The sequence below is a fragment of the Amphiura filiformis genome, chromosome 18 (assembly GCF_039555335.1).
Source record: "Amphiura filiformis chromosome 18, Afil_fr2py, whole genome shotgun sequence".
Taxonomy (NCBI): Eukaryota; Metazoa; Echinodermata; class Ophiuroidea; order Amphilepidida; family Amphiuridae; genus Amphiura; species Amphiura filiformis.
Genome location: NC_092645.1, coordinates 54,018,493 through 54,080,774, shown reverse-complemented (window position 1 = coordinate 54,080,774; position 62,282 = coordinate 54,018,493). Strand labels below are relative to the sequence as shown.

Below are 62,282 nucleotides of genomic sequence, written 5' to 3'. Positions count from 1 at the left end.
CATATGGAATAATTATGGGATCTTCAACACACTGTACTTGAGACGCCTTTGTAAATATTGTACATATTTTGACCGTTTCCGGTGTACAATATCTTACTGTGTTTTTCAGGTCACCTACAAAAATCTGAAAATGGTCTTGACATGATTTTTTCACCACCTGTAGGTGACATTACGAACTATATGTATACAATTTTTTTTTAAACAAAACAAAAGATATGACCCAACAGGTAGAACTTTTTGAATGACCCTCGTATTTGCCTAATCCTTTTAAGGAGCCATGATCTGGGCGGATCCCAACAACACAAGCATCGATTCCCTCTTCCTACTACAAAAAGAGTTATCGGATCATAATCCTACTCACCCTGGCTTGCGCACACTGACCCTCTTTTCTCGTCTCTGAATACATTTAATCTATGACATCAACACACTTCAAATGTCTATGGCGAAGTGATGTAATAAATCGGATTAACGACCAGGGGCGTATTCAGCTTTTTTTTGGTCGGGGGAAAAATTAAATTTCGGGGGCACAGACGAAATAATTACAGTTGCATCATACAATACATAGAGACTGTAATATTTTCGAGCTTCGAAAAAGGCTTTATTGGGATGATGTGCGCGAGTATCGCACAAAAAGTTGGTATTATACACTATTTTCGCCCATTATCAGGATGGAAATGGCTTTATCGAAACAATGTGCGCGCGTTGCGTGCAAGAAATTTGTATTTTACACTATTTTGGCCCATGATTTGGCTGAATTTTGGTAGAAGAGGGGCTCCTTGCCCTTTTCCTTTTTGTTTTCCTGATTTTTTTCTTTCATTTTTTGTCAGAAAGGCACTTTTATCTTTCATTTTTTGTTGGGGGGCACTCTGCTACTATTACGGTACTGTCAACGACCATAGCGATAGGTGAAAACAATTGTAAATATATCGCGCTGCACTACAAGCAAAAGCAGGTTGTACTCATCACCTATGTCTGCAATCATAGATTGAATACAATACCGGTCTTTTCAAAGATACTATTTAATCTTACAGGTATAAGATTGCCAATTTAATTACCAACTTCACAAGTTCTCTGAGCTAGAGTGAAGGACACTATGGTACACCAAGGTATTATAGCCATGGATAAGAAATTTCTTATCAACATGGATGTGTCTCAAACTAAAAATGCATGATTATTAAAACCCCCATAGTTTCTTGCTTGAAAATCTCTATTCAACACATATGTTAATTTTATAAATATGTTAATTTTATAAATAGACAAAGCAAAATAATTAAATGTATAAAATTCAAGTCCACTGAATAATATTGGGGGATTTTTACGAAAATTCTTGCAATATTTACATTGGTAGGGTTTCGCTTTGCTACGAGTCCTTTCATGTGCAGTCTTGGTACCCGAATGTGAGAAACTATTGTTGCAATATTTACATAGATGTGGTTTCTCTTTGGTATGAATCATTTCATGTACAGTCTTGTGACCTGACTTTGAGAAACTCTTGTTGCAATACTTACATTGGTAAGGTTTCTTTTGCTATGAACTCTTTCATGTGAGGTCTTTTGACATGACTGCGAGAAATTCTTGTGGCAATATCTACATTGGTAGGGTTTGTTTCTCTTTGCTATGAATCCTTTCATGTGTAGTCTTGCTAGCTGACCATGAGAAACTCTTGTTGCAATATTTACATTGGTATGGTTTGTCTTTGGTATGAATCCTTTCATGTGAAGTCTTGTTACCTGACCGTGAGAAACTCTTGTTGCAATATTTACATTGGTATGGTTTCTCTTTGGTATGAATCCTTTCATGCGATGTCTTGTTACCTACTGATGAGAAACTCTTATTGCAATATTTATATTGGTAGGGTTTCTCTTTGCTATGAGTTCTTTCATGTTCAGTCTTCTGACCCGACTGTGAAAAACTCTTATTGCAATATCTACATTGGTATGGTTTCTCTTTGCTATGAATCCTTTCATGTGTAGTCTTGTCAGATGACCATGAGAAACTCTTGTTGCAATATCTACACTGGAAGGGTTTCTCTTTGTTATGAATCCTTTCATGGGCAGCCTTGTGGTGTGACTGTGAGAAACTCTTGTTGCAATATCTACATTGATATGGTTTCTCTTTGCTATGAATCCTTTCATGTCTAATCTTGCCACCTGCCTGTGAGAAACTCTTGTTGCAATATTTACATTGGTAAGGTTTCTCTTTGGTATGAATCCTTTCATGTCTGGTCTTAAGACCTGACCATGAGAAACTCTTGTTGCAATATTTACATTGGTAAGGTTTCTCTTTGGTATGAATCCTTTCATGTGAGGTCTTATGACCTGACCATGAGAAACTATTGTTGCAATATTTACATTGGTAAGGTTTCTCTATGGTATGAATCATTTCATGTCTGGTCTTAATTAGATATGACCATGCGAAACTCTTGTTGCAATATTTACATTGGTAAGGTTTCTCTTTGGTATGAATCCGTTCATGTGAGGTCTTATGACCTGACTGTGAGAAACTCTTGTTGCAATATTTACATTGGTAAGGTTTCTCTTTGGTATGAATCCTTTCATGTATAGTCTTGACATGTGCATGTGAGAAGCTCTTGTTGCAATATTTACATTGGTATGGTTTGTCTTTGGTATGAATCCTTTCATGTCTGTCCCTGTTACCTTTACATGAGAAACTGTTGTTGCAATATCTACATTGGTAGGGTTTCTCTTTGCTATGAATCCTTTCATGTGTAGTCTTGTGATATGACTTTGAGAAACTTTTGCTGCAATATTTGCATTGATATGGCTTCTCTTTGGTTCGGATCCATTCATTCTTTGTCTTTTCACACGCTGCTAAGGTCTTTAAATCACTGCGCTCTGCGCTCGTTTTGTCGCAGCAATATTTATTTGATTTGAGGTGATTTCCTGTAACATTGCCCTTTAGTATTTCTTCCAAATTTAGTTTCTTCAAACAAATTGTCAGTCGTTTTTTAAGTTTATCATGTTGATCATGTACTGATTTGCCTTTAGTACGAATCCGTTCATGTCTTGCCTTGTCATTTGCGCATGAAAAAATCCTACATCTGTCATGTTTCTGATTGGTGCTTATCCTTTTACGTACATTCATCTTTTCTGGACTCGAGAAACTCTGCGCGCAAGACGATTTTGCGATGTGTTTTGCCAACAAATGTCGGCGATATGCTGCAGCAGCCTGCTGGAATGAACCATTCCTGTATGGGTGTGTCCAGTTTTCATGGAATCTTAAATGAAGTAAATATCGACTAGTACTATAATAGAATCTTTGTTTGCGCAGACGGTCAACCAGATAGGGAGACAATTTCTTCATGATTCTGCGCAAAAAATGAAAAAGCACAAAAGTATGAACATGACATGTGATATTTCTGAGACGTAAATATGTGCGTGCAATGAGCCAGGTTTGTTATGGCTTCATGGTAATTTTACCCTAACGCCCCAGTTGCTTTTTGGCGAGGGGGAAGGAAAGAAGGAAGAAAGAAAGTAAAAAGAAGAAGAGAAACCTTTTTTCCAGATGCGGTTTTAAACCACCGACCCCTCGGGTGCCAGAGACGTGGACGGGTCTACCTTGCCACGGGGGTGTAGATTGCCCGGCTAAGCTTTCCCTCGTCATATCACTGTTCTCATGATGACACAGTCGCATCACGTGGGATACCCTCCCGTGCATATGCTGTTTTTTAAGAATTTAATCCATTCGACAAAAAAATCAAACTTGATCAGAATCGTTATTGTTATGATCTAAAACTACTCGTAGTTCAAAGGAAAGCTACCGTAAAACCTCGTCTACAAGCATATATGGTGTTTTTGATGAAAGCTATTAAAACGAAACATACCTGAATATGCAAATACAATAGATTGGTCTTACAATAGCACTTACAGTTTGTATAATATGTTTGTATCGGTAATTTGTTTACTGAAACTCCGTAATGTTAGGATTTTGTCAATGGATGGCGCCTGGATTGATTTAGCTTTCATCAAAAGCGCTCTATATGCTTTTTGACGAGGTTTTACGGACTTTCTTGTGAATTGAGACCCACCCCACCCGGGGTCGTCCTGTATTATTTTTTTAGATTTTAGTTTGTAATTTCAATCATTTTAAAAGTTTTAAAAGATTTAAACTTTGCATTATATATAATATTCCCAAAACATTAATGTGTGTGAGAAATTTTTAAGCCAGCTGGAATTCTTTATACAATAATTCTTTATGTAACATTAACGAAAAATATATATTTACAAGTACCGAGCATCATCTTACATGCAAGCTTTCATTTTCAATATCGTGCCGGTTTTCAAATTTGAACAAAACCTAATTAAATGTTTTGCAAGAAACAGAATGTTTAAAAAGAACGAGTATTTCACAGAAGAAAATATGAAACCCATTGACAGTTTTAAAACAACTAGTGTGCAGTATGTTGAATGGTCTTTCTTTCAAACTTGGAATGAAGTGGATTGAGACATGCGTTATTTTCCGTTATGCAAGATTTTTGGATTTTGATGTCTATTTCTCGACTTACGTTCAAATTTGTTCGCCCGGTAATTTTTTTCTGGGACACCCTGTACTATTGTTGATTTTTTGTCACAATTTTTGGCTCATCGGATCGGGCTTTAATTTGCCAACGTTGCCCAATATGGGTCGTAGAACGTCGTAGTCCACACGCTAAATTAATTTGCATAATACATAGGACAACGTTAACCAGGCGTACGTCAACAATCACATTAGGCCAATAGTATTAGCTCATATAGCCAAATAGGTGGACATTTTTTGTAACAAGCTGATTTTTTCTGGAATAGGTCCAGAAATATGTGTAGAATCACTGATAAAAAGTCCCCGCAAATCCCCTGTGGGCGTTTTTCAAAATCCAAGATGGCGTCCAAAATGGCCTCCATTTTCATATTTTTTCATAATTTCCCAACCATACTAGCTAGAAACACAAATAAGGTATCCAAACATATGTTTGGAGGTATGAGGAATATTTAAAAATCCATATTAAGATGATTCAACCCTTGCAAGTGTCAAAAATCCAAGATGGCGTCCAAAATGGCCGTCATTTTCATGTTATTATCAAAATTTCCAAACCATACTAGCTAGAAACACAAGTAAGGTATCTAAACATATGTTTTGAGGTATGAGGAATCTTTATAAATCCATATTAAGATGATTCAACCCTTGCAAGTATCCGAAATCCAAAATTTGCCTCCTTTCCAAATCCCGGATCTAGATTTTCAAAATCAAAAAGTCAATTTGAGACCAAACTAGGGCATTCTGGGGTGGCAACCTTTCAGACCAGACCATAGAGCAGTTCTTGATGCGGACACTGAAAACATGAGGAGGAATGACACATGGACGGGGCATTACAGACAGCACGTTGACCAAGTGGATTCATGCTCTTCCTCGTTGTACGCCTATCTGTGACGCATTGGAGCAGTTCACTGGAGTTCACACTGGCACATCAGAGCAACACAAAGATATACGACAGAGTTCACAGGCAAGAGACACCAAGGATTGCGGCATTTTTGAAGAATGGTTAAATGCTCATCTACCATTTGCTGGTTATGAGGCTAGTCAGCTCGTGTCTGTGTCAACTGACATCGTAGCAGGTGAATCTGTAAACTGTAACAGAGCTGTTGAAATTGGTAGTAAGGCAGCATCAGATACAACGGGCAAGAAGTTCACAAATGTTTCACTACGCCGAAATGACATGGTTACAACAATGGGGTCAAAGGACAAAACGGTGACCGTCAGAGGACAACAGGTAGAGGTGAGTCCAAGTCTCTTGTTTGATAGAATCACCTGTATGCTAAACAGCAGCACTGATGGGATGGAGGCATTTTTGGCATATGAACTCGCTCCTCAGCCACCTTCTTTGTTTGAAGATGGACTGATGCGCAAACCCCCTAAGAGTGCCTTGGGTCTTCTGCTAAAATCGTTCACAGAACACTACGACTTGCCACGGAATTGCCTCTTCGAAGTAGATGGTGGTCACCTACTTCGACATGCAATTTGGTCCAAGCCATCCACTTATTCTGGTGTTTGTCTAACTTACACTTCACACATCCTGAATCATTATGGAGTCCAGACCACTGTTGTATTTGATGGCTATGGAAGCAATACATCAACAAAGGCAGAGCAACGTAGAAGAGCTGAGAAGTGCACATCGAGTGATATTATATTTGATGAGAGCATGCCTACCACAACAACAACCCAAGCTGCATTTCTAGCAAATAGCAAGAACAAACTTGACTTACTTGACTTAACTGCACAGGACGTTGTGTTCCTTTGCCGAGTAAGCCTCCTCCATTCAGTTTTGTCTGTTGCTTGTGTCTTTGCTTCATGTGGGTCAATCCCAAGTCCCTCTGAATTTGGTCTTTCCATCTGGTTGGTGGACGACCTGGTGGTCTTTTCTTGCTGAAGTCATTACTGTAGGCTTGGTGGGGAAGCCGATGTTGAGGCATCCTGAAGATATGCCCAGCCCATTTCAAACGTCTCCGGCAGATAACATCGTTGATGGAACTAGTGATGTTGAGACTCTGCCTGATGGAATTGTTGCGGATTTTATCAAGTAGGGAAACTCCAAGCATTGCCCTAAGGCATCGCATTTCAAAAACATCCAGTCTGTGTCGATCGGATTCACGTAACGCCCAGGATTCTGACCCATAGGTGGCAATTGGAGATGAGCGACTGGTAGATACTCACTTTCAGCGATCTGGTGATGTCATGGTGAGAGAAGAGAAGACATCCCTAACACCAACTAGGACTTCAAACCAATCGGCGATCTTTCCATTTACCAAGACTGAGCATTTGGTTTGCTCATACATTTTTGCAATGAGGTTCGTCAGTTTGGTGTCTATTCCTACTAATCGCAGACATTTCCAAAGGGCTTCCCTCCATATGGTGTCAAATGCTGCTTTGAAGTCTACAAAGTTCCAGTGTATTGGAATGCGTCTTTCTTTAGCCTTTTCAAAGATTTGGCATACTGTAAATACCGCATCTGAGGTGCCTCTGGAACTACTGAACCCACACCGTTCGCCCGGGGGGGGGCACTTCAATATGAAATGGATATAGGTGTAGGGCTGGCACTTTCGCACTAAGGGGCATTCGGTGAGAGAAAAATGTAAAAAATATGGGGTCATTGGGTGAGAGCATGATTTTTGGCATTCGGTGAGAGCAAAATGTAAAAAATATGGGGTCATTGGGTGAGAACATGACCTTTTTTAATTGAAATTTTGGGTGAGAGCCAAACAGCGCCACAAAAACGGCGAAAACCGAATTTCTAGTTCGAAATGGCTTCAAATTTCATTGTTTTTTCAAAATAAGTAACAAAATCAGTGATAAATGAAAGTTGCTGTTCAAATTGAACTTGTAAGGGTCTTTGGGTGACAGATCAAATGGGAAAATAGGGGTCTTCGGGTGACAGAGCATGTGTTCGTAAAAAATGTGGGGTCTTTGGGTGACAGCGATGCTGAAAAAGGGGGTCTTAACAGCCCTACATACGCGTCACCTCCAAAGTTGGAGCGCCCCCGGGACCGTTCGTCTCTCAGATGGTTATCTACAGTCTGTTGTATTCGGTTAAGAACCATCCTACAGAATACTTTTCCCGGGATTGACAGGAGGGTAATATAGCTCTGTAGTCTGTTGGCTGGGTCCAGTTTGTCGCCCTTTTTGTACACAGGGGTTATTAGACATTTACTCCAGTCTTTGGGGGATTTTTCCTTCAGCCCAGGCGGTGTTGATGACCTTCAACAACATTTGTTGATCAAACAGCGACTTATGATCAGTGAGAGAATGCGTATGGCTGGAATTCATGTCATCCAGGCTGAAGCAGATGCGGATACATTGATGTGTCCACAGCCCTTACAGTAGCAGATACAGAGGAGCTACCAGTTGTGGTGGGTACAAACACTGACCTACTTGTGATGTTGGTGGCCAGGGCAAGCTCAGCAACAGATACCTACATGAAATGCTGTAGTAATCCTGAGTTAGTGTTCCGAGTAGGTGATATCCAGCAAGCATTGGGAGATACTAGAAACTACTTCGTCGGCCGTATCACATACTGACGTATTCGACATTTTTAACATTTTTGAGAAAATTGGTATATTAGTTTATGTTCTAATCTATATATTCACCAAAAACCATGCCTCTAAGTGGCTTAATTAGTAAGATATTAATTAATTTAATTATGTCGTATTTACAAAACCTTGAAATGTCCGCATCACATAACGACGTATTTGCCGATCACCTATACTGCGCAAGTCCAGTATATCGTATCTGCAATTTGAAGAATTTGCCGTTTCACATACTGACGTATTTGCGCAACGTATTTGCGCGACTCTGTCATTTCACGGCAAATTGCTGTTTTGTCCTTTTCACATACTGACGTATTTGCGCAACTGTTTCACATACTGACGTATTTGCGCGACGTATTTGTCATTTGAACGGCGAAATTGACATTAGTCCTTTTCACATAGTGACGTATTTTATTTAATATGGATTTTTTGGCAGAATGAGTTATGCTCTGATAGTGATAAGTGAATTATATTGAAAATATGGCATATTTGCATTACTATTAACCTGGTTTTAATCGACAATAATATTTTAATCAAGATTATAAGGCAAATGAAAATCGCTAAATTTTCAAGTTCGATTTTCTCGAAATGCGTATTTTGCAAATACGTCAGTATGTGATGCGGCCGACGACTTGTCACTTCATGCCCTCACAAGGTGTGACACAGTCTCAGTCATATATCGCCGGGGAAAGCGTAACCCTTTCAACATGGTACACAAGAAAGGAAAAGATGACCTAGGGACCTTTGCGAACAGTACGAGTACGCATGATGAGGTACAGAAATAAGGTGAAGGCTTCATCCTTCAGCTTTATGGGGCCAGCAAATATGATTCACTTTATATAATGAGTACCGCCATACCGCATATAAGCGTGCAATGGTCGCAGTCCTCTTAGTTCGTCATTTGAGCCAGTGAGCTTACCCTCAACGAGTGCAGCAGCGAAGCAGCATTCCTACCGTACCTATCTCACAGTGCAAGAGTGGCTGGGAAATAAACTGGATCCGACTAACTGGGGTTGGAGAGCACAAGAAGGCATTATGACCCCAGTAAAAACAGACAGCTCTGCTGCACCTGACACTTTGCTCAACATAGTGTCTTGTGGATGTAAGCCTGATGGATGCAACACTATGACATGTAGTGTAGTTGCAAGAAACTAGGTCTTCACTCTTCACTGTACAACAATGTGCAGAAAATGCAGTGGCCATACTTGTTGCAACACAGCACCAATCATCATAGAGGATAATGAAAATGAAATAGCGATCACAGCTGCTGAAGGTATAGAGCCGGCTGACGAACATTATAATTAAAGGTATTTCATAACTGGAGCGACGTACCTCTTCAACCACAAATTTTCAATCTCTTGCCACTTTTAGCCAATTGAGTTTGGTTTGTATAGTTGGAGGTTTCATCCAAATCGTATGGCTCCAGATGCCCTAGTTTGGTCTCAAATTGACTTTTTGATTTTGAAAATCCAGATCCGGGATTTGGAAAGGCGGCAAATTTGGGGCTCCATTTTGGATTTTGGATACTTGCCAGGGTTGAATCATCTTAATATGGATTTATAAAGATTCCTCATACCTCAAAACATATGTTTAGATACCTTACTTGTGTTTCTAACTAGTATGGTTTGGAAATTATGATAAAAACATGAAAATGGCGGCCATTTTGGACGCCATCTTGGATTTTGGACACTTGCAAGGGTTGAATCATCTTAATATGGATTTATAAATATTCCTCATATCTCAAAACATATGTTTGGATACATTATTTGTGTTTCTAGCTGGTATAGTTGGGAAATTATGAAAAAATATGAAAATGGCGGCCATTTTGGAAAACGCCCACAGGGGATTTGCGGGGACTTTTTATCAGTGATTCTACACATATTTCTGGACCTATTCCAGAAAAAAATCAGCTTGTTACAAAAAATGTCCAGGTTAAAACTAATACTATTTAGTTGGGTGTACAGCATCAAAGATATTTATATATATTAGAAAGAAACATATTCTATGAGACTAGTGCATAGATCACCTACAACACTGCTTGCTTGTTACCTACAGCAAAATCATCCCCTAACAGTGTCTACTGAGATGTGTGCCAAGCCGTGTCTACAGGGCCTAAGTCGCCTGATACTATCGTCCAAGGTAAACATGGTAAATAGGAGAATTTACAAACAAAAACGAAAAACTGGTCAGGACTTGACAAATATGGTGATTTTTACAACATTTCTTCAAGGTAATATGGGTCTAGAAGTCATTACATGCATCACATGTTACATTATATCTCAATCTCATCTTCAGACAAGCTTGAAAAGGCTCAATGTTCAAGTAAACCACCAAGTTCTGAAAGTTATGATGAGACAGAGGGGCCATTGGCACCCAAGCGCCCGCGTTCATCTGTGCGTGGACCTCTCCACAAAAAAACTAAATGTGTATGGCGCATGCAGGGTGTGGACCACGGAGTAAGCTGTTCATAATCAACACACACTCAGCACAGCGCTCTTTTAAGAGCCACACAGTCCTCGTAAAAGATGGGGAGCTGATCGTCTCATACAGCTTGTTGAGTCCACGTCAGCATTGCATGTCAGATCCTTTCGCAAATTGATATCATGTACTACCATGCCTGCGCCTGCTTCGCGTCCACACCGTGACCTGAATGCGCCATACACATTTCGTTTTGTCGTGGAGAGGCCCACACACAGATGAACGCAGGTGCTTGGTTGCCAATGGTCCCTCTGTCCCCTGTTGGTTGACTTGGACACTGAGCAATATCACTTTCTTTGATTTTGCGCGCACTGACAGGTCTTTTCAAGCTTGTCTGAAGATGTCTGATAAGCATGCAATGACTTCTAGTCCCACATTTCCATGAAGTAGTGTTGTAAACATAACCAAAGTTGTTAAGTCCTGACTAGTATTTGGTTTTTGTTTGTTTTAACTCCGTACAATTGTATATACTGAATATCCTCCGCTCTGAGAACCATAAGGTTGTGATGCCTCGTTGTATAAGATATAAATACACACACAGTGCGCCAGGGCACTCAGCGACAAAACGAAATGTGTATGACGCATTCAGGGTGTGGACACGAAGCACCCGACTAAAGCGCGGGGTATAAGCTGTTCAGAATCAACACACACTACTCAGCATGGCGCTCCTTTAAGCGCCACAAAGTCCTCATAGAAGATGGGGAGCTAAGGGATCGTCTTACACAGCCTCTCGAGTCAGCACTGTCGGATCCTTTTGCAAATGATATCAGGTACCAACAAGCCTGTTGCTTGAAGCACGTCAATCACACACAATTAGAGTTAGATGGGAGAATGCATCTTCAGAATGTGTGTCTCGCAGAGCCAAGAAATTAGTTCTTTGTAGACATGTGGATGGATTCGATCCTTCACCAAGCACGAGATCCGTTCACGAGGCCCTCTTATTCCCTCTGTTACTCATGTTACATTGCCTGTCATAGTATCGATCTTGACGTCATCAGTGTAGACGATAACAATGGCTGGCTTGCTGTCTGCAATATCCTGCGGGCAGGTTGCTGCTGCTGCAAAGATCATTAGAGTCCAGTGATCTTGAAGTCAGCATAGTTGATGCAGACACGACTCCCTGTGTAGAGTTCCACCAGTTCTTTACTCCTCGTCATACAAGGGACATTGATGCCCAGGTTGATAACAGTGGTGGTGATCTATTCTTAGGCTGTTTTAGCCAAGTCTCAACAGCTTTACTCACAACTCACAGAGCTCTTCGTCTTCTTTAAAGGGACCATTGAAAGAAAATATTATTTGGTATCAAAATAAAGCCCATAAAATATAGAATCAATATCTAAAACAATTGAAGAACTAACTATTTTAGAAATAAAAATACAATGAAAACAACGTACTCGATTTACCCCCTTCCGACGCTACATCGTGCGTCATTTATCAAAAATAGAAAATTGGGCGCTTTCCGGATGACGTCATTGTGGTTACGCGTTTTGTGTTGTGTTGACATTTTTGCCGGGATAATTTGACAACAGCGATCGCGATCTAAATATCAGATGCAATAATCATGATAATACAACCACTTATATAATTATTTAAAGGTCAAGTGAAAACAAAATACCAGTTGATTGTCCACACGTTATCAAAAAGAGGAAGTGGAGGGCCTTTTTATTTATCATTTATTATTTTTTTACAATGCAAATGGATCATTTAGGCCTATGTATTATTCCCGGACATTATTAGTTGTGTAACTTGTAGAGGAGGATGATATGATCGAGGCTCTTGTTATTTGATGGTTCTCTGAGAGGATGATTAAAACAAAGCCTCTAAATTGAAATGCTTATTGGACAGAAGCAAATCTAATCAATTGACAATATTATTAACTTTTTACACATTAAAAAAAAGAAGTTTTCCCTTATAATAAAGAAAATAGCATTAAACATTTCAAGCTTTTTTAAGGGCAATTTTTTTAATCATCATCAAGCAATGCAGCTTCCTATTTTACTTATTCATAAATTCATCCCCCCCCCCGGTCAACATGACTTTGTGTATGCCCTACATGGCATGTATAAAACCATAAAACTAATTATGAGTAGACCTATGATATAGTGACAATGACGAAGGGAATATCGCCAATATTTGTCGCAACACATAAATTGCAGATGATGTGCCGGCGCGAGCACCTCCCGTGCCTAGCTGGGGATTATTATTATAGGCCTATGTATTTTTTCCGTAGGGCCTACCTTAAAATATTCAAGAGATGATTATTTTTCACAAAACCTGACAATTGGTAAAAAAGCCTTTTCTTCCATACGTTAACTTTTTTTAAAAAGTGCTTATTTTCGTACCCCAAACATGCCAAAGTAGGCCTAGGCCCTTTTATTCTGCAAATTTATTCCCCTATACCATTGGTGTTATACGGGACACTTGCCAATATTATTTGAGCCGTTGGCACTGGGGCAGTAGCTGAACGGCAGATGAAGAACATGACATGCAAGCTGTTCTTGAAATAAATTACGAGGAGCGCCTACAAACATACATAGGCCTTCAAAAAGCCTATGCTACAAAAATAAAAGTACAAACATCAAATGGGAAATAACATAGGCCTACACTTATTTTAATCCATGGATGGTTAGGCCCGGGGTAGGCCTAGGCTATGCGAAATTGATGTCAGTCATTTCTAAAAACGAAATATCCAGCCGGGCGCGCTGTATTTTACAACATTTACCCAATCAACATAAACTTTGTAACTGTAGGCCTACCTTTGAAAAAACGCCCGGACACTTAGATTAGGCCTATATACCGGGGGGGGGTAAGCATTTCCGAAAACGCAAATTAAAGGCTGACAGTAAATATTGTTCATATGATTGTTTGGAGTGGCCTTTATATGTTCCTCTCGTAGTTCTTTATCTTCAAATTTCTTTCTCATTTTTCATAGGCTTTTAAACATAAATAAAATAAATTTCGGCCTTTATATGTAGCGCCTTTTCCCAGATCTCAGAGGGTTCAAAGCGCTGTAATTTCGCTGCCATGGTACTTATCACAATCAGATCGCATCATCTAGGCTGGATGCTGCCGAACCTGGCGCAAACCTAGCCGCACTTGGATTGTAACATCCACCAATTATCTTTTCAGCTCCCCAAATTTCATTGGGTGAAGGAAGTTTTTGATAACCAAACAACTAATTACCGATTTTTGAGAAGCAGGAGGAAACTGGAGATCCCGGAGAAAACCTGCGAGAGCGAGCATGGATACGGGATCCCGGGATCGGGATAAACCAAGTTCACATGAGTCTTTGGGCCGCGCGCCGGGCTTGAAGTTGATCCCGGGACCTCTCAGTGTTTCAAGGCGAGGAAACAACTGCGCCAACTCGCTCTCCCGAGCATGGCTTTTGTTTTGAACCTGGTCCCATAAGTGTGTCTCTACATGGAGCGACCGTTTAATGAAACAAACAAACACACTTTAATGACTCGCAATTCAGCTTCCAAACTTCGGAGTCAGGATCGGCTTGCGTCTTAGGCCAGGCGGTTGTAAACCTAGGCCGCACGCCCGGGAGGTAGGCTAATTAGGCCTGAAGAAATTAAGTCGCATGTCATGGGCTAACCCGAAACATCATTGCCTTCTCTTTCCTATCCTCACCAGGTATTTCAGAGGAAATAGGCCTATAAGTAAAGAGTTGCTATGATATCAGAATGCCTCAAAATAAATGATACTCTCTTGCAAAAGCCGAGCAGCTAGCACTGACAGCTTTGACTTTGTCAATATGTAGGCCTAACTTTAATGTTTCCCCGTTGTTGGCCAATTTTGTAGCTAGAATTTATATATAGGCCTATCATAGTAGGCCTACCAGTCTAGTGTCCGTCTCATGGTCGGCATATTGCAACAGTCATTGTAGCTTTGTAATTTATATTATAATATCCTTTTTAATATACTTGTTAGGCCTAAAAGGCACAGAAAAGTTCATTGCTGTAAACACGTTCATGCGTTGGTTTAGGACCAAGTCTGGCCTATGCAGTGTTGCCATGCAGTGGAAAGGATAACCACTTTGACGTCACAGGGGTTGCCACGTGTCTCTGCGCATATGAATTGGACGGAACGAGACATTGGGCGCTTTGTCTTTATTTGCTGATTTGGGGGTAAAATGAAGGAAAATAGCGTTAATCATTTTAGAAATGGATTTTATATGTTATTAGCTTTATTTTGATACCAAATGTGTTTTTCTTTCAATGGTCCCTTTAAGATGATCGATATGAGGTGGCCAGGCGACAGTAGATCTGTCTTTGATCTTCTGAGACAGCCGCCGTGACAGGTTCTTCTGGAGGAGTTGAAATGGCAGCCTCAGTGTCATCACCTCTTCCCCCAATATCATAGACCCACTCACTCTCGTTCTTCCCTTGTCTCTTGATACTCATTAGTAAGCATTGAGTAGGTCCTTGAGATTGGACGATTTTACAGCACCCACTGCATAGCCATAGTCACTATGCATAGCATGTAGTCTGCTATAAAGAGGGGCTGCAGTGAATGGATCCTGTGCTCAGTGAAGATGATCGAATCCACGTGTCGAAAGAACAAATTCTTTACCTCTGCGAAACGATTCCTCAGCTCCCCATCTTTTACGAGGACTGTGTGGCTATTAAAGGAGCGCCATGCTGAGTGTGTGTTGATTATGAACAGCTTACCCCGTGGTCTATTCGGGTGCTTCAGATCAACACCCTGCATGCACCATACACATTTAGTTTTTTCGTGGAGAGGTCCACGCACAGATGAACGCGGGCGCTTGGGTGCCAATGGTCCCTGTCTCATCATCACTTTCAGAACTTGGTGGTTTACTTGAACACTGAGCCTGTATAAGCTTGTCTGAAGATGATATTGAGATATAATGTAACATGTGATGCATGTAATGACTTCTATCTAGACCCATATTACCTTGAAGAGATGTTGTATAAATCACCATATTTGTCAAGTTCTGAGAAGTTTTTCGTTTTTGTTTGTAAACTCTCCCATTTACCATGTTTACCTTGTACGATAGTATCAGACGACTTAGGCCCTACACGGCTTGCCACATTTGAGTAGACATTGTTAGGGGATGATTTTGCTGTAGGTAACAAGCAAGCAGTGTTGTAGGTGATCTATGCACAAGTCTCATAGAATATGTTTCTTTATAAATGTCAATAAATATCTTTGATGCTGCATTCATTCATTATTGATAGGGTGCAGAGCAAAACACACGTAGACCGGAAACCAATATAGACTAAACTCGTTCAAATAATGTTAATATATATGTATGTGCGGGGGGGTGCCAGAATGGGGTATTCATTAGAGGCTATTATGAAGACTCTACGACTACTCGGAGCTCTAATTAGAGTATATTATGAAGGCTATACGACGAATTTGAAATGTTTACCTTTCTCAGCTGAAAATCGGCGGCCATCTTGGATTTGAAGGTCAAAAACAGGTCAAATCATTATTACTTGTAGTTTTTAGTGTCCATCACTCAACTCGGCATGTTGAGAGCTTGAATTAGAGCCTATTATGAAGGCTCTACGACAAATGTGAAAATTTGACCTTTCTGAGCTAAAAATCGGCGGCCATCTTGGATTTGAAGGTCAAAAATAGGTCAAATCATTATTACTGGTAGTTTTTAGAGTCAATCACTCAACTTCGCATGATGAGAACTTTAATTAGAGCCTATTATAAAGGCTATACAATAAATGTGACAATTTAACCTTTCTGAGCTGTAAATCGGCGGCCATCTTGGATATGACGATGAAAAGTTGGTCATATCATAAAATCGACATCAGATATGAATTCCTCGACCCAAAAACCTCAGAAAACATATACTGAACAGCATTGTAGGCCAAACCATTGAAAAAAATCTTTTTTAAATGGCCGACGGCGGCCATTTTGGACTTCGGGCTCTCACGGATTCCGCCCACACTTTCGCGAGGGGCACCCCCGCTAAATTTTTTTATTAACCTTCATAGAAGACAAATCCACTGAGAAACGAACCTTCGCTCTCCACGGTCACGTAATTGCTCTAGATCACCCAACTAATTGGCCTACATACAAAGGATGTAATGTTGGCCCCGGTGTTTCAACATACATTGTAGCTACAACATATTAACATGGCTACTTCAAAAGGCTATACCATTAGTACAAGCAGGCCCGTAAGGCGGGGGGGTGGTGGTGCGGGGTGCGACCGCACCTCCCGGCCCCATTTTTGCAAAAGTATACAAAAGTCCCAAAATTTAAGAATTTAAAAAAAAATCAGGTTTTTTACGCTTTTTTGGTCAAAAAAGGTCCAAATTTTGGGGAAAAGTCCACTTTTCACAAAATCGCTCCCCCCTTTGGAAAAATGTCCACTTTTTCAAAATCAGCACCTCCCCCCCCCAAAAAAAAATCCTGCGTACGGGCCTGAGTACAAGGAACTTGCATACGATGTCCTCATTCACAAACTGATAGGCCTACTATTATGAATGGCCAAGTGGACCAAAAAACGTGTAAGATTATACGTGTAACCTTACACGTGTAAGATGTCATCTTACACGTGTAAGATTGCATCTTATGCGTGTAAGATCGCATTTTATACGTCTTAGAATCTAGCGGGATGCTTAAATTGACGAATCATATATAAAGAACCCATATTTAAACCCAAAACAACCTATCATCTTACGCGTATTCATCTCCGACCAATGAAATCTCACCATATCATTTCTTATACGCGTAAGAATTGCCTCTTAGGGATGGACGGTATTCCGATTTGACTGGTACGACGAGTGTCGAATAATCTCAGCTTCGATATCGATCTGCACCGCGGTAGTTTTCGCAAACGTGATTATTTTACCATCACCTCTTGAAATTTAATTGACTCCAGATAACTGATAAGTAGTCAAAAGTGAGATAAATCGGGATGTGACCATGACGGACCAACAGTCGGAACAATTCCTGACAGAGATTTGTCATAAAATACAGGACATTGTAGCACTCAATACAAATTAAGAAAATGCCTCGTTTACGATTTTGGTGACGTGCTCTCATTATCATCGGTACGCCGCCAATAATATCACGTATCGTCCATCACTAAAATCCAAATCTTACACGTATAAGATGTCGTGGGTGTTACAAATCACAAAACGTCTTTACATATTATTGGTTGAAGTTTGTTACGCGTGAGATGATTGGTTGTTTCTGATTTCTTACTCTGTGATTCGTCAATTTAAAAATCCCGCTTCATTCTTACACGTATAAGAAGCAATCTTACGCGTATAAGATGCAATCTTACAAGTGTAACCTTACACGTTTATCTTACGCGTTTTTTGGACCACTTGGCCATTCATATACTATTTGTCCGAATTTGAGTTAGGCATGTTAGGTGCGGGATTGTAACTTTTTTTTATAGATAATTTGGATAATTTGTGTGTTATAGTATAGGGTGAAGAATCTGCTATTTTAGATAGTTACAAGGTTGTTTTTAGCTATTTGGCTATTTTTGTGGATCACAATATCTCATATTATCTAAAATATCATATATATCAGATATTTGAGATATTATTCAAAGTATGTGGTTATTTAGATATTATCTAATTTATCTGATATATCAGATATTTGGATATTACGAACTTAGAATTTTTTTGGATTTTTTTTACATGGTAAGTGATGGCTATTAAGATATTATCAGATATTTAGCTATTATCTAAAATAGCCCAAATATCTGATAATTCAGATATTATCTAAAATATCCGCTATATCAGATATTTGGATATTAGGAACTTATACAATTATTTATTGCAAATTTTTTACTAAGTAAGTGATGGATATTAAGATATTATCAGATATTTAGCTATTATCAAACTTATCCAAAATATCAGATAATTTAGATATTATCTAAAATATCCGATATATCAGATATTTGGATATTTGGGACTTAGAAATTTTTTTTTGCCTGGTTAGTGATGGATATTAAGATATTATCAGATATTTAGCTATTATCTAAATTAGCCAAAATATATGATATTTAGCTATTATCTAAATTAGCCAAAATATCTGATAATTTAGATATCTATACTAATAAAATAATGAGCTCTGTCTGTCTGTCCGTCTGTGCGCTTCGACGCATCATTCCGATATTTCGGATATAGATAGGTATCGGGCATTCCACGTTTATGGGGTAGTTTTAAAGGTCATCGGAGGTCAAGGTCAAAATTTCAAACTTTGTCCGATCAGGCCCAAACTTGGTGGGTGGAATCCTTGATACGAGGCGAATATATGCCCGAAATAAAATCGATGTCAACAGAGGTCAAAGGTCATTACGGAGGGGTCAAATTTCAAACGTTGTCCGATCGGGCTCAAATTTGGTGGGTGGAATCCTTTATACGAGTGGAATATATGCCCAAAATAAAATTAAGGTCAACCGAGGTCAAAGGTCATTACGGAGGGGGTCAAATTTCATACTCTGTCCGATCGGGCTCAAACTTGGTGGGTGGAATCCTTCATATGAGGCCGGGGGAATCCATGCCCGAGATACAATTGAGGTCAACCGAGGTCAAAGGTCATCACGGAGGGGTCAAATTTCAAACTTTGTCCGATCGGGCCCAAACTTGGTGGGTGGAATCCTTGATACGAGGGGAATACATGCCCGAAATAAAATTTAGGTCAACCGAGGTCAAAGGTCATCACGGAGGGTTCAAATTTCAAACTTTGTCCGATCGGGCTCAAACTTGGTAGGTGGAATCCTTGCTAAGAGGGGAACACAAAAAACTTAAAATCAAGGTCAAAGGTCATCCAGGGGCTACATTTTAAACTTCGTCTGATTTGGCTTAAACTTGGTGAAAGCAATTATCCATATCATGGGAGGACTATCACAGCTACAGGTGCTCTTACAGCTACAGGTACACTAGTTATCTCAAATATCCGCTATATCAGATATTTGGATATTAGGAACTTATAAAATTTGTATTGAAATTTTCTACTTATTAAGATATTAAGATATTATCAGCTATTTAGCTATTATCTAAATTATCCAAAATATCAGATATTTAGCTATTATCTAAATTAGCCAAAATATCTGATAATTTAGATATTATCTTAAATATCCGCTATATCAGATATTTGGATATTAGGAACTTATAAAATTTGTATTGACATTTTCTACTTAGTAACTGATGGATATTAAGATATTATCAGATATTTAGCTATTGTCTAAATTATCCAAAATATTGAGATATTATCTAAAATATCCGTTATAACAGATATTTGGATATTAGGGACTTACACAATTTGTATTGAAATTTTTTACTTAGTAGTAAGTGATGGCTATTAAGATATTATCAGATATTTAGCGATTATCTAAATAATCCAAAATATCGGATAATTTAGATATTAATTGAAATAGCCGATATATCAGATATTTTGATATTTGGGACTTTTTTTTTGGCCTGGTAAGTGATGGATATTAAGATATTATCAGTCCAATGAATAATATTGGGGGATTTTTACGATAATTCTTGCAATATTTACATTGGTAGGGTTTCGCTTTGCTATGAGTCCTTTCATGTGCAGTCTTGGTACCCGAATGTGAGAAACTATTGTTGCAATATTTACATAGATGTGGTTTCTCTTTGGTATGAATCATTTCATGTACAGTCTTGTGACCCGACTTTGAGAAAATCTTGTTGCAATACTTACATTGGTAGGGTTTCTTTGCTATGAACTCTTTCATGTAAGGCCATGCGTTTTAAACTGGGTACACCAATAGGGTGGAGCAGTACTTTTTGTGCGAGATTTTTTGTGCTAATTCTTAGTATCTTTAAGTCAAGGGTGTCACCTACCTAGACAAATTACCCATCAAATTAAAGCTTTTGGTAAGACCTTTGTATTGATACCATAACAAATTATGTAGCATAAACCATTCTCAAGTTATTTTGATTTTAGTGAAAACATGACAGGGTGGAGCCGAGGATTGATATGGAGGATTGATATGTAAATTTAACTAAAAATTGCAAAAAAATGGTGGTATTTTGATATATTTGCTTCTTTTAATTGGTTTTTTGTTGTAAAGACTTAAGAACAATTATTTAGAAACTAAAAAAGCTAACTCTGTCTTTAAATTTAGTGAATTTCTAGTGCAAATCACTTGATTACAGAAAATGTCTGAAATTGCACTGTTTGTGTGTAAATCCCTATTCGGAATGCCTCAAATGTGTGTTTCAAATATGTTCGCACACAGCGAAACCTGTAACAGGTATCACAATAAAAGTATAAATTTTTTTAAAGCTCTTGAGCCAAGGAACTCAAATATGATGTTCTTTTCAACATAGGGTATAATATGTAAAAAATATATCTCACTGAAGATCAAACATTTTTTATGGAAAATGTTGCTATTCAAAGTCCACTGCCTCCCTAACCAATCTTCCTACTGGAAAACTAATATAATTTTTGGATTCCCTGTTTAATTTCCTGTCAGGAAATGTATACTTTTCTTGTACTTATGGGTTTAGTTAACAAACAATCATATTTGTATTAAAAAGCATGCATTTTCAAAGAGGAAAAAAATTGGAAATTTTGGGTACCGAAAAATCTACCAACTCAAAACACATGGCCGTAAGGTCTTTTGACCTGACTGCGAGAAATTCTTGTTGCAATATCTACATTGGTAGGGCTTGTTTCTCTTTGCTATGAATCCTTTCATGTTTAGTCTTGTCACCTGACCATGAGAAACTCTTGTTGCAATATTTACATTGGTAGGGTTTCTCTTTGCTATGAATCCTTTCATGTTTAGTCTTGTTACCTACGTGTGAGAAACTCTTGTTGCAATATCTACATTGGTATGGTTTCTCTTTGGTATGAGTCCTTTCGTGTACAGTCTTGTTACCTGAGTGTGAGAAACTCATGTTGCAATATTTACATCGGTATGGTTTCTCTTTGGTATGAATCCTTTCATGTTTAGTCTTGTTACCTAGTTGTGAGAAACTCTTGTTGCAATATCTACATTGATATGGTTTCTCTTTGCTATGAATCATTTCATGTTTAGTCTTGTTACCTAGTTGTGAGAAACTCTTGTTGCAATATCTACATTGATATGGTTTCTCTTTGCTATGAATCCTTTCATGTTCAGTCTTGTGACCTGACCATGAGAAACTCTTGTTGCAATATTTACATTGGTAGGGTTTCTCTTTGCTATGAGTTCTTTCATGTTCAGTCTTATGACCTGACTGTGAGAAACTCTTGTTGCAATATCTACATTGATATGGTTTCTCTTTGCTATGAATCCTTTCATGTTTAGTCTTGTTACCTAGTTGTGAGAAACTCTTGTTGCAATATCTACATTGATATGGTTTCTCTCTGCTATGAATCCTTTCATGTTTAGTCTTGTCACCTGCTTGTGAGAAACTCTTGTTGCAATATTTACATTGGTAAGGTTTCTCTTTGTTATGAATCCTTTCATGTGAGGTCTTATGACCTGACTGTGAGAAACTCTTGTTGCAATATTTACATTGATATGGTTTCTCTTTGGTATGAATCCTTTCATGTTTAGTCTTGTTATTTAACCGTGAGAAACTCTTTGTGCAATATCTACATTGATATAGTTTCTTTTTGCTATGAATCCTTTCATGTTTAGTCTTGTGACCTGACCATGAGAAACTCTTGTTGCAATATTTACATTGGTAGGGTTTCTCTTTGCTATGAGTTCTTTCATGTTCAGTCTTATGACCTGACTGTGAGAAACTCTTATTGCAATATCTACATTGGTATGGTTTCTCTTTGCTATGAATCCTTTCATGTGTAGTCTTGTCAGATGACCGTGAGAAACTTTTGCTGCAATATTTGCATTGATATGGCTTCTCTTTGGTTAGGATCCATTCATTCTTTGACTTTTCACACGCTGCCAAGGTCTTTAAATCACTGCGCTCTGCGCTCGTTTTGTCGCAGCAATATTTATTTGATTTGAGGTGATTTCCTGTAACATTGCCCTTTAGTATTTCTTCCAAATTTAGTTTCTTCAAACAAATTGTCAGTCGTATTTTAAGTTTATCATGCTGATCATGTACTGATTTGCCTTTAGTACGAATCCGTTCATGTCTTGCCTTGTCATTTGCGCATGAAAAAATCCTACATCTGTCATGTTTCTGATTGGTGCTTATCCTTTTACGTACATTCATCTTTTCTGGACTCGAGAAACTCTGCGCGCAAGACGATTTTGCGACGTGTTTTGCCAACAAATGTCGGCGATATGCTGCAGCAGCCTGCTGGAATGAACCATTCCTGTATGGGTGTGTCCAGTTTTCATGGAATCTTAAATGAAGTAAATATCGACTAGTACTATAATAGAATCTTTGTTTGCAATACTTGCATGTATGAACTGGCAGACGGTCAACCAGATAGGGAGACAATTTCTTCATGATTCTGCGCAAAAAATGAAAAAGCACAAAAGTATGAACATGACATGTGATATTTCTGAGACGTAAATATGTGCGTGCAATGAGCCAGGTTTGTTATGGCTTCATGGTAATTTTACCCTAACGCCCCAGTTGCTTTTTGGCGAGGGGGAAGGAAAGAAGGAAAAAAGAAAGAAAAAAGATGAAGAGAGACCTTTTTCCCAGATGCGGTTTTAAACCACCGACCCCTCGGGTGCTAGAGACGTGGACGGGGCTACCTTGCCACGGGGGTGTAGATTGCCCGGCTAAACTTTCCCTCGTCATATCACTGTTCTCATGATGACACAGTCGCATTCACGTGGGATACCCGCCCGTGCATATGCTGTTTTTTATGTTTACTGCGGTTAGGGTTACGTTAACCTACAGAAGAATTTAATCCATTCGACCAAAAAATCAAACTTGATCAGAATCGTTATGATCTAAAACTACTCGTAGTTCAAAAGAAACTTACCGTAAATTTTACTAAAACCTCGTCTACAAGCATATGGTGTTTTTGATGAAAGCTATATTAAAACGAAACAGACCTGAATATGCAAATACGTACAATATAGATTGGTCTTACAATAGCACTTGTTTGTATCGTAATGTTAGGATTTTGTCAATGATGGCGCCTGGATTAATTTAGCTTTCATCAAAAGCGCTCTATATGCTTTTGACGAGGTTTTACGGACATTCTTGTGAATTGAGACCCACCCCACCCGGGGTCGTCCCGTATTATTTTTTTAGATTTTAGTTTGTAATTTCAATCATTTTAAAAGTTTTAAAAGATTTAAACTTTGCATTATATATAATATTCCCAAAACATTAATGTGTGTGAGAAATTTTTAAGCCAGCTTGAATTCTTTATACAATAATTCTTTATGTAACATTAACGAAAATATATATTTAGTACCGAGCATCATCTTACATGCAAGCTTTCATTTTCAATATCGTGCCGGTTTTCAAATTTGAATAAAAAACCTAATTAAATGTTTTGCAAGAAATAGATTGTTTAAAAGAGTATTTCACAGAAGAAATATGAAACCCATTGACAGTTTTAAAACAACTAGTATGCATTATGTTGAATGATCTTTCTTTCAAACTTGGATTGAAGTGGATTGAGACATGCGTTATTTTCCGTTATGTAAGATTTTTGGATTTTGATGTCTATTTCTCGACTTACGTTCAAATTTGTTCGCCCGGTATTTTTTTTCTGGGACACCCTGTACTATTGTTGATTTTTTGTCACAATTTTTGGCTCATCGGATCGGGCTTTAATTTGCCAACGTTGCCCAATATGGGTATTAGAACGTCGTAGTCCAGTACACGCTAAATTAATTTGCATAATACATAGGACAACGTTAACCAGGCGTACGTCAACAATCACATACATAGGATGTAATGTTGACCTCGGTGTTTCAACATAGCTACAACATATTAATATGGCAACTTCAAAAGGCTATACCATTAGTACAAGCAGGTCCGTACGCGGGGGGCGACCGCACCTCCCCATTTTTGCAAAAGTATACAAAAGTCCTAAAATTTAAGAATTTGCGATCGTAGCGAGCAAAAAAATCAGGTTTCTTACGCTTTTTGGTCAAAAAAGGTCCAAATTTTAGGGGAAAAGTTCACTTTTCACCAAATCGCCCCCCACCTTGGAAAAATGTCCACTTTGTCAAAATCAGCACCTCCCCCAAAAAAATCCTGCGTACGGGCCTGAGTACAAGGAACTTATACGATGTCCTCATTCACAACAAACTGATAGGCCTACTATTTGTCCGAACAACAAATGAGTTAGGTGCGGGATTGTAACTTTTTTTTTATAGATAATTTGGATAATTTGTGTGTTGTAGTATAGGGTAAAAATCTGCTATTTTAGATAGTTACAAGGTTGTTTTTAGCTATTTGGCTATTTTTGTGGATCATAATATCTCATATTATCTAAAATATCAGATATATCAGATATTTGAGATATTATTCAAAGTATGTGGTTGTTTAGATATTATCTAATTTATCTGATATATCAGATATTTGGATATTACGAACTTAGAATATTTTTGGATTTTGTTTACAAGGTAAGTGATGGCTATTAAGATATTGGGGCTATTTTAGATAATAGCTAAATATCTGATAATTCAGATATTATCTAAAATATCCACTATATCAGATATTTGGATATTTGGAACTTATACAATTTTTTTTGCAAATTTTTTACTAAGTGAGTGATGGATATTAAGATATTATCAGATATTTGGCTATTATCAAACTTATCTAAAATATCAGATATTATCTGAAATATCCGATATATCAGATATTTGGATATTTGGGACTTCGAAAATTTTTTTGCCTGGTTAGAGATTGATATTAAGATATTATCAGATATTTAGCTATTATCTAAATTAGCCAAAATATATGATATTTAGCTATTATCTAAATTAGCTAAAATATCTGATAATTTAGATATTATCTCAAATATCCGCTATATCAGATATATATTTGGATATTAGGAACTTATAAAATTTGTATTGAAATTTTCTACTTAGTAACTGGTGGCTATTAAGATATTATCAGATATTTAGCTATTATCTAAATTATCCAAAATATCGGATAATTTAGATCAAAGATATTATCTGAAATATCCGATATATCAGATATTTTGATATTTGGGACTCAGACATTTTTTTGCCTGGTTAGTGATGGATATTAAGATATTATCAGATATTTAGCTATTATCTAAATTAGCCAAAATATCTGATATTTAGCTATTATCAAAATTAGCCAAAATATCTGATAATTTTGATATTATCTCAAATATCCGCTATATCAGATATTTGGATATTAGGAACTTATAAAATTTGTATTGACATTTTCTACTTAGTAACTGATGGATATTAAGATATTATCAGATATTTAGCTATTATCTAAATTATCAAAAATATCGGATAATTGAGATATAATCTAAAATATCCGCTATATCAGATATTTGGATATTTGGGAATTATAAAATTTTTATTGAAATTTTTTACTTAGTAAGTGATGGATATTAAGATATTATCAGATATTTAGCTATTATCTAAATTATCCAAAATATCGGATAATTTAGATATTATCTGAAATATCCGATATATCAGATATTGGGATATTTGGGACTTAGAATTTTTTTTGCCTGGTAAGTGATGGATATTAAGATATTATCAGATATTTAGCTATTATCTAAATTATCCAAAATATCAGATATTTATCTATTATCTAAATTAGCCAAAATATCTGCTAATTTAGATATTATCTAAAATATCCGCTATATCAGATATTTGGATATTAGGAACTTATAAAATTTGTTTTGACATTTTTTACTTAGTAAGTGATGGATATTAAGATATTATCAGATATTTAGCTATTATCTAAATTATCCAAAATATCGGATAATTTAAATCCGATATATCAGATATTGGGATATTTGGGACTTAGAAAATTTTTTTTTGCCTGGTTAGTGATGGATATTAAGATATTATCAGATATTTAGCTATTATATAAATTAGCCAAAATATATGATATTTAGCTAATATCTAAATTAGCCAAAATATCTGATAATTTAGATCTCAAATATCCGCTATATCAGATATATATTTGGATATTAGGAACTTATAAAATTTGTATTGAAATTTTCTACTTAGTAACTGGTGGCTATTAAGATATTATCAGATATTTAGCTATTATCTAAATTATCCAAAATATCGGATAATTTAGATATTATCTGAAATATCCGATATATCCGATATTTTGATATTTGGGACTTAGACATTTTTTTTTGCCTGGTTAGTGATGGATATTAAGATATTATCAGATATTTAGCTATTATCTAAATTAGCCAAAATATCTGATATTTAGCTATTATCAAAATTAGCCAAAATATCTGATAATTTTGATATTATCTCAAATATCCGCTATATCAGATATTTGGATATTAGGAACTTATAAAATTTGTATTGACATTTTCTACTTAGTAACTGATGGATATTAAGATATTATCAGATATTTAGCTATTATCTAAATTATCCAAAATATCGGATAATTGAGATATTATCTAAAATATCCGCTATATCAGATATTTGGATATTAGGGAATTATAAAATTTTTATTGAAATTTTTACTTAGTAAGTGATGGATATTGAGATATTATCAGATATTTAGCTATTATCTAAATTATCCAAAATATCGGATATTTAGCTATTATCTAAATTAGCCAAAATATCTGCTAATTTAGATATTATCTAAGGCCGTGTGTCTTAAGTTGGGAACCTTTTGCGTGACACCGACAAAATTCAAGAAATTTACGCCTTTTTTGATTCAAACGTTTGCCTTGCAAAAACTAAACATCTCACCCTATTAAAAGTATAGATATTTTTGAAGCTTTTGCTCCAAGGAATTCAAAAATGACATTATTTTCTTGATAGGGGTAAGTGTTAAGAAGTTACAAGTACAAATATCAGTGATTTTTCCATAAAAAAGTGTACCAATGAAAAAATTTGGTCCACTTATGAGATACATCCTAGAGTAAAATCTATGCCAGAATTGAATTATTCAATGCAAGAGCTTTCTAAATATGTATAGTTTTACAGGTATCCCTATAAAGGTAATCGTGATACATGAGGATGAAAAATACCTTCATAAAATTTGCTGTGAAAATCGTCACATTGTTCTTTCAGCATAATGTGTAGGAAGATCATGTCCAGAGTGCTTTCTGGTAATACACACATGCTCTTTAAACATCAAAAATACAAGTTATATAACTATGAGCCTGTCTAACACTTTAATCCTCAGTTTTTACCCATCTTGGTTATCCTAGCTGAATCAAAGCGCAGTCACGATAATGAACACAAATAAATGTCTTCATGGTCTGCATTTTGAAGAACACAATAATTTGCTTTTTTCTTGCTCAGTGAAAGGTCAATTGATACCAACATATACAATATTTTGCTTTGGTATAATGGCTTGTCTGTCATCTACTCATCAACACCATTCTCTTGCGGTCACTTGATTATAATGCTATGCTTGATTATAATTACTTTCCAACAATCACCTCATCTCCAATAGTCAGAATGAACAGATCTTCTGATTCAACTTTTTTTAAAAACAAGTGGTAATCATATTGAATCACTTGGTTTAATGGGAATTACTGATCCTTGGCAAACAAAGCCATAAGTTTGCCATTTCTTCAGTTTCAATGACACTTTTTTTTGGTGCTCTACTAGATGTAGAAGAGTTTTGATCTTTGCTGGTGTGTGATTCTGCAAACCTTACAACCAGGCCTTACAAGCTGAAAAGGCTTTACATATTTTGTTGTTTTCAAAAGCATCAAAATCAGTTTGTAAACATGCCATACAATAACATGGCAGCTCTCTGACATTCAGTTTTCCATCACAGTTAACAGATGCTACAGAGTGGAGCTTCCGGGCCATTACTTCTGTTTCTTGACACTGTGTCAACTCTGCTCCTTGACCTAGATTAAATAATTAAATTATCAGTTACCTTACATTTGACAATGTTGCATTTTATTTTAATATTATTAATTGCTTAACAGCATTAATGAGAGGGGGTATTATGTTTTGACCTGTAGTACAATTTAGTTTTTTTCTTCAAAATAGTTCGCAAAATTTCTAATGATCAGACTCATTTATGGCAAAATTATTTTAGCCTTGCTAATTAACAACTCGTTAGATGTCATTAATCTAATAATTTAGTTATTACAGGCCTACAATTTGTTTAATTCTTTATTAATTACTTGCTTAATACAGCATTTATGAGGGAGTGGATATTTGACCTCTATCACAGTGGTTCAAAACTCCCAACACAATTTCCGAATGTCAGAGCTTTTGTCGCATCATGGTTTTACTCTTAATTAGCAGTTCGTTAAGTGTCATTAATCTGTATAATTAAAGTAAAATTTATAAAATATTACAGCAGAACTATTAATAAGTCCATTCAAATACATCTATTAACCATACAATATTAAATTACTAAAAACTTCAAGTGAATCATAGTTGGTATCTCTTACAATTCATTTTTCCCATAGAGATTACATTGTACCGTGTCCGAAGATCCGTGTCCGTGATCATCCCACTTTGCACTTCGTTGACTTATTGGTTCGTAAAATTAATTAGCAATGTTGTATTTCTTATCTTTTGGTACCATGTTCAAGCAGAATAAATTAGCTTTCAAATGAATGTAAACTTGAAGGATTATGATGCTGTTTAATTAAAGAGAAAAGTTGAAATTTTCAGTCAAAGTGTCACACCTCCCACTTTTTCAGGGTCCCAACCCAAGACATGTGGCCATAAACTATCCGCTATATCAGATATTTGGATATTAGGAACTTATAAAACTTGTTTTGACATTTTTTACTTAAAAAGTGATGGATATTAAGATATTATCAGATATTTAGCTATTATCTAAATTATCCAAAATATCGGATAATTTAGATATTATCTGAAATATCCGATATATCAGATATTGGGATATTTGGGACTTAGAATTTTTTTTTTGCCTGGTAAGTGATGGATATTAAGATATTATCAGATATTTAGCTATTATCTAAATTATCCAAAATATCAGATATTTAGCTATTATCTTAATTAGCCAAAGTATCTGATAATTTAGATATTATCTAAAATATCCGCTATATCAGATATTTGAATATTAGGAACTTATAAAATTTGTATTGACATTTTCTACTTAGTAAGTGATGGATATTAAGATATTATCAGATATTTAGCTATTGTCTAAATTATCCAAAATATCGGATAATTGAGATATTATCTAAAATATCCGTTATAACAGATATTTGGATATTAGGGACTTACAAAATTTGTATTGAAATTTTTTACTTAGTAAGTGATGGATATTAAGATATTATCAGATATTTAGCTATTATGTAAATTATCCAAAATATCGGATAATTTCGATATTATTAGAAATATACGATATATCAAATATTTTGATATTTGGGACTTGGAAAATTCTTACATTTTGTTTTGGCCTGGTATATTATTAATAATATCTAAATTATCCAAAATATCGGATAATTAAGATATTATCTGAAATATCTGATATTTTAATATTTGGGACTTATAAAAAAATTTATTTAATGTTTTTTGCATGGTAAGTAATGGATCTTAAGATATTATCAGATATTTAGCTATAATGTAAATTATCCAAATTATCGGATAATTAAGATATTATCTGAAATATCCGATATATCAGATATTTTGATATTTGGGACTTGGAAAATTCTTACATTTTGTTTTGGCCTGGTAAGTGATGGATATTAAGATATTATCAGATATTTAGCTATTATCTAAATTATCCAAAATATCTGATATTTAGCTATTATCTAAAATAGCCAAAATATCGGATAATTCAGATATTATATAAAATATCAGATATATCAGATATTTGGATATTGGTAACATATAAAATTTCTATTGGAAATGTCTTACTTACTAAGTGATGGATATTAAGATATTGTCAGATATTTAGCTATTATCTAAATTATTCAAAACATCTGATAATTTAGATATTATCTAAAATAACCAAAATATCGGATAATTCAGATATTATATAAAATATCAGATATATCAGATATTTGGATATTGGCAACATATAAAATTTCTATTGGAAATGTCTTACTTACTAAGTGATGTATATTAAGATATTGTCAGATATTTAGCTATTATCTAAATTATTCAAAACATCTGATAATTTAGATATTATCTAAAATAGCCAAAATATCGGATAATTCAGATATTATATAAAATATCAGATATATCAGATATATGGATATTGGCAACATATAAAATTTCTATTGGAAATGTTCTACTTACTAAGTGATGGATATTAAGATATTATCAGATATTTAGCTATTATCTAAATTATCCAAAATATCTGATAAATTAGATATTATCTGAAATATCCGATATCAGATATTGTGATATTTTATTATTATTATTATTATTATTATTATTATTAATCAACACTTATATGGCGCTCTAAACAATGAGCACAGCGCCTTAAAAAATATACAAGCAAAAATGAATCAAGAAACAAATACAACCAACATTAATATAAATGTGTTTTAAGCAAACGCTTGAAAGCAGGCACAGACACCGCCTCCCTCTACTGGATAGGCAAGGCAACTCATTCCGGTCGATCCTTCATGTAATTATTTCGTGTAATCTAATCCTAACTCTAACCCTAACCCTAATCCTAAGCCTAATCCTAATCATAACCCTAATCCTAACCTTAATCCTAACCCTAATCCTAACCCTAATCCTAACCCTAAACTAACCCTAACCCTAATTTCGTGTAAAATTACATGAAGGAATAACCCTCATTCCAGAGCCACGGAGACTTAGAAAATTGTAAAAAAACATTTGCCCTGGTTAGTGATGGATATTAAGATATTATCAGATATTTAGCTATTATCTAAATTATCCAAAATATTGGATAATTTAGATATATTATGAACAGCCTACATCATGCATGTTGTGTTTTAGTTCATAATCCTATACGATGGATATAGTTGGTAAAGACTTTTAAGGGGTGGGTTTGGAATGGCAGGTTGGTCAGGGGTGAAAAACAGATTGTCGCCTTTTTGGCAAGAAGACATGTGTATTCATAATGTACAGTAAAAACAACAACAGAGTAATACCTCAAAGTATCTTTTTTGGGCCAAATCTATAAATCCCGGTCATGAGGCACCCCCCTCTGTTGTTAAAAATGACATGCGTTTGTTTATCATCGCTCGGCAACTGTCGCTAGAGAAATTGATTGACAGACACGCAAATGATTGACAGCATATATTAGCATAATCATGATAATGAGGTCAAACACACCTCCGACACACCCCTGCTTTTGGACCAATCAGAATTTGCGATTCCCGAATGTTTGTACCGGGCTCGAAGTTTACACGTCACACATCATGGCAGCCGTAAATGCAGGTCGAAGAAATGTCCGGAGACAAAATATCAACGTAAAAAGGCAGATTGTAATAGAGGCCATGCGAGAAATAGGGTAAGTTTATGGGGGAAGAGATACACATGTATCCACCTTTCTATTTTCTCAACATTGAAACCCCTATACAAATGTTTAAGTTTAAGCTTAATAATTTAACAATGACAATGTGCATTCCACATGACATACGCATACGATACGGGACCTCAGTCTGAGATAGTGTGTGATGATAAAGTGTGTGATGATAAAATGGGTCACCATTTAATATGTTTTTTGTTCGGGGGGGGCAACAAAGCAACAAAGCAGTCTTCCTACTACAGATAAGACAATTATATTTGATATATTTTAAAGTGTATTTTGTTCTCCTAGCATCCTCTTTTTATGACATTTTTTCCGTAGATATATCCACAAACAAATTCCAAAATGATTCTGATTTAGCGTTTGAGAGTTATGCATGATTATGTGTATTACACTGCTCCATCATGTCCGTAAACAATGTTTTGTAATTTCGTTCTGGTGTATCAGAGCGTAATTCAAATTTCACGATATTTTTGGTAATGGAATTAATTTGCAAGTAATTTTGTGTACCGTACATATATTAGATCAACCTGACATATGTTTTTCTCTTTTATCCCTAGGATGCACATGTTGGAGAAGTCGATGATTATTTTGGATACCCGGCTATTATTTTGGATTTGCTTCGGGCCATGTTTCATTTGAACATTGCGGGGGAGTTCGTTTCCTTTATTCTGCCAGGTCATTGTTGGGCCATCATACCATGATTTTAACACTGATGATTTAATTTGTGACCTGGCGGTTTTTCTTCCATTACAATTAATTAAATTATCTTCATAGACTTATGTCATAATTTCTGTATGATTTAATTTTATTCACATGTCCTTGTTGGGTGTGTACGTCCATATCAAAACTGCTACATCAAGGCTGCTACATGTGTCTCATTTCACATAATGGCTAGGAATAAATACCAGACTCATCTCCAAAATGGAGGTCACTTCAAATCATCCCAAATCACATGGTTAAGGAATAAAGAGAACATTCCTAAACCATGTAACTTGGGATGATTTGAAGTGACCTCCACTTATCAAGTAAGTCAAAAGTGGTGAGAGATATGACAGCAAAAAAACATTACTGGACCACAGTTTATTGTAAAATGTTTTTGGTTTTATTTACACACATGTTACAGTGAACAAATTGTTACAATATACAACATTGTATTTCAGTAATTGGTATCATATTAATAATAAAGTACTTTTTTAACATGTAGTCCGCTGCAAGCCATTGCTTCATCAGATGGTTTTTTGTTTTTAGTTTTCAATTCACCATAGACTTTAACAAAATGTGACCAGCTTTTAATTTTCACCCTTGTAAAACTTTCACCTTGGATATCTGAAATTGGTTGACAATTTACCACCCCTCAAAATCTGTTTTGGCAACCCCCATAGAATTATAACAACAAAGACAAAAATTTTATTTGCAAAAACAACCTATACACCTTTCGTAATTTACCACTTTGTTGTCGTTGGTGGCGGTTTGTTTGGCTAACTATAATTAACTGAAAGCGAGGCTAAAGATTTCAAATGAGACTGGGTACATATGTAGTACAAGTACAATAGAAGTATGTGTTTAGCATCTTCCTAATTTTAATTTGTATAATTAATTAGGGTTCATTTCTTGACAAAATTAAATGAACTCTAATAGCCTTTAATTACTTATGCAGATTAAAATGAGCAAAATGCTAAACGTACAATTTTCCTTGTACTACACATACCAAGTGTACCTACATAGTCCTTATGTAATTTGTATGTAACTTACATCTTTAGCCTTCCTTTCAGTTTTCTGCTTCAAACTCCATCCTAATTGGAATTAGCACCGGAGTTGGCATAGCCAAATGTCGCCAACGGCAGCAAAGTGGTCAATTACGAACAGGGTGAATACATTGCTCTGCGACCGGACTAATGGGCTATTCCACTTGAAATTCATGTTACCCATGTGGAACATTTTTGAAATATCACAGGGGCAGAATGGTTTCAAATGTAACTTGTCAGGCTTAATCATTTGCAAACTCATACTTCCCTGTATTATGGCTATATCTTCCACAACTGGAGTGGGTATTACAAATTTATGGAAGTTACCCAATTGTTGATTCTATTCAAAACTCATACTCCATCTGTGGAAGACTACCTAAATCTTCCACAGGGGTAGTGTGGATTTTAAATGGAATAACCGAATATGTCATCAAAATGTGATATACAAAATTAGTTTTTATTATGAAACTATCATGTCACTAATCTATAAGCAATCCTTAATTGAAGTTCTTCTTTCAAAGTAACAACTGATTAAATGAAACATGTTCAACTGTATCAAATTTCAACTGTATATAACTATGTATATAAATATCCCAATAGGCCTAGGCAATGTAACAATTATTCATCATCCCATAGCAAAGATATACGATATGGCCCAATTTGGATTCTTTGCATTAAATGAGCGTAACTTTCGATGGACTATGCTAAAATGAGAATGATACATAACATGACGGTAATTGCCATAAAGGGACGGGCATGCAGGGTCACTGTAAATGGGAATTTGTATACATGGTTTTGCATTGTATCAAAAGTAATGCTGCTAAGCACATACAAGTATACATTTTCAAAAAGAAAATACTCTAGTGCTGGCAATATACATAATATCTCCACAGGGAAAACAAATTGGCATAGAAAATCAAAAGTAGGAGTTTTCTCAAAGAACTGCTCATTTCGGAAAATGACTAGTTTTTTGAGAAAAGTCCCAGATTTGATTTTCCATGCAAATTTGTCCATGTAGGGTAGATATTCTGTATTTTGCACACACTATTACCTTATGAAATTTGTATGACATTTATCTTGAGGCCTACTCATTGATGGTTTCCTACTGATATTTATTATTGCATTTTACATTTACAAGCTGTAATTCCAAAGTTAAAGCCTGAAATTATTTCCTTTTGTCCAGGGATGCTAAAACGAAATGCTTTTATGCACTAAGTAATGCGGACTGCACAAAAGTAATCCTTCAAATTCATGTCATTATTCTTGTTCATGATTCCCACACACTTCATAAATAGAATTGATCACAACTTGAATTCCCTCCTGTGGTTAGTCTCTGTCAATGAAGAGACCAGGTCAGTAGGATATCATTATAATGTAGAGGCAGTATATGACCCAGATGGGTCAATGAGTGACATAAATTCTCCTTGTGTGGTGTTTTTGGGCGTGAGCCAATGTGTGCATTGCTTTTCAAATGTGGGTTGAAAAAAAGAGGTGAAAGCAGTGCAACTTAATAGTTTGTAATCAAATAATTAACACAACTCCTACATGTAGAGTACAACACAACTACTCATAATACTTATGGTGTATTGTAAAACTGTTCTGGGTATCAGTGTGAATAAAATTATGTTTATGTTGTTTATACATGTACATTACAGTGTATTTTCTTTAGAGTACCATATTACCGGTAGTTCATATTCCTGATGATACATTTTCAAATATCTTCATAATAATAATTTTTATTGCCGCATTACATTTATGTGATGGTGCTTGCTAAACACCTCTACCCTGCATTCCTGCACTCTAATGAAATGGGGGTAATACTAAGTCATAAAGTAATAGAGGATAGTTTGGTACATGGATTTTCAATCTACTTCAGCAAGGTTGTGTCCGGTATCGAACAACGTGCATAAAGAAACAGTCATGAACAATATTAGACTGTGACACATTTCAGTGGTCCCAACACAGAGTGCCGTACATGAAGGACAAAATAAACTGGCCTCAAAAAGAAACTTATAATTTTATACAAGGTCATATCTTAAAATCCTCTCCATAAAAATGAACAAAAATTGCACACAGGATTACTTCAATACTCTACTCTAAACACTGGTCAGTAACCAAACAGTTGTCTAATTGACACAACAGCAAAATACACTGACATGGAACATCTTCCTGGACCAAATTCGCAGCCCAACAGATTTTCTATGAAAATAAGAATTTCATAGTCTTATTTTTATGGACATAATTGTGTACAACGATATCAAAATGATGCAATTGCCAGCTGCTGCACCAGCCTGCACGAGTCTTGTTTCTTTATAATAGTTAGGAATAAATTACCAGACTCATCTGAAGTGGAGATAACTTCAAATCATCGCCAACTCACATGTTTTTTTTTTATTTTCTCTGTTTCCTAAACCATGTGACTTTGGGGATGATTTGAAGTCAACACCACTTTAGATGAGTCTGGTATTTATTTCTAGCTATTATGTTAAAAGATACACATGTAGCAGCCTACAAATGCATCCTTTTGGTATGGATGTACACAATTAGTTGGGTGTGATACAGAATAGGCCCAAATAAAATTGAAATGGAAAATGGCTCCAAAAGAGCAATACAGCTCTGCAACACTTTCATTCATTCATACATAAAACCATTCCTTCATTCACTTGTTCAGTCAATACTCAAAGAAAAATTCTTCATTCATTGAAGAAGTAATAAATGAATGACACAGCAAGTGAATGAATGAGTGAGTAAATTAATAAATGAATGAATGAATGAATGAATGAATGAATGAATGAAAGTAACAAAGAATTATGGACTAAAAGCAAGTAAGAATTTGCAAATAAAATGTTATGACATTTGAAAATAACCTTTGATTGCTTCTGTTGCAAGGTTGGAGAATGATCAGAAGACACTCTTGGACTGAATTTGTGTAGTGGATGGGATGATTTTCACCTTAGGATTGATTGAAATCAAATCTGAAAACTATATGTAGCTGCTCAAATCACCTGCAGATTAAGTAGCTCTAATGAATTATGCAGAATGAACATAATTATATTTCTCTTGTTAGATGTGAAGTAATGTCAAATGTTACAGATGTAAACTGTCTGCATTGAATTATCATTAGGAATGGAAGATGTTATTTCAGCAAGTCATACATTCCTCACCAGGAGCTGAACATATCGGCATGGAAGATCTGCAGCATTCACCCTAGGCTACTTAATCTGTCAATGACCTTATTTGCTGCATGTATATAATGCACAAGTTTTCCAAGTACACCTATATAAAGTATTCACCCAGTTTTATAAGCTGCCAATGTTCACAAGTTGTTCATGCACTACAACAAAAATCCAATACCTTTTGTTACAGGATGCGTTTTCTTGAATTTGACACCTGAGATCTGCATCCAGAAAGTTGGTTATTATCCAAATCAAAAGTGACACTTGATAAGATTCCCAATAGCATATCACAGCAAAGCTATTCTGGGTAAAATGATTACATGCATGCATGATGACCCACTTTCTGTTGTATAATTAGAGGCTAATAACTGTGCATGGGTTATTTGGAGGGCATTGTAACAAATCTAAACATTTTGCCTTTGGAACCGAGGAATATCCTGAGGGGCACATCCCCGGAGGGTATTCCGAGTTGCAAACCAAAATGTTTAGATTTGTCACAATCCCCTCGTAACAACTAATGCGCAGTTATCAACCCATAATTGATAATTTGCTGAAGCATCCTTTTGGATTTGGACAATAACAGGCTTTGGGGAGAGATCTCCTTTGCATCCTGCTCAATTTCATAAATGGTGTGTAAAATTATGTAGACATCTTCTGTATCTAAATTTACTTGTCTTAATTGTTGTTTCCTTGAAGGACTTACGAACAATGGCGACTGAGGAAGAGTTGTTACTTAGTATCGTAGGTGTAGAAGAGAATAAGCGGGGTCACTTTGCTTTAAAAATTGACATTATTATGGTGCTATAAATTACAGATTTGTTAACAAGCAAACCATCATGATTTTCAATGTGCTGACAGGAAAATTGGCAGACACATTATGGGACATTTCAATGCAAGTGAAAGACAATATCACTAGAAACCCATAATGACGAGAAACTACCCATCATTGGGGAGAAATGGTGAGGCTAGGCGAGAAAGGGCCAGGATTTAAAAATGTGAGGAATGGAGATGTTAAGATAACTAAGTCTTGCTCAGATCATGGGCAAGGTTGGCAAGGAAAGGTGAGAAAGAGGCAGGTAAGGCAAGGTACAAGCAGACCTTCAACAGACATTTTGTCTAGAATACGACGCAATTAACACCCATTGTTATCATGTTGACTCAATTGGTCATAACCAATTTATTACACTCAACCAGAAAGCCCAGGAAGATTATGACCAATTGAGTCAACATGATAACAATGGTGTTAATTGGGTGCTACTTAAATTCCAGATAAAATGTCTGTGGCAGGTTTGGATGTGCTGGATGTACCCCCCCCCCCCTTTCCTTGCCATTTCCTGCCTTTTCTTGCCAAACTTGACCAGGATCTAAGCAAGACTTAGTTATCTTAAACTTGTCATTCCTCACCTTTTTTAACAGGCTACCCTGCCTTTCCTCACCATTTCTCCCCAAAATGGGTACTTTCTTGCCTTTGTGGGTTTCTATTGATAAGAGCAGCAGAAATTTAAGCATTACAGGACTTACCATGCCGGGGGGGGGGGTACTCAGTACAAATGACCATACGGGGATGTGCCGCAAATATGGGTAGTATTTTCAGCCTTCTGGTATATCAATGACCCTTTTTCAAAGCCTATTTTGGTATATGAATGGGTCCTTTTTCAAAATTTTCTCAATTTTTCCGAAAACAGCCCTTTTTTTCCTTTCTCTTGTAAAAACTAAGACAATTTTGGGTCAATTCGGCCGAAAATTTTGACTTTTGGTATATCAATGGGTCCAAATTTCTTTAAAAATTGGTATATTTATGGGTCTACTTCCAAAATCTCAGCGGCACGTCCCTACCAAAACCAAACTTGAGTACCCCCCGGGTTACCATGACCTTTCATTGGGGCCCGCATGTGCGGCATGTTGGCATCTTGCGTGGTCGCTTAGATGTAGAGCCAACATGATAGCCACCAGACAAGTAGTGCCGGGAAGTAGTGGCTATGGTCCGAATGTCGGAAAGCGTGAGCGGTTCGCTCTAAACGCTTCATGACACGCTTTCTCTTATTTGTCAGTAATGCTTTGGCTTGAGCTGCTCTTATCCTGAGTTTGTCTTTACTTGCTAAAGTATGCTGGGAAGAAGTAATACACTCATTTCCTACTACCTCTGCCATAACTCGTTTACCTGCATCTATAGCCAACCAACATTAAAAGAAATAGTTGACAGCACATTGCTGTCTGAATCTGTGTTGCAGAGCTGTATTGCCATTTTCCAGAGCAAGCTGTTGTAGGACTCATTGGCGTTCTGTGTCAGACACTGACTGCAATGCGATAGTAAGTCAACATCAGATAGGTCCTGTTGAAAAATACAAAGTTCCACATTCCATTATTAAGTAATGTCCATAATGTGTGATCAATTTGCGAATCATGTTTAATATCAATACTGTCAACATTATTAACATTCACTTGTTGCGATGAAGGTAATTTGTGTTGTGGTGATGAATGCGCTATAAGCTGCACTGAAGGTTATGATGAATAAATACATCGCATAAATATTTTTGATATACAATCCTTTCTTGGTATATACTGCAAAAGATTATTAGTGCTGTTAATAGTCACACATCAATTGAGGTACAGAATATTGAAACTTTCACTCCATTTAAAGATTATTTATAAACTTTGCTTCAGTGCTGTGCTGAAATGAATGGGAGATATGTTGTAATGATCTTACAGAAGATGCCTACATTTGATATAGTTGTTTGTAAATGAAAAGGAAATTTGATTTAGTTGCTCGGTGCTGTGGTGAAGCTACAAAGTTGCACTATCACATATATATTCTTACATCATAATGGGCTTCATTACTGCTACCATGGCTGGTGTAAATGGATCATCCACTGGTTCAGAGTTGTTAGTACCACTAATCTCATCTTTCTTAAAATTGCACCAGGTGTCATTTCTTGTCGGGCAGTAACTGTGGTCCCCAGCATAGTGATACAGGCCAGCCATTGTTTCTGCTGACGCTGCTTCAGGATTCCCTTTGTTGGTCCTCAAAGCCTTGCCATAAAATCCTTGCAGCAAATCTACTCTTTTACGGTGGAGGCGACCCTTCTCGTCCAATGTCTTCCCGTCAGCAAGTTTCACTCCTTTCACCACACAAAAAAGAAAAGGAATCAATGAAATCAGCTCGCTTTATGTAATAAATTGAGGTTTTATCTTATTTACATCTGTTTTATGATGTGTCCTGTCGAAATTTAATGACGTTAAAAACCACATATGATAAGCTTTTTACACTAGTATAAAACTGTATGATACTCCATGAGGTGGTTATTGCTACGTGATCCTATGGCTGTGGAGCAGGCGACTACAGGATTCCTCTATGCACAGCAATCATTGTCAAGTACGACTCTGGTCTCCAGCTATATACTGTCCTCTGATGGATGACCAGTGAAAAGGTTAAATACAAACTTTAATTATTAATACCTTTTTCTTCTCTACAAGCTTTCTGAGTCTGCATCCCATCCTCTTCTGTATGTGGCCGACACATTCCTCTTTAATGGTTGTAACATCTGGCCCATATGGCTGCTCCTGTGTAATTCTTGAAAATGAAGAAGAATCGCCATCCCCTACATAAGTTGTGTATCTCAGTCCAAGAGTGTCTTCTGATCTGTAAAATCAGTTTCAAATTAACATCTATGTGAATACACAATATAAAATATAGGATGGGGTACCATCAAATTCCATCAATACAAAAGTTAATCACTTTGTGCATTGCAAGTTGACAACAGCAGAGTGTACAACACACATTTTGACCCCAAACTGACATCACTGAAATTAAAAGAAGAAACAAATGCTGTCCACATCATACAGAAAAATCGAAACAAATGGTGCTTGAGAAATAAATTCATGATTGGTAATAACCTGTTAAACAACCGAGAAATGTAATTGTAAATTGTAACCAACACAGATGAACTTTCATGCTAGTAACCGAGAAATGCCTTCTGCCTCCATTGCCCGGCTAGATCCATCGAAGTAAATAAAATTGAGCAAGGCTTTGAACATACCCCATTTGAGCCCCCCGACAGTAGCGTACCTCTGTGTGATACATACAAGACTGTGTATCTGTATGGAGCAGTGACTCTCTCTGCAGATGCACTGCTTTTAATCTGTCTCGAGAATGTCAAATGGACAATACATGATTTTACTCTCGCTTGGAACACTTTTGCTGGACCAACTATTGCCGTCAGCAGATGGTGTGCAGTCTACACACAGAAAAGTAACTTGCTGTGAGGAACGTCATACAACATACTGAAATGTTTTGTTGCTAATATTTCAGTCTCCATAACAAGTTGTACATTGTATTGCAAAGTTAAAATGACACTGAAGATTTGCACTGTATTGCAAATTAATAGCAATGCACATGGTGTTCTAAGTTATAGTTGTCAATTAATATGAAATATCAGTTCTGTCTTAGTGTCTTTTAATGTTGAAGAAATCTTCAGCATTTCAATAGCATGCTTACCTTGGTTTCTGCACGAATAGTGGTGGGTGTGGATCTGCTGGAAACACCTTCATGTGATGGTGGTTGATTCTGCAATTATAAGTTGAATTCATTGTTATTAAATGTATTCCCAATTTCAGTTGGCACTTTACAATATTTACAACATAAAAAAATTTTGGTGGGTATGTTCCCCCAGAATTTTGAAGTGGTGGGTCTTTATGAGCTGAGGGCGTGCTGGTAAAAGGGGAGTCTTTTGGACCTGTTAACAGTCAAAACAGGCGCCAGAGCAAGCGGGGGACAGGGTGGATTTGAAGTCCATGGGCCCCGGGGTTCAGGGGCCCGAGCACAAAGGCGAAAATTAAATAAGAACGGATAATGGAGAGCAGGGTCGGATTTTTATACCATTGGGCCTGATGGGCCCGGGTCCAGGGCCCCTAAAATTTGGGGGCCCCAGAATTGCCATATGCATCTTTCTTTTAACCTCAATAACGGCATGTTTTCTGGTCAAAATAGCGCAAAATTGTTAAATTTTCCATGCTTTGCGCGCATTCAAATAGCAGAATTCATGTTGATCTTGGGCCAAAATAGTCTGAAATTGAATTGAACAAAATATGATAGTCCCCCTTTAGTTAAACCAAAACTTGGCCACTGACTTGAGTGCACATGCTTTCCTCGGCACGTGAGTTCGGGGCCTCAAAATTTTGGCCTGGCCCAGGGCCCCCATAAGGTAGGCTAAATCTCACCTGGTTAAAAGGGCCCATACTGCTCCTTGTCCATGGCCCCTGTACAGGCCTGAATTTACATCCTAATCACCTTGCCTGCTGACAGTTTATTATAGCCCATGGAAAGGACATGTATGGAGAGTTTGCATATTTTCTCGGTTATCCAAGAAATGTGACTGATCTGAAACTCAAATCATGTGGACAAATCAGGGGATGTGTGCAATAAATAATAAATTATCAAACAATGATGACAGTCACATGAAGTATGACCATGCTGGCTTTACCTTTTTGGAGGCACTGGGCCAGGCCAAAATTTGGAGGCCCAAACTCACCGTAAGGAAGGATATGCACTCAAGTGGACAAGTTTGGTTTAGGTATATATAAGATCGATAATGGCAGCGGAACCATTACAATTTAGAGATAGACATGCATAGATTTAACCAGGATATTTGCGCCAGAAGAGCACCCAAATGAAGTGAAATTTGCTATGGACCAGTGCCCAAGAAGCACTCAAAATTGTGCAATTTGCCTATTTTGGCCAAAAACATGGTGTTTTTGGGGCTACAAAGCAAGATCCATAACTCAATTGTAGAGGCCCCAAAATTATGGGGCCATGGAACAAGGTCCATGGGTAATACCCAAAAATGTGTCTTTACCTTGCTAGTATTCCTCTTCTCTGGAACAAACCCACTGCTTGTTGATGGTTCATTTTCCATTCTAGCTGACTTGATGATGTGGCATATTCAGAGAAAAACATAAGATAAATAACAGAATTAAATATGTACTAGACCAGTTGAATGTAAAGAAAAATAAGCCAATAATTATGTATGAGATAAGAAACCAAACACAAGATGCAATCCACATGCCAACATTGACAAGTTTAGATTTGTGACTGAAAACCAGTGAATATGAAACTGAATGACTATGGTACATAGTACAGCGTCAAGCACCCTATGTTACTTTGAACATAGCCTCTCAAATTATGTCATTGCAGATAATTCAGTCCTGAAATGGTTTTCAAGCCTTGCAATAACATTAGAATGGATTCTGAATAAATGGGCCTTGATAGTAACATAATATATGGTTGTTCTGTTGGTGTACTTTTACCCACTGGTGTGATTATAACTGGATCATCAGGTTTTACATAACATTTGTAAGTGCAGGGGATTGACCTTTTTTTCGTTTCCATTATTAACTGCAAGTTCTACTTGCGATGCCCCCAAAAAAAAAAAAAACCGTTTTTTTTTAATATGGGTTGTTGAAGGACATTTGAAGTAGGGTCAGTTGGGATTATTGTGGTATTTTTGATGAAATTTCTTTCCTGAAGGCTAAATATGACCCTATAATATCACCGAAAGCTTGGAAATTGTGCAAATTTAATGATTTGTTGGCTAACATATCAATTTTGAAAATGTTCAGAGTATTTGTCAAAAAGTCAACGTCAAAATCAATAAATGTTAGCCCCAAAATGGCTTATTTGACCTGATTTTAGCCAAAACTTGGTAAAAACAAACATTTTCCCAGAACGTAAAATCGGGGTTGGTCACTCCCGTAAAACCGAGGGTTTTTTCATTGCCTACTGGAATCTGATGCGTCCGGCTGATGCGACTCATCATTTTGTGCAACAAAGGTTTGAAATAAAATATTATTCAAAATCTGACAAATTCTAATTTTTTTTAACTTACATTCTTCTCAGTTGCTCCTCACTGCAGTGCTATGGGATAACGCAAAAAGATGACACGCTGAAAAGGATTGGAAAGATTTGGCATTAATAAAAGTGCAACCTTCCCTGACCCCTATTTTAGCACCAAAAATTTGATTACCACCTACCACCGATACACCTTACCCTCTAAACAGGCAAAAATTGAACTGAAATCAGTTAAATTATTTGAAATAAAATAAACACACTATCTGTAGTCATCTTGTGACTCAATGCCTACATTTTGGTCATCAAACATGTGATGACCCTCCTATATTTCTGTCCAAATATTTATAAGCAGTCAAGTTAGCTCAATCGATAAAGGCGTTCGACTATGGTGCGAGAGGTTGCGGTTCGAACCCTGACGGTGATTAGTTTGCTCTCGTGGAAAAATTGAGTTAGCTTGAAATTCCCTGCACAAGGAACTCACTGCTTATTGTCTCGTTGTAACCCGTACGAGACGCGGGGAGCTGATCCTGGTTGCGAAGGTTATTTGTGGAATGTCTAGGGTGTGCGCCGTGAAGCTGCAAAGTCCCTGAGTTGTTGTTAAATGGTTATGGAATGATGTGGGGCTGTAGTGGTCAGTGACAACCTGTAAAGTGTGCTGAGGCTTGTGGATCAACGTCTAGGCGTTGTGCCTGTGCGTAGCACACTATAAATCACTACACTTTTTTTTTTACCCCCTCCAGTATATTTGGGAGTGGGGACCCACCCCCTTCCAAACAAAATGCCAGCCCCCACCCCCAGCTAGGTTGACAGCTAGCTATAAAAATATAAATACTAATAGGACTCAGCTTTCAATGCTTGTTGTGAGTTTAATTAATATTAAGCTATACACTTCTCGATAATAATTATATACTGATGCCTGCTAACTACTACAGTCTACTACATGATCATTCGGACATTCAATCAAATTCAACTAGTATGCATATAAGGGGGTACTACACCCCTGGCCAATTTTTCGCCTATTTTTGCATTTTTCTCAAACATTAAAGCGCATTGGTGACAAGTAAGATATGTATATTATAGGGCAAGGACTACAACTACTGTACTGAAAATTCAGCAACTCAAAGCAAGTAGTTATTGATTTATTGATCAAATATTGGTTTTCCCTCATTTTTGACTGTAACTCGATATCTGTTGTCTGTGCTGAAATAAAATTTCCAGTGCAGTAGTTGTAGTCCTTGCCTCTATAATATACATATCCTACTTGTCCCCAATGCGCTATAATTTGAAAGAAAATGCAAAATAAGCACAAATCTCGCAGGGGTGTAGTACCCCTTAAATAATGCAATGCCAATGATGCATGCCACTGCACTGCAGTGTACATGCATCTGCAAACATTTTATGTATCAGCAGTTTATTCAACACGTATGATATGTACTATACTACATCATACATGTATTGACAACTGACTGGTTCATTGATTGCGCATATTCCAAATTTGTAGTTACTACAAAGTACAACTGCTTCATAACAGGCTAGCAGTGCAAAATTCGGCACACATGAGATCAAGTTTGGTGGTGTTTAGGTCGGTCTGATTTTTTAGGGCAAAACTGAACTCGTTCGGCAGTTCTTAATTTATAGTTCATATTGTTTTTCTTACCTTAAAAGTTACTTTGAGCTTGTAAATATTATAACCAACGACGCGATGACTTTACATGTATTTACTTTGGCAGCTTAGGCTTTAAGAGTACTGTGGCGATCAGCTGTTCCACTTTCAATAATTTACATATTAGCAGGTCAACTAATTTCAATATGAATAGTATTAATGATCCGCCCATTAAATGGCTATAAATCAAGAGTATATCATGAAAATGGTAGTTTTTAAGATTTATACGTATCAGAAGTCAAATAAAATAATCATGAAAACAAAATGAAAGCTAACAAATAAGAAATATGAAAATAAAAACGGGAAATTGTGAATAGCTCCGCCTCTTTGTCACGCCCGTTTTGGGCACCTTTCCATGTCGTAACTTCCGGTAGCTCCTACGATTCATAGTTTTATAAAGCGATTTAAGAAGAACCAATTATGAATGACATCTCATGATGTGACGTTGTGTTCCCATTGTTCATTGCCTGGGAGCATGCGTACTCATGGTGCTCATTTTTTTTCATTTAGGGCCTGTGCTTTGTAAAGTCCACCACAGTAAAATAAACCATGATGACAGTCAGTGGTTGTATGTACACACCAGTCCCTTGTCGATCTAGACCTAGTCGCACCGGAGTCGCGAGGAAAAGCGACGTTTCATCGTCATCCCCTAGGTCAATTACAGTTTCATTGTTTGTAATGTTGGTTCACAATGTGAACTTAATGTGAACCGAACTTAGTCTTTATAGTTGATGTTGTATCAGGTTGTATTTCAAGTATTTTTTTCACTGAATGACATGTGTTTGTGAGATATGGGGTGTTGGACTCAACTTTTGCAGGAAAAACCTGAAATAATCAACAGAAGATGATAATCGTGAGTATAAATACAAACCACAGAGCAAAGCATGTCTTGGCTTTGAAACGTGTCCAATTTCGGGTCGATACGTTGAATACGTAAGCTTATAGTCAAGGATTTTATCCTCAAAAACTGCGTAGGACGAATTCGGCAGATTGGACATAAATGACCTGAACTAATAGCACTAAACGGAACGATTTAGACAGGAAATAACTACTGAATGCACGTAAATTTACTTTTCCTCGCTCCAACCAATGATGTAGAACTCTTTTTCGTTGTGAAAGTGGGAACATTCGTGAATTTTCATTGACAAAATAGCATGTACACATGGTCGTTTCCCAAGATGCAAAATCACATGAATTTTCTGTCTTGACGAGACTAATTAAGGCATTTGTTGAGCTCCGAAGTTCGAAATAAGTATCATAATTATTTCTTTGGAGTTTTCAACATTTTATACCGAAATGATGCGGAAATCGGTATTAGGGAAAGATATGAAATCTGGGGTGAAAGAAAAAAGTGCGTGAGCCGATGTGGAACATTATATATACAGACATATTTACATAATTTCCTAGGACCTTGCACAAGTGATCATGCTCAAATAATAAACTAGAGAGGTTGGTCATTGATATGCACCATAAATTTTGAACCTATGATCAGTATTGCTAGGCAAAAATTAACAGCAAACATGGCCGATTTTTCCATTTTGGACCAATTTGAAACCAAGCTGGCCCGAGCCCTTAAAGAACGACGCATATTATATAGTGCATTAAAGTTGCATATGCATCAAGTTTCCTAAACATGTATATTGCTGTAAAAGAGTTTAAAAGAACGACGCATACACTAGTGATATTGCATATTGAAAAAAACTTTTAAAGAACGACGCATATTATATTGTACATTAAAGTTGCATATATGCATCAAGTTTCTTAAACCATGTATATTGCTGTAAAAGAGTTTAAAAGAGCATACACTAGTAATATTGCATATTGAAAAATATTATGAACAGCCTACATCACGCGCATGTTGTGTTTTAGTTCATAATCCTAGACGATGGATATAGTTGGAAAAGACTTTTAAAGAACGACGCATATTATATTGTGCATTAAAGTTGCATATGCATCAAGTTTCCTAAACCATGTACAGGGTGAGTCAAAAAACTGCAATAGAGCAAAGAATCGATATTTATGTAAGAACCAAATCGAATTTTCCCAATATTGAAAGATTCTATAAATGCTACACTAAATAGCCACCTTCTGTGAATATATGAAGTGAATCGCAACTACTGTTTAATTTTGATGAGTCCTTTTGTTGCGATACCCAATTTCGTTATTTGTCCACGAGGTACCATGTATTTTGAATGAGAACACACAGTGCGCGGTGAAGGCACGATATCTGAAACTGACTTTAACTTAAATAAGGTTTTTGCGTTATTTTAATTTCTTTTTTTCTGTTCAAACAAACTTCCTAACATTACTTCATACCTCACTCGACTCCAACTCCAGTTTTTTAATCCCAATATGTCCAACTTACTGGATATTTTGTAATTCATTCCATTTCAATTTGCGCGCATTTCATTTTGACGTTTTTGATAGAGAATAAACATCTTTAAAGTAAAGGTAAAATGAAAATAACAACAAATAATGTTTCTTCTCCTTAAACAAGACCAAGGGCAATAACACTTTGGGTGCTCCATTTTATTTTAATGCCAATGAGGTTAAGAAAATGGCAGTTGGTCCAAATCTACCTTACACAGAGTGGGCTGATATTCAAATTTTAGATGTCTCTTGGACAAACATTAAAATTGGGTATCGCTATAAAATGTGTCATTAAAACAAAACGGTAAATGCTAATTCCTTAATTTTTTTCACACAAGGTCACTGATGGATATACCATATATAAAATGTTTTCAAACCTAAAAAGTTCAACTCGGTTCTTAAGTAAAAATGGATTATTTTCTCTATTGCACTTTTTTTTACTCACCCTGTATATTGCTGTAAAAGAGTTTAATTAAAAGAACGACGCATACACTAGTGATACTGCATATTGAACAATATTATGAACAGCCTACATCATGCATGTTGTGTTTTAGTTCATTAGCCCTAATAATATCCAAATTATCTAAAATATCCAAATATCTGAAATATCCAAATTAGCCATAATAATATCCAAATTATCTAAAATATCCAAATATCTGAAATATCAAAATTATCCTAAGTAGCCATAATAATATTTAAAAAATATCTTAAATATCCAAATTATCCTGCATGTTGCGTTTTAGTTCATTAGCCATAATAATATCCAAATTATCTAAAATATTAAAATATCTGAAATATCCAAATCATCCTAATGAGCCATAATAATATCCAAATTATCTAAAATATCTAAATATCTGAAATATCAAAAATCCTAATGAGGCATAATAATAACCAAAATATTAAAATGATCCTAATTAGCCATAATAATATCCAAGATATCTAAAATATCCAAATTATCACTTTAATAATATCCAAATTATCTAAAATATCCAAATATCTGAAATATCAAATTTATCCTGAGACATAATAATAACCAAAATATCCAAATATCTGAAATATCGAAATTATCCTAATGAGGCATAATAATAACCAAAATATCCAAATTATCCTAATTAGCCCTAATAATATCCAAATTATCTAAAATATCCAAATATCTGAAATATCGAAATTATCCTAATGAGGCATAATAATATCAAAAATATCCACATCATCCTAATTAGCCACAATAATATCCAAAATATCTAAAATATCCAAATTATCCTAATTAGCCATAATAATATCCAAATTATCTAAAATATCCAAATATCTGAAATATCCAAATTATCCTAATGAGATATAATAATATAACCAAAATATCCAAATATCTGAAATATCGAAATTATCCTAATGAGGCCTGATAACCAAAATATCCTAATTAGCCATAATAATATCCAAAATATCCAAATTATCCTAATTAGCCCTAATAATATCCAAATTATCTAAAATAATGAGGCCTAATAACCAAAATATCCAAAAATTGTCATAATTAGCCATAATAATTTAAAATATCAAAATATCTGAAATATTCAAATTATCCTAATTAGCCATTATAATATCCAAATTATCTAAAATATCCAAATATCTGAAATATCCAAATTATACTAATGAGACATAATAATAACCAAAATATCCAAATATCTGAAATATAGAAATTATCCTAATGAGGCCTGATAACCAAAATATCCTAATTAGCCATAATAATATCCAAAATATCCAAATTATCCTAATTAGCCCTAATAATATCCAAATTATCTAAAATATCCGAATATCTGAAATATCCAAATTATCCTAATGAGACATAATAATAACCAAAATATCCAAATTATCCTAATTAGCCATAATAATATCCAAAATATCTAAAATATCCAAATTATCCTTATTAGCCCTAATAATATCCAAATTATCTAAAATATCCAATTATCTGAAATATCCAAATTATCCTAATGAGGCATAATAATATTCAAAATATCAAAATTATCCTAATTAGCCATAATGATATACAAAATATCTAAAATATCAAAATTGTCCTAAATTAGTCCTAATAATATCCAAATTATCTAAACTTTCCAAATATATCTGAAATATCCAAATTGTCCTAATGAGGCATAATAACAACCAAAATTTTCAAATTAGCCTAATTAGCCATAATAATATCAAAAATATCCAAATTATCTTAAGGGATCTAAAATGAGCGTTTATTGCGTTTCGACAGTATTTTTTGTGGGTCATGAGAGCACCTCAGATATCGAATTGCATTCTGAATACGAAGCATGTCTTTCTGATATCAAATAATTTTAATTTTTTGAAAATCACAATATAATACAAATTTTATGACAAATTATAAAAATTTGATATTTTTCAAATTTTTGATATATAACATTCCTCGAAGTAAATTATATAAATCTAATGATATATTCTTAAAGTGTATGTAGCAGGGAGGAAAAGCCGACGGTCAATTGAAAATTTTGACCTTTCATATTGAAGATATGGATTTTTTCCCAAAAAGACCTAATTTTTTTTTTTGTGTTTTGGGAAAAAAATCCATATCTTCAATACGAAAGGTCAAAATTTTCAATTGATCGTCGGCTTTTCAACCCACCTACATACACTTTAAGTATAAATCATCAGATTTATAAAGTTTACTTCAAGTACTGTTAAATATAAAAAATATCAATTTTTAATGATTTGCCATAAAATGTGTATTAAATTGCAAATTTCAAAAATTCAAAATTATTTGATATCAGAATGACATTCTTCGTATTCAGAATGCAATTCGATATGTCTGATGTGCTCTAATGTCTCAAAATAAATACTGTCCAAACGTTCATACCCCAGCCCTTAATTAGCTCTAATAATATCCAAATTATCTAAAATATCCAAATATCTGAAATATCCAAATTATCCTAATGAGGCATAATAATATCCAAAATATCCTAATTAGCCATAATAATATGTAAAATTATCCTAATTAGCCATAATAATATCCAAAATATCTAAATATCTGAAATATACAAATTATCCTTATCCTAATATCCAAATTATCTAAATTATCAAAATATCCTAATGAGGCATAACAATAACCAAATAATAATATCCGAAAATCTAAATTATCCAAATTATCCTAATTAGCCCATATAATAGCCAAATTATCTAAAATATGCAAATATCTGAAATATCCAAATGAGGCATAATAATAACCAAAATATCCAAATTATCCTAATTAGCCATAATAATATCCAAAATATCTAAAATATCCAAATTATCCTAATTAGCCCTAAAATATCAAAATTATCAAAATTTTCCTAATAAGCCATAATAATATCCAAATTATCTAAGATATCAAAATATCTAAAATATTAAAATTAGCCCTAATAATATCCAAATTATCTAAAATATCCAAATATCTGAAATATCCAAATTATCCTAATGAGGCATAATAATAATAAGCAAAATTTCATAATTAGCCTAATTTAGCCATAATAATATCCAAAATATCTAAAATATCCAATTTATCTTAATTAGCCCTAATAATATCCAAATTATCCTAATGAGGCATATTTTAATATTTTAATATTGAAATAACTAAAATATCCAAATTACCCTAGTTAGCCATAATGATATCCAAAATATCTAAAATATCCAAATTATCCTAATTAGCCCTAATAATAGCCAAATTATCTAAAATATCAAAATATCTGAAATATATATTAAATATCCATAATATCCTTGATATTATATCCAAATTATCTAAAATATCCAAATATCTAAAATATCAGTATAGGTGCAACTATTATCCAAATTATCCATAATATCCTTTAATAATATCCAAATATCTTAAATATCTAAATAGCTTAATAGCTGAAGCTACATGTAAATGGATATTTGTCAGGATAGTTTAGACAGTTACAATCCCGCACCTTAAGGGATCCAAAATGAGCGTTTATTGCGTTTCGACAGTATTTTTTGTGGCACATGAGAGCACCTCAGACCTATCGAATTGCATTCTGAATACGAAGCATGTCTTTCTGATATCAAATAATTTTCATTTTTTAAAAATCACAATAGAATACAAATTTTATGACAAATTATAAAAATTTGATATTTTTCAAATTTTTGATATGGCCACGCGTTTTGATCTGAACACCCAAAAAGGGTGGTGGTGTCACACTTTTCACCATGATCGTTTTGTTTTTTGAGTATATCTTTGAAAGTAAAGAAGCTATGGCAATAAATTTGGTACCAAATGAAAGCTAATATATTAATGAAGTACTATGGAAAGTTACATGAAGGTATCTTGAACAGAGGCAGAATGGCATTCAATCCAATGACCCAAGTCAGGGGTGGTGGCGGCAGCGGCTCATGTGGCAGCGGCTCACTATGTACAAACTCAATGGGAAAGTTCATTTTTGGTGCCTCGCAGTGCAAAAAGTTTGAAATTTCCTTTAAAAACTTGTGCATATCAATAAAGTTGGTATCAAAAGAAAGCTGACATTGTTATCTGAACTTTGATTCTGTAAAATAGTTGAAACAATAAACTGCCTTGAGCTAATGTTAGGGGCAAGTGCTTTGAACTCGACATCTAAAATGGGTGAATGGCGTCACATTTTTCACTGTGGTCATTAGTTTTTTTTAATGTATCATTGGAATAAAAAAAGATTTGATAGTAAATTTGGTATCAAATGACAGCTAAAACACCAATTATTAATTATGGAAAGGTGTCAATATGATATCTTGAACATCTATAGAATGGGACTCCATCCAATTGGCCAAGGCAGGGGTGGTGGAGGTAGCGGGGCACTCTGCACAAAACTGTAAACGAAGTTTTTATTTTGGGAGCCTCGCAGTCGGTGTGCAAATGTGTTGCCATTTTCCTTTAAAATGAGTGTTTATCAATAAATTTGGTATCAAAAGAAAGCTGACATTATTATCTACACTTTTATGTTGTACAAAGTTAAAATAGTTAGCTGCTATAGGGTATATGATAGGCCAATGTTCTCCAAGACAATAAGAAAAATTAATCCTATTTAGGTCACTTTTTGAAGGGTTGTATCATTTTACAAAAGTGATGACCCACATACATTTATATATTGCAGGAAAGCCCTTACTCTGATCTATTAGAAAATGACATAAAATAAGATGCAGGGGTAACACAGAAATGTTAGTGACCTTATACCCCTGTACCACTGTCAGTTGATGTTTTGTCTCATTCACATAAAGGTAACATTAGAACCTTACATCTGGCAGTGTTTCTGAGGCTCTTGTTGGATTCCTTGTTCAATTTCCTTTCAGAAAATGTATACTTTTATCATGCTGGGGGTATGGTTTGAAAAATATGGGCATTTGAAGGTGAAAGAGTGTCGCGAATGTCAAAAATTAGTGTGTGACGAAAAGTCGGCGAGGTTAAAACGCATGGCCATATATAACAGTCCTCGAAGTAAATTATATAAATTTAATGATATATTCTTAAAGTGTATGTAGCAGGGAGGAAAAGCCGACGGTCAATTGAAAATTTTGACCTTCCATATTGAAGATATGGATTTTTTCCCAAAAAGATCTAATTTTTTTTTGGTATTTTGGGAAAAAAAATCCATATCTTTTTACGAAAGGTCAAAATTTTCAATTGATCGTCGGCTTTTCATCCCACCTACATACACTTTAAGTATAAACCATCAGATTTATAAAGTTTACTTCAAGTACTGTTAAATATCAAAAATATCAATTTTAATGATTTGCCATAAAATGTGTATTAAATTGCGAATTTCAAAAATCAAAATTATTTGATATCGGAATGACATTCTTCCTATTCAGAATGCAATTCGATATGTCTGATGTGCTCTAATGTCCCAAAATAAATACTGTTCAAACGTTCATACCCCAGCCCTTTTAATGGAGTCGAATTTTGAGCCATACAAGTTTACGTGGTGAACTACTATACCATGCTGTTTACAACGTCGTAATCTACACGTTAAATTTATAATTTCCACACTTGTAAGTTGTAACCAAATGAGTACGTTAAAATAACGTTCGTGCGACGTTCTACATGTATAATTAACAATAACATTACCAACCATTTTTTAATTTTAAGGATTTTTTATCCGAATAATTTCTTACCTGTTTAAAAACAGCAAATAGATGAAATATATACTGAGCGTCCAAATAATTAAAGCGTGAGATTAGGAAATAAATAAGCACGTAATTAACGAATATAAAACGCAAAATGTAATATTCATGCATGAATTACCCGCCATTTAATACAACAAGTCAGTTGTGTACTGTGGCTACACCATTTGTACACTGAACAGCAGTCATCACAAGGTTACTACAAGCGAGACAAAAAGGTTAGAGTTCAAACATAGCCTGAGGAACTACGGTTGACAAGAACTGTCTTTAAAAAAGACAACGCAGTTTATATTAAATAAAATTTAGTAGGTCTATTTAAGGGGTGAGGTATGAGCGTTTGGATAGCGTTTTTTTGTAATTGTGGAACATGATAGCACATCAGACATATTGCATTGCATTCTGAATACGAAGAATGTCCTTCTGATATCAAATAATTTTGATTTAAAAAAAAAAATTCGCGATATGATATGGCAAATTAAACTTGAATTGATATTTTTGATAAAGGCAGTCCTCGAAGTAAACTGTATCAATCTAATGATATGTACTTAAAGTGTATGTAGCTGGAATGAAAAGCCGCCGATCATTTGAAATTTTCACCTTTTGTATCGAAGATATGTATTTTTTTCCAAAAAAACACCAATTAGGTCTTTTGGGGAAAAAATTAAATGTATATCTTCAATATGAAAAGTCAATATTTTCAATCGATCGTCGGCTTTTCATCTCAGCTAGGTCTACATACACTTTAAGTACCGGTACATATCATTACGTCAAGGACTGTAATATAGGCTATCAAAAATTTTAAAATATCAATTTTAAATAATTTGCCATAAAATTAGTATTATCACCAATTTAAAAAAGAAAAAAGAGAGAATAGGAAATAAAGAAGCACGTAATTAACGAATATTAAGAATAAAACACAAAATGTAATATCCATGCATACGCCATTTATATATACACACTAAAAATAAGTCCGTTGCGTACTGTGGCTACACAGAATTAGGCTATATCAAAAAAATCAAAAAGAATCAATATATCAGAATTCGATATGTCTGATGTGCTCTCAGGTCAACTTTGGAAGTGACAGTATGTGCCTGTCAATAGGCCCCTCTTTTGAAGTTGACTATACCCGATGACCCCTTTTAAAAAGTGCCCCCTTTTCTTTTTTTTTTAGTTGCGGCTACCCAATTACCCCCATTTTTTGGTTGCAGCTACCCAAAGACCTCCTTTTTTCTAGATTTTCTATAATAGCATCATCAAAATGCCAAACATTAATACCGAAACTTTTGCTCAATTTTTTCAAAATTATGCCGAAATTTTTAAAATTTCGCTCCATTTTTCAAAATTTTCTACCCGATGACCCTTTTTTTGAAATCTTATACGTAATGACCCACTTTTTTCAAAATATTATATACCCAATGACCCCCTTTTTATTTTGTTTATACCCAATGACCCCCTTTTTAAAATAACATTTTGTATCCGATAGGCTCCTACTTCGCGACGCCGGCAGGCACATACCCATAACTTCCAAAGCTGAGTGCCCCCCGGGGTCACAGCCTTTAAGGTTACTATTTTTCAAGGCTTTAAAAGGGGGCGCAAATTAATAAGAAAAACAGCCATGCAGAAAAGACTGAATTGATTAATACCATCATCATCATCACCATCGTCGACTTCTTCGTTATCACAGTCATCATGACTCGTCGTCATGATGGTATTAACCAATTCAGTCTTTTCTGCATAGCTGTTTTTCTTATTAATTTGCCATATCATATCGCGAATTTAAAAACAAAATCAAAATTATTTGATATCAGAAGGACATTCTTAGTATTCAGAATGGAATTCGATATGTGTGATGTGCTCTCATGTTCCATAAAAACACTATCCAAACGCTCATACCCCACCCCTTAATAAATATAAACTGCGTTGTCTTTTTTAAAGACAGTTCTTGTAACCCATACTTCATCAGGCTATGTTTGAACTCTAACCTTATTGTCTCGGTAATCCATGTATTCCAGCCGTACCTATGAATAATTAAGCAGATGACGTATTTACCAACTCTGAGGACGTAGTGTTTCGTCTGTTTTGACCAGGTTTGACGAATAAATACTATGTTTGAATATCAATCCAAAGATAATATTTAATTTATTATTTATTATTACTACTACTGTTATCATTCATTATTATTATTATCAGTTTTATTATTACTATTATTATTATTATTATTATTATTATTATTATTATTATTATTATTATAGTGTTATTATTAGTAGGGACCGTTCACAAACACTTGTTAGGGGGCCTGATACAAAAAGATGGGCCCTTAAATATCTTTGACCCTCATAAGGGGGGGCTGAAAAAATGACCACAAATTTTCCTGGGAAAATTTATATGCTTTATATGCTTTTCTATGCGGTTGACGGCGATGATAATTTTCATGTCAAAAAAAGGGTGGGGTGGGGGGGGTGAAATTTTGGAAATCTGAAAGGGGTGGAGGGCGAAAATTCTTCGCACAGCCCCCACTTTTGTTGGTCATTCGGGGGAAATCATTCATTCGGGGGGAAATTGGAAGGTCCCGTGGACGGAAAAATCTCTGAGAAATTCAGGGAAATCAAGAATAAATTATTTATGAAAGAGTCCGTCACTGATGATGATCGGGAAATCAAGAATAAATTATTTATGAAAGAGTCCGTCACTGATGATGATGATGATGATGATGCTGCTGCTGCTGCTGCTGCTGCTGATGCTGATGCTGATGATGATGATGCTAATGATGATGCTGATTATGCTACTGATGATGCCGATGATGTTGCTAATGCTGATGTTGCTGTTGATGCTGCTGCTGATGATAATGCTGATGATGCTGCTGATTATGGTGATGTTGCTGATGATGCTAATGATGCCGATGCTGATTCTAATGCAGATGATGATGCTGCTGCTGACGATGTTGGTGATAGTGATGATGATGATGCTGCTGATGTCGATGATGATGCTGCTAAATGTGCTGCTGATGCTGCTGCTGCTGATGATGATGATGTTGATGATGATGATTATGATGATGATGCTGATGATGTTGATGATGCTGCTGCTGATGGTGATTCTGATGCAGATGATGCTGCTGCTGACGATGTTGGTGACAGTGATGATGCTGCTGCTGATGCTGATGATGATGCTGCTGGTGACATTGATGATGTTGATGCTGATGATGCTAATGATAATGATACTGATGCTGATGATGCTGCTGATTATGATGCTGATGCTGATAATCCTGCAGCTGCTGATGCTGATGATATGGTGATGATACCAGGGCTGTTAACTTTTTATATACGTCTAGCCCTCTTCTTTTGTTCCATTATCTATTGTATTTCTTTTGTTCAAAGTCTGGTCAACTGTCGATTATATCAAGTAATGTGGACAGGTCAAGATAATCTGGACAGGTCAAGATAATCTGGACAGGTCAAGATAATCTGGACAGGTCAAGATAATCTTGGTCAGGTCAAGATAATCTTGGTCAGGTCGATCAATTTTGAACAAGAGAACTACATGTTCATATTTAGAAACACTGGCCACATTATTTGACTTTTTGGACATTTCAACAAACTTAAAATGCATCAAAGTTTAATATATTTTACACGATCAGCATAAATTATTATGCAAGTTTATGCATATTAGATTTAAATGAAGATGGTAAACAATACTTGTGTGTATTGAATGACACCAAGAACACCTTTATTGAATAATGCAAATTAGTTTGTATTATGTCTTAAAGCCTGTATAATTAGGACGAGGATGTCAATCTACCTTTGTCCCCCTCTCCCAACTAACGCAGATTCCGACAAAGTAGGTAACAAAACAAGAGCCATGAGGTCTTACAAATTAAGTTCAACCAAGGATATTTTGCACCTAAAATGCAGTACATTACAGGCCATAAGACTAGATGTAGAAAAACTACAACAATCTGCGGCCAACCCCAACCAAAAAAGGTCGAGGAAGGTACCCAGGAATATGCGTTGATTTGGTTCAGGACATTTGTTCTATAAGTATATTAAAGATAAATATAAATTCTACGGTGTTAAATGAGTTACCGCCATGTCTAGGTAAAACACACCCACTTTGACCTTTGAACTATTTACATATTCATTATTAATATTACGAATATGTATAATCGAGTGGGACATGACCACAAGTGAATTGAATAGAATCTCCGGTTAAAATCAATGCTGTATTGATTTGATTAAATCACTTTCAATTGACACTAGATAAGACTCGTAGACTCAAACGCAGGACACACGGGAAGAATATTACACTGTCCCGGTGTGTTTTTATTTTTGGAAAACCATAAACTTACACAAGATAATCATATCAGCTTTTCCAGTTTGTCTTTTGGAAAATGAATTAACCATAACAACAAATTCGTTTATTTTGGCTCACCGTATATGTAAGATAAACGGTTCAAAACAGACCATTACCATAGATAATCGGTGTCATGTTGAGGTATGGTTCGCATGTTAGTCGCTCGGAAGGCTCGACCCTTCGGGGTCTCGCCTTCCGAGCGACTAACATGCTCACCATACCTCAACAAGACACCGATTATCTATGGTAATGGTCTGTTTCTCACCCTTTATCTACTACAGAATTGCTTGGCGTGAGACAGAGGCGTACCGGGATTTCCCGACTCCAATGTTCATTTTGACCCATGATTATTTAAGCCACGGCGCTCAAAAATGTGAAAAGCGGGGGGGGGTAGGAGCAACAAATTATTCATGACGATGCGTGAGATTTTACTCATTTTCCAGCTTTTTGCGTGAGATTTACTACCTAGGCGTGACATTATACCTTGGCGTGAGACCGTGAGAAAGGGACCCAATGCGTGAGAGTTGACAGCCCTGATGATACTGCTGCTGATCATGCATGTCATCATCATGCTCCAGTCATCATGCATCATCATCATGCAAGTCCTCATCCGAGGCATCATTGTCATCATCATCATCATCATCAGTCATCATCAGCAGCATCATCAACATCATCATCAACATCATCAGTATCATCAGCATCCGCATCGTCAGCAGCATCAGCATCAACATCATCAGCAGCAGCATCGTCAGCAGCAGCATTGTCAGCAGCATCTACATCGTCAGCATCAGCAGCATCACCATCATCAGCATCAGCACATCGTCAGCAGCATGAGCAGCATCATCAGTATCAACATCATCATCAGCAGCATCGTCAGCAGTATCATAAGCATCATCATCATCATCAGCAGCAACATCAGCAGCAGCAGCATCGTCAGCAGCAGCATCATGATCAGCAGTATCAGCATCATCATCAGCAGCAGCATCATCATCAGCAGCATCATCAGTCGCATCATCAACATCATCATCATCAGCATCATCAGCATCGTCAACAGCATCATCATCATCATAAGCATTAGCATCATCAGCAGCAACATCAACGTCAGCAGCATCATCAACAGCATAATCATCAGCATCATCATCAGCAGCAGCATCAATAGCATCATCATAAGCAGCATCATCATCATCAGCAGCAGCTTCATCAGTAGCATCATCATCAGCAGCAACATCATCATCAGCAGCAGCATCATCAACATCAGCATCGTCAGCAGCATAAGCAGCATCGTCATCAGTCGCTTCATCAACATCATCATCAACAGCATATCAGCATCATCAGCAGCAGCATCATCAGCATCTGCATCGTCAGCATCAGCATCGTCAGCAGCATCATCATCAGCATCAGTCGCATCATCAACATCATCATCAGCATCATCATTATAGCATCATCAGCATCTGCATCGTCAGCAGCAGCATCATCAGTATCAGCATCATAATCAGCAGCATCAACATCATCAGCATCAGCAGCATCATCAGCATCAGCATTGTCAGCAGCATCATCAGCAGCAGCATCAGTATCATCATCATGCAGTAGCATCATCAAAACGTCAGCATCAATGAGCATCATCATCAGCAACATCATCATCAGCATCATCAACATTATCATCAGCATTATCATCAGCATCATCTATTAGCATCAGCATCCCTATATCACACGAGCCATCATTCGCATCATTATCATCAGTCATCATGACCATCAGAATCATCCAACCCATCATCAGAATCATCATCATATCAATCATTAATATCACAAACATATATCATAATCATCTTATAATCATCATCATTGTCATCATCATCATCAATGATGAATATCATCACCATGCATCATTATCATCCGAGTCATCATTGTATGGTGTTGTCAATTGCCCCGGTTGAATAATTATTATTTAATTGATTCATTGATATCGTAGATATTGATTGATTGCTTGATTAGATTAATTAACTGATTAGGTTAATTAACTGATTGAGTTCAGTGACAAAAAACCCCGGCAAACCCCCCGCTCGAGAATGTGAAAAGCGGGGGTAGGAGCAACAAATTATTCATGACGCTGCGTGAGATTTTACTCATTTTCCAGCTTTTTGCGTGAGATTTACTACCTAGGCGTGACATTATACCTTGGCGTGAGACCGTGAGAAAGGGACCCAATGCGTGAGAGTTGACAGCCCTGATGATACTGCTGCTGATCATGCATGTCATCATCATGCTCCAGTCATCATGCATCATCATCATGCAAGTCCTCATCCGAGGCATCATTGTCATCATCATCATCATCATCAGTCATCATCAGCAGCATCATCAACATCATCATCAACATCATCAGTATCATCAGCAGCATCAGCATCCGCATCGTCAGCAGCATCAGCATCAACATCATCAGCAGCAGCATCGTCAGCAGCAGCATTGTCAGCAGCATCTACATCGTCAGCATCAGCAGCATCACCATCATCAGCAGCAGCACATCGTCAGCAGCATGAGCAGCATCATCAGTATCAACATCATCAGCAGCAGCATCGTCAGCAGTATCATAAGCATCATCATCATCAGCAGCAGCAACATCAGCAGCAGCAGCATCGTCAGCAGCAGCATCATGATCAGCAGTATCAGCATCATCATCAGCAGCAGCATCATCATCAGCAGCATCATCAGTCACATCATCAACATCATCATCATCATCAGCATCATCATCAGCATCGTCAACAGCATCATCAGCAGCATCATCATCATAAGCATTAGCATCGTCAGCATCATCAGCAGCAACATCAACGTCAGCAGCATCATCAACAGCATAATCATCAGCATCATCATCATCAGCAGCATCAATAGCATCATCATAAGCAGCATCATCATCAGCAGCAGCTTCATCAGTAGCATCATCATCAGCAGCAACATCATCATCAGCAGCAGCATCATCAACATCAGCAGCAGCATCATCAACATCAGCAGCAGCATAAGCAGCATCGTCATCAGTCGCTTCATCAACATCATCATCAACAGCATATCAGCATCATCAGCAGCAGCATCATCAGCATCTGCATCGTCAGCATCAGCATCAGTAGGCCTATCAGCATCAGCATCGTCAGCAGCATCATCATCAGCATCAGTCGCATCATCAACATCATCATCAGCATCATCATTATAGCATCATCAGCATCTGCATCGTCAGCAGCAGCATCATCAGTATCAGCATCATAATCAGCAGCATCAACATCATCAGCATCATCAGCAGCATCATCAGCATCAGCATTGTCAGCAGCATCATCAGCAGCAGCATCAGTATCATCATCATGCAGTAGCATCATCACAACGTCAGCATCATTGAGCATCATCATCAGCAACATCATCATCAGCATCATCAACATTATCATCAGCATCATCTATTAGCATCAGCATCCCTATATCACACGAGCCATCATTCGCATCATTATCATCAGTCATCATGACCATCAGAATCATCCAACCCATCATCAGAATCATCATCATATCAATCATTAATATCACAAACATAAATCATAATCATCTTATAATCATCATCATTGTCATCATCATCATCAATGATGAATATCATCACCATGCATCATTATCATCCGAGGGGCATCCGAGTCATCATTGTATGGTGTTGTCAATTGCCCCGGTTGAATAATTATTATTTAATTGATTCATTGATATCGTAGATATTGATTGATTGCTTGATTAGATTAATTAACTGATTAGGTTAATTAACTGATTGAGTTCAGTGACAAAACCCCCGGCAAACCCCCTGCTCCTTTTAACTACCCCCCCCATGTGGGATGCTGGCTCCCTGATAGAAGATAATGCCTTTTTATATTAATAATAATGATGTAAATAATAATATTAAATGATAGGCCTA

General features: G+C 36.0%; 2 protein-coding genes across 2 annotated transcripts; both read right to left on the bottom strand.

Annotated features, from left to right (window-relative positions):
* Positions 1-1,355: 1,355 nt before the first annotated feature.
* LOC140139514 (uncharacterized) lies at positions 1,356-3,275 on the bottom strand. Its single transcript, XM_072161241.1, has one exon. The coding sequence runs from the start codon at positions 3,103-3,105 to the stop codon at positions 1,588-1,590; it is 1,518 nt and encodes a 505-aa protein (XP_072017342.1). The 5' UTR covers positions 3,106-3,275; the 3' UTR covers positions 1,356-1,587.
* Positions 3,276-19,977: 16,702 nt separating this feature from the next.
* Positions 19,978-54,169, bottom strand: LOC140138816 (uncharacterized). Its single transcript, XM_072160588.1, has 2 exons — positions 53,999-54,169; positions 19,978-22,949 (listed from the first exon to the last, which is right to left on the bottom strand). Exon 2 carries the CDS (start codon positions 22,943-22,945, stop codon positions 21,191-21,193), a length of 1,755 nt encoding a protein of 584 aa, XP_072016689.1. The 5' UTR covers positions 22,946-22,949; positions 53,999-54,169; the 3' UTR covers positions 19,978-21,190.
* Positions 54,170-62,282: the final 8,113 nt, after the last annotated feature.

Bases quoted from the DNA above. Each gene is read 5' to 3' on its own strand.
- LOC140139514 (XM_072161241.1), bottom strand. From the start codon at position 3,105: ATGAATGTACGTAAAAGGATAAGCACCAATCAGAAACATGACAGATGT.
- LOC140138816 (XM_072160588.1), bottom strand. From the start codon at position 22,945: ATGAAGAAATTGTCTCCCTATCTGGTTGACCGTCTGCCAGTTCATACA.